The sequence below is a fragment of the Paramisgurnus dabryanus genome, chromosome 20 (assembly GCF_030506205.2).
Source record: "Paramisgurnus dabryanus chromosome 20, PD_genome_1.1, whole genome shotgun sequence".
Lineage (NCBI taxonomy): Eukaryota > Metazoa > Chordata > Actinopteri > Cypriniformes > Cobitidae > Paramisgurnus > Paramisgurnus dabryanus.
In genome coordinates, this window is record NC_133356.1 from 33,367,079 (window position 1) to 33,439,167 (window position 72,089).

Genomic DNA, 72,089 nt, shown 5'->3' on the forward strand with positions numbered 1-72,089 from the left:
AATTAAAGGTTTTATATCTAACAATAAGATGGTAAAAAAAATAAACAATATACACGAAATATGTGTTTAACTGTATTATATCATAGTAACTTTACTTGAATTAATGCAATGCTGTTTACAGTTAAGTTCTGTTTCATTCCTCCATGTAGACTAGTAAGTGAAAATGCAAGCTATTATTTTTTGCACCATTGCTGTACATCTGGCAGGAGCTCAGCTTTATCTCTGATAGCATGCTGAGTTGTGAAAAGGTTTTATTAAAGCAAAAGGAAAATTATATAACGTAAATAACCTCCACCACATCAAATGACAGATGCTTAGAGAAAACATCAGATCAATATGTTATTATGTTTCAAAGGTCAGAATGAGCAGGTGAGTGAATCTGATACAGTGAAAGGTCAATACTGACATAGCTTTTCTGCTTGACTTTCGGTACATCATCAGAATGTCTTTGTTCCATGCGATGACTTGAAATGAATTCCAGGAAACAGTTTGATGGAATCCCATTCTTTACCTGCTCACAGATCTGAGATTCTTACCCGTGGTTATTACAGTCAAGCTATACAAAAAGGGACAAAGTAATATAAAAGCATCACAAACGTTTTCATGCACTATATTTAAAGTCTTCTTAATATGCTTGATAGCTTCAACAAACGCATATGTAAGGAATAATTGATGACCGGCTGTTTAAATAAATAAACATATTAAAATGCCTAGATGTACATATATTTTGCAATAATACCATAAAATATAAATAACATGCACTTTTTCGATAAATACTAAAAAGTGGTTGTATAAGGTTGTAGTCCATTATAATAATAAATATTTCCAAATTATAAACCTTAACCTGAAAACAGCAAACTCTCAGTGAGCAAGCAAAAGGCATGAGCCAAAACTCCCTAACCCTAAAATAAGCCCAAACAGCTCAAATAATCATCTCTTACCTTCTGACACGCTCGTCACAAATGATATCATGAAAGGCTTTTTCAGACTGATTTTTCAATTGCTTGGTTGCTCCTATTATTATTGTAATATGAATTTACATGCATGAATTACCAACATAATATCTGGAGCAATTAGTTTATTTTTGTACAAAATTCTTCTACAAGTGCCTTCAGATATTTTTAAGGTTAATGAGGAAAAGGTTCATGAGCCCCCCAGCCAAAGTCATCAGAATAATTAAACAAAATGCAACTTAAAAAAACGTGGGCAGCTGTTATTTGTCAGTGATCCATACGCAGAAGCCCACATTTCTTCAAAACCCAAAAATTTTCTGAGAAAAAGCTTGATACACACAAAAAATTGTCTGTAGATCCCACTTCACAAAGGGATTGTGGAAAATACATGGAAAGTGTTACTGGAATTTGTCCTGGGATAGTTTGATTTTGGGGGTATTCACACTACTAATGATTAAGAGCAGTTTTAGCTCTGTCATATTCTTTGGACGTCTCATGTGTATGGCCCTCTTTAAGTCAATCCATAGCAATCCATAGTTAAGGTCTGGGCTCTGACTTGGCCACTCCAAAAGGTGGATTTTGTTTTTCTGAAGCCATTCTGTTGTGGACTTGCTCCGGTGTTTTGGGTCGTTGTCCGTTGCATCACCCACCTTCTACACCAGTGGTTCTCAACTCCAGTCCTCGTGGCCCCCCTCCCAAAATATTTGAGATGTCTCCTTATATGAAACACCTGAATACACTCAACAGACTCCCGCCAGAATGTTTGAAACATTTTCTTAATTAACACACTGACAAGCTGATGAACTGAATCAGGTGTTTTATATATGGATACATCTAAAATGTTCTGGGGGGACAAGGACTGGAGTTGAGAACCACTGTGCTACACAGTTTCAGCTGACGTACAGACAATCTCACATTATCCTGAAGAATTGTCTAATATACTTGGGAATTCATCTTCCCCTCTATTATTGCAAGCTGGTCAGGCCCTGATGCAGCAAAGCATGCCAAAATCATGATGTTTCCTCCACCATACTTTACAGTTGGGATGATGTTTTCATGATGATGTGCCGTGCTCTTTCTACACCAGATTTAGCGCTGTGTGTTTTTTCCAAATAGTTCAATCTTAGTTTCATCAGTCCACAAAACATTTAGCCAATACTGCTGTGGAGTGTCAATGTGCTCTTTTGCAAACTTTAGGCATGCAGCTACGTTCTTTTTAGTAAGCAGTGGCTTCCTTCCTGGTGTCCTGCCGTGGATACCCAGCTTGTTCAATGATTTACGTATTGTAGACTCATGAACAGAGATGTTAGCAAGTTCCAATGATGCCTTCAAATCTTTTGCTGTCATTTGGGGTTGTTTCTTTACCTCATTGATGAGTCTTTGTTGTGCTCTTGGTGTCATTTTGACTGGGTGTCCACTTCTTGGTAACAGTCCCAAAGTGTCTCCATTTGTAGACTAGTAAATTTCTTTGAAATAGTTTTGTAACCCCTTTCAGCTTTATTTAAAGCAACAATTCTTGATCGTAGCTCCTCTGAAAGCTCTTTTTGGCGAGCCATGGCTTACATAAGTGTGTTCTTCTTGTGCAAAGCTAACACCAAAAGTTTGAGGGGTTTTTATCAGTCGAGGTAGCTTTAGTCCACACATCCAAACGTATTATCTTAACCAGACTCCAGGTGCTAAAACCTAACTCCAATGAGCTTTTTGAGGTCATTAACTCAAGGGTTTGCATGCTTTTTCCACAATCATTATGATGTTTTTGGTTGTTCTTAATGAAGACATAAAAGATCAGATTTTTTTTAGACACATTATGTATGAAACCCCTTGACTTAGATCAGTAGTGGGGAACCCTGGGTCCTGGAGGGCCACTGTCCTGCAGAGTTTAGTTCCAACCCTAATCAAACACACCTGAATTTCATTTTTAAGTAATCCTGAAGACTTTAATTAGATTTTTGTAGATGTGTTTAATTAGGACAGTGGCCCTCCAGGACCAGGGTTCCCCACCCCTGACTTATGAAAATCAAATTTTTACAAATTTATTCAGAAAACTATGAAATTCCAAAAGTTTCAAATACCTTTTCTCTCCACTATATACTGTACTTTATGATACAGTAGCTAATTATGCACTTGGTGGATTTTTTTTGCAGCATTTTAAGTTTTGTTATCTGCAATTTCTCTTTTAAGAATCTATGCTCATGCTTTGGTCTGATTCAATCATAAACTACCAGATTCCCAATGGGTTCAACCACAGGATTGCCAATAGATTGACTAATTAAAAATAGATATTATGAGTCACTTGACAGGACATAATATGCCTTGAGCCAATGACTTACTTTTTCCATCGAATCCAAAATGATGGTATAATGTTAAACTAAACTGCATAATATTGAGTATACTGCTGTACTGTTGGTAGTTTTAAAGTGGAGCAATACCATTTGGCTTCATTTGTGAAATCTTCTTTGGAGGTCTTTTAAAAAAATGCAATGGTGTTTGTAAAAAAAAGCCCTGAATAGTTAAAGGCAGGGTGCATGATTTTTGAAAAAGTAAGGGGCATTGTCTACTAAATTACACTGTTGCCTGGTTGCATATGTGTGGGGCGGGTCTATCAAAAAGAAGGTCCAGATTCTATTCTACGGTAGGGGCGTGCTTGTTTAGGTGATTTCAAATATCAACATTGGCTTTCAGAAATCATGCACCCTGCCTTTAATGACAATACATTTAAATAATATGTTTACTTGTATACTTTGTTCACTTTAATACATTCCTATATTTTTTGCAGTTCATAGAAGGGAGCAGGAGAGCAGTTTTGCTTGAAATTGCTTTAAACGTCAATGAAAAAATGTTTTTTGCTGTCCATCCAAATATTAGAAATTTAAGAGCTAAAATGATTGTTTTGTCCCGTATTTCAGTATTTGTAATGTCAGCTGGTACCAGATTTCAACTCATTTCTGACCTTGATGTTTAGCTCCATTCTCACTGAAAACCTTTTCAGAGACAAAGAGCGACAAGAGTGGGGTCCCATCCAAAAGCATTGCAACGACATTGAGCCCCATATATGGTAAAGAAAGATGATCAGTCACATGGTTTTAATTGTTCGCTACATCAGAATTTATTCTGCAAATGTGTTTCCTTCTCCCATTATATACTCATTTTCTCATAAGTCAAAAACATCCTCAAGCGAGCGTAAAAATGTTTAGTAAATTATGCGATTTTTATTGGAAATTTGGCACTCTTATCATCCGTTTCTTATGCGATACTTCAAATTGTGCATAAAATGGAGGTGATTGAATCCCAGCTTATGAAGAGATGATAATATCATGACATTCATAACATCATATCTACCTTTGATCATAATGCATTAAAGACAGCACTGTAAAGATGAGGAGGAAGGTCTCTGAGTCTGTGGCGTAGTCCATTATATACTCTCTCATTCTTGACTCAGACGACAGCTCTGTAAACAACATCTGTTTGTACATGCTTCTCTTCTGACCTTATGTTTTTATTGTTCATTGACTGATTTGTGAAAAGCAGCATCTAGCACAAAATAATTCAGTGAGGTTTGGTCTGTTCAGAACACTGATTGAGGATGATTCCTCTTTTTTTAAGAGTATATTGAAATGTTATACTCTGCAGAACTTAAAATACGAGAAACCAGCATTTAGGTTAGTGGTTCTTTATGGTGATCCACTGCTTTGTACATTTTGTACAAAGACAAATGACAGATTTGACTTTGCAAAAGACATGGTGTTATCAATTAACATGATTCATAGGTTTTAAAAACATGATCTGGTTGCTTGATAAGAGCTATGTAATACCATTACACATCTAATTCATCAGGTTGCCATACTAGATCTATATGGGCCATTCTACTGGTCCAAACTGCTGTTTCACAAAAAGCACAATTAAAAAGCATTTAAGTATTCAAATCTTTGATTTTTACTAAGAATATTCTAGTATCTTTTGAAACCCAGTAAGATTAAAATGCTGTATATAAAATCATAATTTATTGGGTACACGGCTAAAGGAAGCTGAAGAGTGTCCAGAGCGCTTAGATGATGGGGCCTGGACAGATATTTCTATAATGGTCATTCACATTATAAAAATCCCATATTTCTTTTTTCACCCTGTTCACACTGTCAGTCTAAATCCAATTTTGGTGCATATCCAATTATATCCATTTCTGTCTGACCGCTCTGAACGCATTTGTGTAGCTTTTCGGTTACGTCATGCTGTTGCAAACATCGTGTGGAAATTCAACATGGACACATCTCAGCGGTCTGCTGACAAAGTTTCTGCTCTTCTTCCCCTGTGGGGCGACGCATTGGTGCAAGCGAACCTTGAAGGCACATACAGGCAGAAGACCATATACAAAGAAATAATGCGAAACATAAGAGAGAGGGGCTTTCATCGGTCAAAGGAAAATTTAAAACATTAAAATCAATTACAAATGAATTGATGATGCTAATAACTGAAGTGAGGCTAGAAAAATACATTTAAATTTTATGAACAACTTAACAGCATTTTTGTGGAAAAGCCAAGCATTTGCCCTTTGGTTTTATGGACAGTGCAGTCTTAGAGGAACCACCACTGGCAGAGTATGATGTTATCGATGATGACTGATCGCAAAGGATACAGGTAAACAGAAAACTCATACTTTTCATTACATTACATTGCTTTTTTAATGGTATTGGGGGCTTGTGACTTAAATGCTGCACTTGCTGTATGTGTGTTTTTACCACTTATTTGCATGACACAACTCAATCGTTTTACAGATGGGTCTACGCAGCCCGGGTAAAGTCAACACATCTTACTCAGAACCGTGAGAAGACACGCCAGCGTGGGTTTAAAATCTAGTACCTTGTTCACGCTATCAGTCCATATCCGTTTTTGGTGCAAATCCGATTTGATAGACTCACTGTCCATATTGTGTATCACAACTGTTCAGATCCGATCTGTGCGTCCTGTAACGTTCTGCTGTGTTCTGGATTATCTGCACTTTTTATAACCAAAAAGCTACACAGATGCGATCAGAGCGGTCAAACTGAAATGGATTTCCGGAAATGCGGTTTGTAATGGATTTCAAACCCCATCTGGATGTAGCCTGAAACGGATAAGAAAAAAACTGATTTCATGCGGTTTTTGGCCATTAACATGTTTTAAATGTGATTTGTTTTTTATCGGATATGAACCAAAATCGGATTTGGACTGACATTGTGAACAATGTCTAGGTGTCACAGTCATGTCTTGTTTCTCCCTTGTCTTAGGGGCTGTCCACACGGAGACGCGGATCACTGTATACGTTTAAATTTTTTATCGTATTGGCGTTTCGTCCACACGGATCCGGCATTTTGGGAGACTGGAACCGCTATTTTTTGAAACCGGGTCCTAAAGTGGATAAATCTGAAATCGACACCCTTGCGGTTTCATGTGTACAGCCAATCCGTATATTTTGTGAAGCGAAAACGCCATCACATCATGTGTCGGCAGCATCACACGTAACAGCAACAACAATAATGGCGGACTACATGATTGTGTTCGTGCTACAGAAGCTACTAAGCCTACTAGCTTTATTACAGCAAAATCTATTGCTTCTATGCAATTGTGGTGAGCCAGCGATAATGGACAACACCATACGCCACATGCTCTTAGATCCACCATGGAAGACAACCAGGAGAAAGACAAAAGGAGGCTTTTGCTCTTGAAGTTGTTGCTTTTGCCATCACTTCTCCTTCTTGGTTCGTATACAGCGCGCAAGGTTATGCGCATGCTCAAAGTCTTCTTCTCCGTGTATAGTGTATATCTGTGGCAGAAGTACAGCGCCCCATACTGGTCTGGCATATATACTACACCGCTTTCAGTCGGTTTCAGTGGTTTCGTTTGTGCGCAGATATTTCTTGAGACGACGCCGTGTTTACAGATTATTTTTTTTAGAACGAGAAAAAAAATAATCGGATAGGTAATGCACAGGCTTCGTGTATATTATATTTAATATTTTTAATTATTTGTATTGTATGTGTGATATGTGGAATGGTGTTGTTAGAGCTACATGATGCCTTAAATTTCCTTCGGGCTAAATAAAGTATCAATCAATCTATATGGCGAATGTCACATGACCAAAGCGGAACCCTGGGTTAATCACTTCCATTTACCAGCATGTAAGTTAATTTTAGACGCACACAGCCACTTGCGGTGTCCCTCAAGGGTCGGTCCTTGGCCCGATCCTGTTCACCATCTATAGTCTTCCCCTTTACCCACAACATCGACAGGCATGGAATATCTTTTCATTGTTATGCTAATGACACTCAGCTATATACAAAAACCAGCCTCGTTTCACCTAAAGCCACTCTGTCATCACTGAGTTCCTGCCTTGAGGAGATTGAGGCATGGATGAAGACTAACTTCCTACAGCTAAATAGCTCCAAAACAGAAGCTATTTTAGTTGGTACACCACACCAGGTCCAGTCATCACCAAAAACCCATATCACCTTTTCTGGTCAAAACATTCCACTATCATCGACAGTCACCAATCTGGGTGTAAGAGTTGATGCTCAACTCACATTTAAGTAGGGGGGTGTGAATATTAAAAAAGAAAGATTTTTATACTATCAAATAAACCTGTTTTACAACACTTAAAGAATTTAAAGTATAAATGTGTCATAAATCACTGTAAATGGGAGAATCTCTGCTTTCTCGTGGTATATGAAACATACTGTAGATGGGCTAATAATGGTTCAGTTGTGCTTCAGCGTTTAAATATAAGCTTGTTTTTAAGAAGGAATTTCTCAGAAACATGATTTTTTTGAGACGGAAACTCATTAAATCTTTGACAGGGCCATATTAAACAATATGGTGATATTTTCCCTACATTTTCTCTGCATATAACATATGCGTTATGAGAAACATTTTTGCTGGAGGAAAACAGCTGAGCTGTGTTAAGGGGTGAATGCAGAGAAAACTTTACAGTAGATGCCATTGGAACCATTTGCTTCCATCACATTTTGTAAACTGTATTTATAACAAGGATTTGTCAGCACTGATGCAGATATAATAACAATATTGCAGCTGCTGCGGTCTGTGGAGAATGCACTAAAATTCACAGACTAAAGAAGGGGATATTGAAATTAAATGTAAACGAAACTGAAGCAAACACAAATTCGTGTACAATGTATGGACATAACAGCAAAAATATTAGGGGGGCTGAGTAGAAATTGGGGGTTTCCAAACCTATTTTAAAATTGCATATCCACACCCATGTTAACAACATATAAATATAAAAAATAAACCTGAAAGCATGGTGTAATATTTATTTTTTACCTGTTTTCATAGTCTACAACAGCTTGCAAGACTACAGTGCCATCCTTTCCTATAAAAGTAGTCATATGATTGTCAGACAGAGCAATGATCAGAATGTGGGTTCCATCAATATGTCTGTCAAATTGGATATGCACCAAAATCAGATTTAGACTGACAGTATGAACAAGGTATTTTAGCCTGCAATTACTTGATCTGCTTCTGAAAAAATGGTTGTCTGTCCGAGTGCATGTAGAAGTAGAAGTGGAGACTATGAAAATCCATTCCAAAATAAAAAATGTAATTACCTTTTATGATAACAATAACATGATGAACATAAAAACTGACAAGATAAACACACCCTATACATAAACCTACATCTGACTAAGACCAAACAAAGTACTAGGGAAAACAGGGGAGCTTAAATAGTGTGAAGATGATGATGGCTGGCAAGGATAATGACAAAGCCTAACGGACGAGGGAGTGTGAAAGATGACGGAAAATGGAGTCTGAAGAAAACAGGCAGGCAGATAGACAGACAGACTGAGATCGTGACATTTATACCACTCTTTGCAAAAATATACTTCGGAATGTATTCATGTAAATATATTTTCTACCAATATATTTTTGTTAATACATTTTGCTCTTCATACAATTCAATCCAATGAAATACATTCACATGTTACAATTGAAGAAAAATGTCTTGGTTATGGATGTAACGTTCCCTGAAGGTAGGGAATGGAGACGTCACATCGTGACCGACGAACTGGGAACTCACTTAGAGAGACCCAGCTTCGATTTGTATGTAAAGAACCAATGAATGTTGGCATGCAGTATTCGTATCTGCTGGCCCCGCCCCGCTATTCATTTGTTTTTTACTGAGGAGCCAACCTTACCAGTGGTACAGCGACTGTGGTGATGGGACGTTATGTCTTACCTTCATGGAATTAGGGCTACATCTGTAACCGAGATGCTGCCTTTCATTGGGAATCCCTATCAAAGCGCCACGGAAGGCTTCCCCTTCCAGTGCCCTGAATAAGCTTTCCACCCCTTTTTTTTACGTAGGTAAAATGGGGACCTATGCAGAGAAGGCTGTTTTTTTTGTGTTAATTCTTAGCAAAAACCCATGTGTTCTTTCAAAAGTATGTGCTCATTCATGTGTAATTACTTCCACCCACTAATCAAAGTATTCTCGTAAGTGTAGAATCTGCTATTTAAAATACATACCGTCGAATCGTCGACTGGGTGAACCCATGTTGTGCCTCCATCTTTGAAATACATTCGCCGACGAGGGACATTCCTGAAATATTCCTCCCTAAATCCTGTCTTGAAAAGTCTTTTGAAAACATGTTTAGTATGTGTAGTTGTGGACTTTCATCAGCGAATTAAAAATGTTGATGAACCGTGTACATACATGTTGCTCACATAATATTGTAGCCCAGTTTGTGCCGAAGACAGTGTTATGAGACTTTTAGTTATTATTATGTTTTTAAGCAACTGAAAAGCACAAATGTCAGTTCTGGTCAAAACTGCTCAAGGACGCAAAATCAGCCAAGACTCCAGAGGGTTAATAGGTTTGAACCAAATGTGTTGTAATAAAATGTTCTTCAGCAGGAAACACTTTGCAATAAACCCCAAAATTGCAACATTACAACACATTTGTTTAGCCTAAATGTATGGCTACTTTAGTATTTATTCAACATTTGAAGTGGATCAAAACCTTTCTTAAAAGCTGTCTTAAAGAGTCACTTAAATTGTGATTGACCCGAATACCTCTGACCAGGGCCTGAAGTTAACTTTTTTGACCACCAGCCACTGTGGCAGGTGGATTTCGAAATCCACCTGCCACAGAGACTTTTTACCAGCCAGTTTTGTTTTTTTGCCTGAATAGTGAATGATAACACTGTCTTTATTGTATGAATTAAATATAAAAAAAAAAAAATTCAGAGCTACAAAAGTGAATTTCTCTTTGTCTTAGGTTGTTTGATTAACATTAATGACACAGACTTAAGTAGGTTAATTGAGGTTACTGTCTCTTTAAGACCAGCACAGACTGGTTTTTGACTCTCTAATACATACACTTAAGACATAAAGAAATGTTTTATTAGAAAATGAATACTGTTGAGATCATTTTGTTTATATGTGGCCTGTCAAGAGCAGAAAGATTTTATGTACGCATGCTTTTAGGAACGTCTCTCCGATGTGCCCTATTAAGTCCCCTTAAACCCGCGCACGCACACAGAGACAGAGGGGGCACAAACTGCGCACATACGTTGTTTTTCATTACTATATTCGCAAAATGTATGTTAATGTACTACAGTATAAGACACAGTAGCGCAACTCTCTTTAAAGTTTACACATCAAGAGTTTTGATCCGTCACAGCAGCACTACACATCTGTGAAACTGTGATTATACTGTAGTCTATGTCAGCATTGCATTCTCATCACATCTCACGAACAATTTAATACTTACTCGCACATCCAAACGTAGTCAGAGAAGTGCCTCATCTTCTTTCCAATCGCATGAACGTTGCGAAACAGCAGTCGCATCCTCTCAATGAATCAAGTGATTGACTCAATTTGCATCAGTGAAATGCGCAGGTTGATAAGAAATGAGCGGGTGCCGGTTACGAGTCATCCAAAAATATTTTAATGATATTCAGGCCGCGTTCAGTCGGTCGAGTTTAAAAACTATTTTGAACAATTACGGGCAGGTTAGTTGAAAATGTCGGTCGGGAGTGGGTTTTTTATACAATGACCCGCGCATCACTGATTCGCATTGGCTACCTGCCAATGTGGCTGGTAGATTGACAGTGTTACCCGCCAATTGCAAAATCCACCCGCATTTGGCGCGTGGTCGGGTGTTAATTTCATGCCCTGCGCCTCTGACTCCAGCCGGAAGTGTTACGCTCCTTACCATGTTTGAAAGATTTGCGCACAAACCAATGCTAATAGGAGTTATCTTACAGGCTGCGAGTCCGAAGTGGGAGGAATCAAGATAAAGTCGGTCTTTACTACATCACAAATCCCAGAAAGTAAACTGTTGCCTACAATGTTGTAGTCCAAGAAACGAGATTTACGTTGGAGATGATAACTCGCGTCATCGTTTACTTAGGGGTATGTACCTTTTGCTATTGTTAACATGTACTAATTACACTTACACACATTAAAGGAAATGTAAAATCGTGAATCGGACCATTGGTTCTCTTCAAAACCAATTCCCATAACCGTTCTTGTCTTAAGACAATTTTGAAGAACGTTTTTTTATCCAATTTAAATGTTTACTAGTATATTTAAAATAGTTTTGGACAGACAAACATTATTATTATTATTATTATTATTATATTATTTTTGCTGAATGGAAATACACATAAAAAATTGAAAAGTATATAAGCACCAGTAGATAAAAAGTCCTAAACCAGTCATGAACAGTACATACAGTATAAGTGATATATAACTGTTCATTTAGGTTTTACTGTTCATATATGAAAATTAAAAACTATAAGTAATAAATAAAAATATTGTTTTATTATAAACACTGAATAAAAGTTTTTAATAAGGCAAAATAATTTAAAACTACATGGTTCAAACACTACATTTATTGTTAATTCACAGCATGTGTTTTCAGTTAAGTAAAAAGCGCTAGATAAAGATGTATAATATATGGATGGAGGAAGATCATAGTGTTCAGCGTACTGAAGCCCTGCATCCACTGATGAACGGGCGGAGGCTGAGCGCAGCCACACCCTCTTCATACCATTGGCCAGCTTTCTGTGCAACGTCACGTAGAAATGAACCACACGTTTATGGCGATGAATTATAGATTAAAGGGAGGCTGAAAATGCAGATTGGCTCCTGTACACAAACCATCACCTCATCCACGGATGACTGAGGAGATGCGAGCAGAAGACCCCTGGTGAAGTGTTCCAGCATTTACATTCAGCCATCAGTCATCATCTCTATGTCTGACAGCTTTCAGTTACGGACTCACAGCACGATGCGTGGATTCTGTAGAGACGGGACAGCCGTGGCTCTCGCGCTCTTGAACGCTTTGATGCTTGTCGCTGCAGCGGACGCGGAGCGCGCGTTTACAGATCATTTTCTCGTGCAGTTGCGCGAGGGGACAGCCGGAGATGCTCAGCAACTTGCCCTGGAGCATGGCTTTAGAAGTGCAAGGAAGGTAAGAGCCAATGATGTGTGGAGTATACATAACGATAAGAATGGATTTAAACTGCACATATACAGTAGTGCATGCATAAGCACCCGACACAAACCATTGTTTGATAAGTATGCAATCACGTTGAGCCATATAAGTCAATCATATGCATCTGAGCACAAGATGTTCTTGTTAAGAAAACAGATGTTTTATAATATGATATATTACGTAAGTTTATTCATGTATTGCTTTCTAATGACCTAATTAAGCATTAGCATTTTTTCCAGCTTCATTTTGGAAATCAAATGAGTATATGCTTTACTGTAGTCCAAGAAATAAACAAGGATGAAAAGAAAAGCAGATTATCCTTTTTTAATCTTAGATGATTCTGATTGGAATTAGGATCTCCTGTAATACTGTAGGAAAATGATGATGGAAAATCGAACAGGAACCATGCACAAATCCTTATAAATGAAGTTTGACTTGGAGATCATGTACAGTTGTGACAACCGATTCCATTATTAGGAGTTTCATTACTAATAATGGTTTTATTATTACATTATGTTACTGTACCATACTAATATATTTTATTAGAATGTATCAGCTGTAAGTTAAAGGTTATGAATTACTCCTGTAACTAGCAAACATATCCCACACAGCAAAAGGACTCCGTGGCGGATCAGTCGCGGAGGTATCGCGGCTTCCGGAACGGACCCGCGAAACGGACCCGTGGCGGCGTCCACTTGCGCGCAGTGACGGATCCGCAATGAAGGCGGATCGCGGACCCGCCGTGGCCTCGGGCTGCATACGCTCCGCATCCGTGGCGCAAATTCATTCATATATCCGCCGCGGACCCGCAACTGACTCATTTAAAGTCTGAAATAAGCTCCGGGACGGATCCGCAACGGATGCAGACCGGAGCTACTGACTCCGGAGCGCTTCCGTTACGAATCCGCTCCAAAGCTTATTGCTATCAGGACCGGGTCCGTTTTGGACCCGTTCATCTCACTTTCAAATTCAAAATCCTTTCTTACTGTAGGATAAAATAGGATAAACTAAACTAAAGGATAAAACCAAAACTATCACTAGACCTGGCCACTGCAGCAATATAGAACCTAAAATCTGCATTGTCTTGTATTTTTAACCTAACAATATTGTAAATAGGTATAACAGAAAAGTTTCACTAAAATATATCAATTTAATGTACAAAAGAATTACTACTCAATGGAAATATAAAATTGCCATTTACATTTATGGACAGTTATAGCATATTCTGTTTTTGTTTAAAAATATTATTTTTGTGGTCAAAACCTAATTTAGTGCTTTATAGGCCCAGGTGAATGCAAACATAAAATACTTGATCTATTAGGCTACAACTTCAATGAAATGCTGCACTATGCACAGCTAAAACATCTGACAATGAATAACTGGAGAAAGACAAGTTGTTCAACAAAAATGTTTTTTTTATTATTTAATCATTTCTCCCATTACACGTCTCCTTGTTGCCCGATCTGTTGCCAGGTTGAACACAGCACCTGTAATCAAACAGACAGATATTAGTATGTAGCATCCAAAGTCATATGCTTATCATAATAACACCACCGAATGAAGTAAAAGTACAGTTTTTTCACTAGAAATGTACTTGAGTAAATTTATTCTTAAAAATCACTTTAAAAGTACTAGTTACCCAAAACTGTAAATGGAATTCGTTACACACCTCTGGTTAAATCACCCTGTTAACAGCCGCTCAAAATAACAGACGAGAAGATTGTCTTTACCAACCACACAGTCGTTTTGACTGACACCTGCATTCATTTAGTCACTGATTAGGTCACATGGCATCTTGCAGTGTGACCGTGAGTCTGAACCGAGTCAAACAATGAGTAAATTGCCAAAGATTAATTTTCATTATAAAGAAGATGGCAAATACACTACACCAAAATTGCCAACATGTACACTTAATAATGCACAGCTAGGGCCATTATCCACGAGTGAACATGCTAAAGTTTTCCTAATATCAACGTCATTCCAATCATTAGTATGATTAAAAAACAATGTTTACTGGCACAATTATATCAATACTTACTCAAAAGAGTGTTCAGCTGAACCGTGTCCCAGCAAGAAAATCTCGATTGACAGGTGTGCATCGTTTAACCGTTCAGTAAAGGTGCATCCGAGGATCCGACATGGGTCCGTTCAGGATCCGCTGTTTGACAGTAGAATTTACCGCGCTGCCGGAGGCGGAGCTGATCCTCTGCGCGGCTCCAAAACGAATCTGACAGTCACGCGGGTTTGGCGACTTGAACGCGGATCCGCATAGGAGTCTCCTGCTGTGTGGGATCTTTCATCAGACACGGCTATGTTTGTTTATTCCATTTCCATAAAAGGCCATTTATCACAGAAGAGAGGATTTGATTAGCCTGACAAATGAGTCCTGTCAGATGTCAAAATATCACCGCTTCAGCACTCAACGGCGTGGAACAGACGTTCATGTGTGGCCATGCATTAGAATATCACCTTTGCATGCAGTATTGCCTTAGACATTTCAAAAAGCACACCTCAAAAACACAGAGACTGTTGAAGTCAAGATTCATGCTTAAAAATCAAGCTGCTATAAAAGGGGTTTCCTCACAGCAGTGCCATTTGTGGTTCCCTAAAGCAGCTTTCAGTGAAATGTTATTCAGAAAACCATTTCTTTGTCACCCTTATATAGTCTGTAAAACCTTTTTCATCCACAAAAAAGCTTTAACAGAAAGGTGCTTCGGATTGTAAACATTCTTTGTGGAACCATACAGACCAGCCGAGAACCTTTTAGGAATAGTGCACTCGCCTTGCATTAGGTCATTCTTTGCTTTGTTCACACAGCGAGCTTAAATTCCAGGACTTTTTATTTTTACAGCTTAAAATATACGGTCTAGCAATAATAAGTGTCAATTTAATTTAAAGTTTTTGACCAATAAATATTTATAAAATATAATATATTTGTGCATTTTTTAATGTTATACACACAAACTGTTTCACATCTTTTCATACTGTAGTAAATTTCATAGCTTTAGGCAGAAAATATATTGTATATACACTAGTATATATACTGTATGCATATCAACATTTTTAAAAGTGTATTGATTAGATGAGACACAATTTTGCCACAAACACATTTGACAGATAGGCTACTTTAAGCCAAAGTGACTTATAGTGCATTACAAGCTAAACATTTCATCACTATGTGTGTGTTACCTGGGATCGAACCCATGACCTTTGAGCTGCTTACATGACTGATCTAGCTACAGAAGGTTGAAACTTTGACCTTTCCAAAGATTAAACACTTTATCCTGGTTTCACAGACAAGGCTTAAGGCTAGTCCTAGACTAAAACACATGATTGAGTCTCAAGTGAAAATAACTTGAAGTGACAGGTCTTAAAATAAGCCATTGCTATTGATTTGTTTCAAGAGATACACACTCGTAACGTCTTTTACTAAGGCATGTTTATAACAGATGCTTAAACATCTTAATTTAAAGGCGGAGTCCACGATGTTTGAAAAACGGTTTGGAAAAGGAGACGGGCCGACTACCAAAACACACTTATAGCCAATCAAATCAAATCAAATGCCGGGTTGCGTATGTGTGGGGCGGGTCTATCAACAGAAGGTCCAGATTCTATTGGGGTAGGGGCGTGTTTGTTTAGGCGATTTCAAATATCAACACTGGCTTTCAAACATCATGGACTCCGCCTTTAACTAAGGCCTAGTGACTCCTGGCTTTAGCTAAGCCTTATCTGTGAAACCAGGCCATTAACATTTAATTGCTTACACCAGGGAAAACATACATACAGTAATTGTTTAGACAATGCACACAGGCTGTCTAATTAAACTGTTAAATTTCAGGTTTCCTTCGGCGAGGGGTTATTTCATTTCTACCCACAAGATACCCCGAAAACTCGGAGGAAGCGCAGTCTTCACCACCACCATCAGCTGGTCAAAGATCAACGGGTAAGACTGCTAACTTACAGTGTTGTGTTTCATAGAAACTAGCCCAGCCGCGGTTAGTCGAAGCAATGCCTAATCTGATGCGATAACCAATGTTTACATTCAATTACATACAGTACAGTGTCAGTTTGGTGAAGTCAGACAGTTCTTTTTTTATATGCAACCTTTCCTCGATCGTTGGCTGTTATTTTTGTCTGGCACCGTGACATTTAGCAGTTAAGATGATGTTATATTCATCAACCCTTCTGCTTACATTTTCAGTTTTTACACTCTTAATAGCGAAATGTTTAATAACCATAGATGTTTTAATTGTGGCTTTAAACAAGGCTTGAATAGTTAAATAATTTATTAATCTGAGTTAAACCTCTCAAATGTACGTCTTTCAACCGGGAACATTTTAACCCAGGGAAGATCAGAGATTAAACTTCTTTTAACATTCACATACATTTAAAAAGTTTAGATGTCTGTATCAGGAGTTAGTAGTTGGGATTATCGCACTGAAATCTTGCTCTACAGGTTATATGCATGAAAACAAATCTAAGTTATAACACTTTTATGTGTTAGCAATGAGATCTAAATTGACTCAATTTAGTTTTTAATAATAACATTTAATAATAACGATAATGTTCTGATCTCATAATGCACAAATCTTTCATGCATGTAATTAAAAATTGCAAAGAGATCAGAAATAAAATCTTACTAAAATGGCCTTCTATCGTTTTCTTTTTTCCTACGGTCTTTTTCACTGCTAATAGTCAGTTATCATGATCCAGTTAATTTCCAAAGGATAAATTCATGTCCTGATTTGTAATTGTCCTTTTACACTTGTTCAGAACATACGTATGTGACCCGTGCTGGCAAAATGAGTCAGAATGGGCACCGTTTAATTTTGAGCTGCAGGGAAAAGAATGTATTAAAGTCTATTTTGGTCGAAATTGAGATTGTCATAAAAATAAATACACTAATCCCTCGTCTAGCGATCTCAATGCTCTAAGTAGTCATTAAACATCTAAAATGATTTTATTTGTACGTTTTATAGGTGTACAGTCCTAAATGCTTAATCTATACAAAGATGCGTCTCCTTCAACATGCGCATCTGAGATTTTGGTTTTAAAATATCCAGGAATTAAAAAATAAAGTGCAGGACTTGCTTGATGTTAAAAAAGTTATTAAGACACATAGAGTTCGGGTCCTGATTGATGTTTAAAGGGTTATTAACGATTTAACGATTTAAACAAATCTTACATAGTTTTGAAGTTTTTTTTAATAGAGAATGTCAAAATATCTGTACTTCTTTTTTTTTTACTTTGCTCATTCCGACTCATTTTGCCAGCACTGGTTTCATTATTATATTACAGGTGTCTGGTTGTGTTTTACAATACATTTGGATTAATGGGTCACAAACAGCATTTCATCTAAATTGGATTTCCACAGTACCACTGAAATTGTAGCCTGGACATTTGTCCCATACCTATTTCCATGTGTTAGATTTATGGTGTCATTCAGAGCTTTTAAATGTGAAGGTTTGTTTGATCTGATCTCATTATAAACATTGTAAACGGCTATAGCTGCCTGTGATGGGTTCACCACAACAAATGTGTTGCCTCATTTATATTCAAGCAAAGAGCCTTCAGGATAACCCTGTAAGGTCTTTCAGAATCAATAGGAAGGGATGAAGAGGAGGTTCCTCTGTCACCGAAATCTTTTACAGCTGAAGTGTTGGCATAGAGCGCTTGTATTGATCTGTGTCTTTTTCTTCACGCTCTCCTCTCAGGTTGTTTACATTGAGGCATAGCTAATATTTGCTATGCTCTTCATTTGGACAGTCCTCAGTCTTTTGTAGATGTTGCATAATGCCTTCCTCAGTTCTGGTGAAGTGAGTGTGTTGTTTTTCGGTTAAACGCTATCTCTCTTGTCCCAGCTTAATATAGAGACAGCTGGAATATAAGCAAACCAGTCGATTCCCAGTGAAGCCTACACGGTGTGGCTCAGTGGTGCTATCAGAACATCACACATTGTTTTTTGACAATGGCTGAAATCTGGACACGACCAATTGACTGATGGAGGGAGGGGTTGAGAAACCTGCATGAAAACATCAATTTATTTTACAATTCTGTTCTTCAGTGTCAATATGCAAAGACAACCTGCAAGCAGCAAATAGAGTTGACTTCGTAAGAGGTGGTTGAGGTATTTCAGATACATGTTTGAAACAGTATATTGTTACTATTGGGCAATAAGAGTACAACAGTCATTGTGGATTGGAACAAATATTATTCTTGATCTGATCAATAAAAAACATGTGGAAGCCATAATATTTTCATCGAGTCACGTCTAGGATAACTCTGAGGTATCGTACACGGGAAATGCACATAAAATAGCGCTAGCTTAGTCAGATAGCGTCTACTTCAAAATGCAAAATATGCGTTAGCAGCCAATGTTAATCGTTAATGATTTGGAAATGTAATGTTAAACTATGTGAGTGGTGCCACAAACTGGATTTGGATGACGACATAGGCATGGACCAATCACTGAATAGATTTCCTTATTTAAGAATATTCTGACCATTTATTCACATTGAATGGTGGAATTCCTAAGAGAAGGTTTACGTTTAACACATTTAGCAATCAAGAATTTTCACATTATGATATACAAACATTGAAATTATAAACCGCAAATAATAAACCAGTGTGCTGTAAACTGACATGCAACAGTATATTATGATTTAATCAGCCACCTTGAATTCCAAAAGAAAATCGAACTGGCGCTTTAATGCTTGTCATCAAATGTTTCCAAAACATTTGCACACGTCTCTGTCTCCTCAGTGACATCACAAGCCCCTTCTAGAACCCCCTAACCCCTTGAGAGACATCTTCAGCTTTCTTAAATAACCTGGAGAGTAAGAGCGATTCTTAGCTTTAAGAAATTTAATAACTTGTTTTTTTATAATTTTTATATTTTTTTATAAAAAGTATCTAAAATATTTTATATATTTTTTTATTTGAAAGTAGGAGTAAATTATGAATTCTCAGCACTTAAGTACTTAAGAAGCTTGATCAATAAGGGCCCTCAATCCAAAGAAAGCTAATAAATAAATTCAGGTGCTGCACATATGAAGCGTACGCGGGGCCCTTTTGAGAAGCAGCATCATGTGAGTCACAAATGTGTCAGATGCGAGCAAATAAAACAGGCTGTTCTCAGTGCAGTCCCACAGGAAACACTACACAAAGAGCTGAGACGCATGAAAGAACATACAAGCGTGACTGAATGTGTTTCCCAATACACTTCGTATCACTGAAAACTTGCCATGAGTTTATTCTAACACATAATTTTTATTTTCACAATCAATAATTTGACAGATGGTAACACACTTGAGTAAGGGCAAAATGGAGAAAGAGATCATCAAATCTTTAAAACCTGCGAATGATGTAAAGTACAGAATCAACCCATACAGTATGAAACCAATTTAATCTAATGGTCATACTTGTACCTGCTCTTTTTACACTTTACAATGATCATGTCCTTGAATCTGGTGTCTGCAAAGAAACATGCACATATGTCAGAACATATCATTTGATCCAGCTGGTACAGTATGTATTACTACAAACACTGACAGTGTCTATATTAAGAAACTCTTAAATGCCCATTTTTGTGACTACCCGAGTCAATTTCACCATAAAGTGCCTTTTGCTGTCCTCATCAGAATCACTCAGTCATCATGCATATAATCCAAAATAATGAAATAATGAGATTTTATTATAAATGGCCGAACATTTACACACATACAAGTTCAATGATAAGTCTCTTGAAATAAGATTTTCCTATTTTATACCATTTTCTTTGATTTGATGTATGCGATTTTGGCATGTCCCAGACACTGCTCATCTAACTTAAGTGAGTGTAAAAGTGAATAAATGACTTAAAATTAAACATTTTTTTTTTACATTTTCTTATTGTCCTTAACAGGTTTTATGATAAAACAAATTATGTTTATATTTAATTTTCATAATAATATTAAGTATTTTGCACGTGTCCCTGAAATTGCTGTCCATCCTGAAATTAGCCTCTTTCACACAGTAATTTCAGTAAATTATCATGAATTTACCAAAATTAATCTACCAGTAAATACAAAAATTCACACGCAGTGACGTTCCGTCCTTTTCCCAGTAAGACATCATTCACACATTAATATCAAAATACCGTTAAACTCCGTGAGAAAGCGGAAGTGAATTTGTAAAAAAATCCACGTTCTTCATATCCAAGGTCCAAATTTTGCTGTTTTTACATCTGTGGCAAATGCTGTGGTCACGAAGTTGCTTGTGACCGAACAACATTGCATTAGGTGACGTCAAACCGAAACTGCGTCCTAAATAGATAGTAAGCTATTTGCCGAATCGTCAGCACTGATTTACCAGAAAGGTTCTGTTCACACATGACCTGTTAACTGCAATTTGCCAGTAAATTACCAGTAAAGACTGTATGTGTGAAAGGGACTATTTTGGGTTAAACCCCCCTTTTTTAAGAAACCAACTAAAGTAGTTAGAGACATCCCGTCGACCTCTTCTTCAGTTAATCATATAATGCAAACACAGTAAGGATATACATGTATACTTAATTTTTCCTTATTTTCATCATGTTGTGTTTGTAGTTGCATGTTGTCAAGCTTAAAATGTCCAATCTGTCATTGTGAAATATTTATTAATATAAAACTTAGCAGAAAATAAAAAGTGCTGGAGCTTGACCAATATGCATAACAGCCTAGGGATCCTTATTACAAAACATATGAAGTTAAATGAAAAATCTCTGGATTTTGCAGGCACTTTATAGTGATATTAACCCACCCAGAGGTCTTAAAAAATGTGAGATAAACCCAGATGTTATCATTTGCAGAACATCTGTTTTTATGTATTTGGATAGAAGATGTTTTATGCAACTCTCAATTCACATTTGAAAATAATTATCAAGTATGTGTCTTCTGAGCATTAAAATCATTGTTTCATAATGTGTTTGACTTTACATGTAGTATTACAACCAAAATCAAAGCATTTATAAATAAGCATCAATGTTGTCTAGAGTTCTGGTTTGGGCCGTCATCAAAGTGTTTTTAAAATCAGTGTACCGACTTTGATCTGTTTCATCATTATGCTGAGAACAAGAGCGCATGCAAATGTGAGAGGTTAATTTGAGTTTCCTTTGTCTGTTAGGGATGCCTGACATCATGTTTTAGTAGCGGTGGGCTTCAGGGGGCTTCCACTAATGTTCAGGTGAAAGGTCACGCTGTAAAGCTTCATTAGTTTGGTGATTTAAGGGCCAATGATCCAAGCATGAGTAACTTAACACTATAAAACTATTCACACCAGTAAAATTGTGCTCTGCTGTGCTGTTTGTCCATGATGAAAGACTAGTATTGCTGGCCACCAGTGTGTTGTGATGGCTGAAATTAGATGCTGGCATTGTGTTACCGCCAGCTGCCTTTCTGCATTACTTTATACTGTTTTGCGTGTTATAGTTTTCGTTACTTTACATTATTTAGATTAAAAAGCTAAATTTAAATTTGTTTTAAAAAGTGTTGCAATATTTAGTATTGTTTTATTTTCATCCAATGTTTAAGTGCTATAATTGGGTCCTCAGTGCTTCTATCAACCCAGTAACTTAGTTTTGGTAAACCATTCTCTGCAAGCATGTAATAGATCATTGAAATTTGGGTCATACCCAGAAGGGGATAATAGCACCCCTTAATCTGGATTATTCAACCATTTGGAAGGACACCTACAAAGTGGCAATTTTAACATGTTATAATAAATTATCTATATGGTATTTTGAGTTAGTCACATATGTACTCTGGGGAAACCAACTTTATTTGACTTTTTTAAGTGGTTTTTAGTGCATCCAATGCATTTTTGCTATCGTCCCAGAATTTTCATTTAGGTGCATCACTAATATAACTATTTGGTGGCAGTGTAATGACATTATAATGTTTTATGTATTATTTCCCACCAGGGACGTGCACAGGGGGGTTGCTCAGGTTGCCCGGGCAACTGCCCATATGCCCTTCTCAACTCAAGTTGCCCTTCCGATGTGGAAAAAAATTAATTGTACGTTTACTTTGTTTACACTATGCAGCGTTCCTTCGTTACTGTATTTTAATTAATTACGAAATTTGTATTTTATTTTTAAATTGCTATCTTGTGTTTCTGGCGCATTCGCGAATTAATGACTCGTTTGAGTCGTTTCCTTACAAAGTGTTGAAAATAAATGAGTCTTTTGAGTCGATTCTTTACAAAGCGAATGGGCCAAACGTTTTAAATTGGTTCGAGAATCAGTTTGAATGAATTGTTCAGATCGCTGCAAAAACGGAATCGTCCGAAGCTGTTTTACTCGTAGCCTATGTAGAAACACGCAGAATATAACCAGTGTTAGGTGACGTGGAAATGAATTTACCAATCTTTTAACTAAAAGCAAAACTTCACACATGTACCCGCCATTACATACACGCGACCTGTTCGTCGTCAGACACAGTTAAACGCGTGCAACCTCCAGAAGCATTGTAGCACAGATTGAAGAAAATCCATCGATGATTGACGTCTGATGATTGTCTGTACTGTATGATATAAGTGATTCTCCCAAAACACACGTGACATGACAACTTAAGAAAACATGAGTTTTGTCTAAAATCATTTTTATGTAAGTGTAAACTGTCAATGTCCTCAGACCATCTTAGGAGATTTCTAACTTTATACATATGCAAAACTGTTGTCAGTTTACTTGTCTGATATTTCAGCTATAAGCTACATCAACATTGAGACTAGAGTTAATTTGTTAATTTGAAATGCTTGTCTATTCTGTGTTTGTATTCTTTTTTCTGTACTGTTTGTGTATGTTGCAGTTTTACACATAGAAGTGCCCTTCATAAGTATTCTTCTGTTTGAAGTCAAGAAACAACCTGATCTCACGAATTTCCGTGGCATAGTCACGGAATTTTTTGCTAATTTTTCCGTGGCATTCTCACGGATCTCCTCATATTTCCGTGGCCCTGCCACGGACTTTCTTTTCCGTGGCATTCTCACGGATTGGTAACTCAACTGTTTTGTCCTATTTTCTTACCATTGTCGCTTCGGTTTAGGGTTAGATTTACATAAAATGACATCCCTACCCAAACCCAACTCTAACCCCAACACCAGGCAACAATTGATTAAAGTTTAGAAAATATAAAAGAATACATCAGAAAAAATAGTATAAACCAATACTTAAAGTGACAAACTAACGCAAACACCAAATCTAACCCTAAACCGAAGCGACAATGGTTTGAAAATAGGAAAAAGCAGTTGAGTAACCAATCCGTGAGAATGCCACGGAAAAGAAAGTCCGTGGCAGGGCCACGGAAATATGCGGAGATCCGTGAGAATGCCACGGAAAAATGAGCAAAAAATTCCGTGACTATCCCACGGAACTTTGTGAGATCATGTTGCAAGAAATGTCTAAACATTAAAAGATGAGTACAGAATCTGTCACATTATTTTTTTTAATGGTCACTGAGCTGTGTCCTGATTGTTTACACATGAAAATCATAAAATGTGTAGGATCAGTTTGATTCACTTATGTGCATTTGTGTACAACACACATAAATCAGCATTAAATGCTATTGTTCTTTGTTGTTAAAGCATGTATGTGTTGAAACATTAACAAAGGTTAATACAATTCTAAACTTCTGACATACTGATATTTATCTTACCAATTTCTGGTCTCCACAGCAAACAAAAAATCTTGTCTTTACAGTTCTGATACTTATGGAGGGCACTGTATTGTGTGTGTGTGTGTGTGTGTGTGTGTGTTTGTGCGTGTATATCTAGATTTATTTTTTCATGAGTAACTAGTAACTCACTACTTCAGTATTATTTATTTAGTTACTTGTACTTTAACTTGAGTAAAGTTTTTGGCTACTCTTTCCACCTCTGTTAAAATCTTTATGAATCTAGGCAGAGTTTGTCACGTTTAAGCCTAAATAATCAGACAGATAGCAGCTAGCTAGCAGACAAGCAGCCTAGGCTACAATTTTTTGCTAGGCATTAGGCAAACATGTTTGCTGATTTTAATAAAGACCCTGTTATCCTCAGTCCTTCATATAGGCCGTGAGTTAAAAAAAATGTTTGGGGGGGTGCCCTTTATTTAGGTCAGAGCAACTGCCCCTAAAAATTCCTGTGCACGTCCCTGTTTCCCACCAAGGTATACAAATCTTAAAAAAACGTATTTCTTAAATATATAAAAATATACGTTAATTATAAGGTAAATACACATTTTTTGGTTATATTTTAAACCTTAATGATTATTAAAATAAATAACATGCTGTTCATTCATATTAAAAATTAAAGTTACAAAGCTTAAAGTTTACTCCAAAGACAGATATTACATGTCCTAATATAACTAAGGCCTAGTACTGGATTAATCTAAACCCTGTTCGGGAAACTGCCCATAAGTCACAGAAATGTATTTTACAGTAGTAGACCCAATAAATCAAATGTTTGTAAAAAGGCAAATTGCACTTTAAAAAAATAAAGGTTGCTTTATTGTTTCCAAATCTGTAAGTCGTTTTGGATAAAAGCGTCTACTAAATGCCTAAATGTAAATGTACAAAATCTGTCACTGGGACGGTACCTTTTTAAAAAGGTACACATTGGTAATTCACAGATACTTACCAGTACCTCACTGGTACATATCTGTACCTAAATAGTACAAGGGGGACAGTCCCAGTGACAGCTTCTGTACCTTTATTTCTGAGAGTGTAGGGCCCCTTTATTAAGCGAAGAAGACTGAAAGGTTGATTTGTGGAAATCCAATGAAAGTTGCATTTGCTTTGTTTTTCAGGTGAAAAATGTGTTTCCCCAGGAGAATTTTGGCCGTCAAAAGAGAGGCTACAGAGACATCAGCAACATGGATGTTAATATGAGCGACCCACTTTTCACCAAACAGTGGTATCTTGTGAGTACTGTAATTACTGTTCATCATGTCTTCATTTTGGTTGACCTTTATCATTCTGATTGTGTCTACTAAATTCATCTGGATTGCTGATGGCCCTTCATTCAAATGTTTTGATATCGTCAAGCATTTATTAATTAATAAAAAAATCCAGTTTTTTTATTTTTCTCATGCTTCTCATGACAGCGTACTGGTCTGCTTTACAAAAGAATATTGTTCATTAATTTAGTTTGTCAGTTTTAAACACCTCACAGCAGGGTTTCAGTGAGGTGTAATACTGTATGTGTGACATTTATTTTCTCTACCTCGCTACCTCCATTGTAATATCTGATGAAGTCCTGGTGAGCGTCAGTTGGTCGGCTCATGTGATGTGTTTGTTTTGCTGAATTAGATAAACACAGGCCAGGCGGATGGAACCCCAGGGCTGGACCTTAATGTGGCAGAGGCCTGGAGCATGGGCTATACCGGCCAAGGGGTCACCATTGCCATCATGGACGATGGTGCGTGATCACTTATACTGTGGTGATCGATTATTTTTCATTTTATGTTGGACATTAAAACACTTTATAAAGTTATTCCTAGGTTGATTTTCAAAAGTGTTAAAATTGTAGTATTAGATCATTGAATCATTATGTTTGAGAATGAGTTAGGGGTGGGTCTAGCTGTTTGTCTGACCAATGGCAGCTGATGGGTAAAATATCTTACTGGCATAGAAATTACCCTGTAATCTTGATAATGTGAATATACACTCACCTAAAGGGTTATTAGGAACACCTGTTCAATTTCTCATTAATGCAATTATCTAATCAACCAATCACATGGCAGTTGATTCAATGCATTTAGGGGTGTGGTTCTGGTCAAGACAATCTCCTGAACTCCAAACTGAATGTCAGAATGGGAAAGAAAGGTGATTTAAGCAATTTTGAGCATGGCATGGTTGTTGGTTCCGGATGGGTCGGTCTGAGTATTTCACCATCTGCTCAGTTACTGGGATTTTCACGCACAACCATTTCTAGGGTTTACAAAGAATGGTGTGAAAAGTCAAAAACATCCAGGATGCTGCAGTCCTGTGGGTGAAAATGCCTTGTTGATGCTAGAGGTCAGAGGAGAATGGGCCGACTGATTCAAGCTGATAAAAGAGCAACTTTGACTGAATAACCACTCGTTACAACCAAGGTATGCAGCAAAGCATTTGTGAAGCCACAACACACACAACCTTGAGGCGGATGGGCTACAACAGCAGAAGACCCCGCAGGGTACCACTCATCTCCACTACAAATAGGAAAAAGAGGCTACTGTTTGTATGAGCTCACCAAAATTGGACAGTTGAAGACTGGAAAAAAGTTGCCTGGTCTGATGAGTCTCGATTTCTGTTGAGACATTCAGATGGTAGAGAATTTGGCATGAACAGAATGAGAACATGGATCCATCATGCCTTGTTACCAATGTGCAGGGTGGTGGTGGTTGTGTAATGGTATGGGGGATGTTTTGTTGGCACACTTTAGGCCCCTTAGTGCCAATTGGGCATCGTTTAAATGCTACGGCCTACCTGAGCATTGTTTCTGACCATGTCCATCCCTTTATGACCACCATGTACCCATCCTCTGATGGCTACTTCCAGCAGGAAAATGCACCATGTCACAAAGCTCAAATCATTTCAAATTGGTTTCTTGAAGTGAGTTCACTAAAATGGCCCCCACAGTCACCAGATCTCAACCCAATAGAGCATCTTTGGGATGTGGTGGAACGGGAGCTTCGTGCCCTGGATTTGCATCCCACAAATCTCCATCAACTGCAAGATGCTATCCTATCAATATGGGCCAACATTTGTAAAGAATGCTTTCAGCACCTTGTTGAATCAATGCTACGCAGAATTAAGGCAGTTCTGAAGGCGAAAGGGGGTCAAACACAGTATTAGTATGGTGTTCCTAATAATCCTTTAGGTGAGTGGATGTTCAAATATGGGTAACTAATTCTGAATCACCTTACAGGTATTGATTATCTACACCCAGACCTCGCCTTGAATTACGTAAGTTTTTCCTTTTGTTTTGTTTGTTGTCATTTTACACTTTCATGTTGGATTTTGTTATGATAAAAGGGTCTAGAATCTAGATGAATGAATGAATGAAATGATGAACACAGTGCTCATGTTAAACAGTGTTACAGCACTGTTTCCTATACTGAATGTGATGGTAGAAATGAGTCATTAAGTAAATGTGAAGAAAGGTAATATCAGCAATTTTAGAAAGGCATCTCACTGGAATTATTCATTTTATCTGTAAATTCATTTCACAGGGGTTTTAAAATGTCAGTGCTGCTTTAAATGACCCCACTCGCATGTTATTATTAAACATATTTTTACGTTTGATTAAATATGGGTAAGATAAAGCAATTTTCAACTTCTTAAATATCTAACTCTTTCACAGTCAGCGTTTGTTTAAAAGTTGCCAGCCAGCGCCAGAATTTTTAAGATTTTCACCAAAATGTAATGCCTTTTTTAGAAAATGTTCTTCTTTAAATATATAAACATACAGTATATCAAATAAAAGAACAGACCATTTGATTGCAAACAAGGTTACACTTTATTTCGATAGTCCACTTTAGACATTCTACTAACCATAAATAACTTTGCAACTATATGTCCACTAACTTTCAATAATTTGCAACTATACGTCAACTAACTGACATTAGTGTATTAGTAGACTGTACGGGTTGGGGTTAGGGAAGAGGTTTGGGTTAGTGGAATAAGTTGACATGCACCTGCAAAGATACTTAGTCAGGTGAATGTCTGTTGAGATATCATCACAATAAAGTGTTAGTAGATATTAAGCAGACAGGCTACTAATTCTCTAAAGATTGGTAGTTGATAAGTAGTTGCAAAGTTACTTATAATTAGTAAAATGTCTAAAGTGGACTATTGAAATAAAGTGTTACCTTTACTGTTTTGGATCAGTGAACGCTTTAGTGTTTTATCAGTTGAGTAAAAGCACAGTCTAGTGGATAGGGGATCTATAATAATAATATATATAAATATATATAAATCATTTTATGTGCATTTCCAACAAAAATAGCTGGATCTTGATATGCACATAGAAGATGTTCACAGGTCTTGAATTAGCTCCCACACATAGAACCCAGCCAGTGGCAGAATGGTCAAGTCTATGTTTAAGATTAATGTGGGTTTCTAGTCTGTCTCAGTCACCAGCAAGCTCCCCTGTGCAAAGAGAACGTGTTGAATTTTTTAATCTTATGAACCAGAGCATACAGAAAGTGGACCGAATCCAATGTGTCGGAATCAGGGCCTGAAGTTAACTTTTTTGACCACCAGCCACTGTGGCAGGTGGATTTAGAAATCCACCTGCCACAGAGACTTTTTACCAGCCAGTTTATTTTTTTGCCTGAATAGTGAATGATAACACTGTCTTTATTGTATGAATTAAATGTAAAAAAAATTTTAGAGCTACAAAAGTGAATTTCTCTTTGTCTTATGTTGTTTGATTAACATTAATGACACAGACTTAAGTAGGTTAATAGAGGTTACTGTCTCTTTAAGACCAGCACAGACTGGTTTTTGACTCTCTAATACATACACTTAAGACATAAAGAAATGTTTTATTAGAAAAAGAATACTGTTGAGATCATTTTGTTTATATGTGCCCTGTCAAGAGCAAAAAGATTTTATGTACGCTTGCTTTAAGGAACGCGTCTCTCCGATGTGCCCTATTGAGTCCCCTTAAACCCGCGCACGCATACAGAGACGGAGGGGGCACAAACTGCGCACATAAACGCCGCACATACTGTACGTTGTTTTTCATTACTCTATTCGCAAAATGTATGTTAATGTACTACAGTATAAGGCGTAGTAGCGCAACTCTCTCTAAAGTTTACACATCAAGAGTTCTGATCCATCACAGCAGCACTACTGTACACATCTGTGCAACTGTGATTATACTGTAGCCTATGTCAGCATTGCATTCTCATCCCATCTCACCAACAGTTTAATACTTACTCGCACATCCAAACGTAGTCAGAGAAGTGCCTCATCTTCTTTCCAATCGCATGAGCGTTGCGAAACAGCAGTCACATCCTCTCAATGAATCACTCAATTTGCATCAGTAATATGCGCAGGTTGATAAGAAATGAGCGGGTGCCGCCTGTTACGAGTCATTCAAAAATATTTTAATGATATTCAGGCCGCGGTCAGTCGGTCGAGTTTAAAAACTATTTTGAACAATTGCGGACGCGAAATGTCGGTCGGGAGTGGGTTGTTTATACAATGACCCGCATATCACTGATTCGCATTGGCTACCCGCCAATGTGGCTGGTAGATTGACAGTGTTACCCGCCAATTGCAAAATCCACCCGCATTTGGCGCGTGGTCGGGTGTTAATTTCATGCCCTGGTCGGAATATTTCCTATTCTGAATGTTTGCAAAAACAGCCTATGTTTTCAAATTGATGACACAAATGTGTTTCCTCTGCAACTAAATGGTTGGGGTTTCCTTTTCCGCTGAGATTTTACTGCACCTTGGCAATTAAAAGATTGCTGACACACATCTCAGTGCCCTGTTTGAAAACCCTCCCAATCTGTCTCTCAGTGGGGGAACAATTTCTTCTCTGAAAGGGTTTGGAACCAAAAACTGGGGCTTGTAAGCCATCATATGAATCATCAGTAAAAATATATCATCATTCTTTAAACATTCTAAGGATTATTAATGAACTGGAATCATTAAGGCCAATTGAAATCAGAGTATCAAACTAGGTTTTAGCCAAAGAACATAGATGTTGTTGTTTTGGACCCGCTGTGCTTGGTAACAGCGAAAGCCCTTAATGTGGAACACAGATGAGTTTCAACCCAAAAATAACCTCAGTTTGTCTGCAGTGGTGGATGCGGGTGATGCACTCGTCTGACATCTCCAACTGAGCCCAGCTGAAACTAATTGACCATGTCCTCCTCTGCTACAGTTTCTGTTGGAGAGACTTGTAGCTCGGCTTCCTGGTTTCTTAACGTAACTATCGTTGTTAAAGTTATAGCTGGTTAAAAACAGATTTAGGATAATTTCCCTAATAACGACTAATGTGGGTTGGGGAGTGAATAAAATCTTTTGACAAGGGACTGGATTTAATTCATTGCTTGTGCGGTCTACAGCCAAACGTTCAGCTGCATGTTTATTTTTCAACGTACAAGTGCTGTCCTCAGTTATATTCAGTTACCATGCTGATAAAGTGATAGAGGAGGCAGACAAAAGGGAAGATGCCACTATGGTCAAGGTGGCTGAAAGTTTAGAGGATACCTCTAAGACAATATAACACCTAGCAGCTAGCACAGGGGCGGCTGAGAGTCCAAGCAGAGCTTTAAGTTGGTCAACCCCACTGCAGCATTCGTCAAGGTTCCCAAGCACCATGTCATGGCCACGTAGGTTTGGCGGACCAGGGCTCAGCAAACAGGGTGGAGTCAAAGAGAGTGAGGACCAAGTCAGAGCTGTATGGAAGAAGGAGTCCGGTGGAACTGAAAGGGGTGCAGGGCTGAGGTGCAGCAGGAAGCCCAGACATCTGCTGTAGAAACAGTGTGGCATTGTGTGTTGCATTGTTGTTGATGTTGGTTATGAAAGAATGTTAATGTGAAACTATGATGAGAATAATAATTTAAAACATTTATAGACAAACAAGCCAACTATGATCATAAACACAATCGTTGTCGTCTATCGGTACAGCTCGTGGGGAGGTGGCATGATTGGCGTGGAATCAGATGTGAACAGGTGGTGATAGAACCTGAGGCGGAGCTGAAGAGCTAGTGGATATCAGCAGCCTGGGCATAGCCAGGGAGCTGGCAGGCACCAACAAAGGTGCTAGGCAGAACCAGGGGAGATGAAGGAGTCAGTGAGCTGGGTGAGCGAGCACCAGTGGGGACAAAGGAGCCATGGAGGGACCCAATGCCTGTCTCCAGCCTCAGGATTAAAATGGTCAGCTCAGGGTCTGGGATGGAAATTGTGGGTGGCTCTGTCTCTCCGACTGGAGGTTCCTTGGTGGGCATTGATATCATCATATGGTCCTCCTCTATCTCACAGACTGTGAGGGGGAAAATGTCCCACTTTCCATACTTAACAAACCTTCTTCAAGAACTGTCTCCAGGCAGTTCTCTCATTGAGAACCGGTAGTACACACAGAGGCAGTGACCCATATAGTGCTTTAGGCATACCAGCACCAAAAAAATTGCTCGTATGGTTTTCAAGCCATGATTCCTCTTGATTGAGGCAAATTAAGTGCACAGCTGGAGTATCCATCTTAAACAGTTTGTTTGTTATTTTTGAGAGAGAGGGGTGTGGTTGAAGTTGGCAAAATGTCTAGCACCATATCATGCATTTAATGCCGAGTTCAGACTGCACGATTTTCAAAGTAGTCGGGTCACAGATCTTTTCATACTGTGTGGCTATCTGGGGTAGCGTTCAGTCAATGCTGTTTTCACACTGCACAACGGACCGGCGACAGGGGTTTTCACACGGGATGACTTTACAGTAGGAAAAATCGCCAACAACTTTGTCTTGGTTCGCACACTACGTCTCACAGCTAAGTGACAAGGAAACAACGCGAGGTCGCGCGTACGAGACCGGAGTTCTCACGTGACACTGCTGATTATTATTATTAAAAATGGTAGCCCGCAAGACGCTTGCAATACAAACTGCATGTGCGCTCATTTGTAGCAAAGATAAAAGAAAAGATGCCCCTTTCTTAACCAAATCCGTGCTTGCTGATATTATGGGCTGCAACTTCATAACTCCTCCCTGAACTTCCAGCTGCCCTGTATGTTGCTCTCTTATTGGTTGAAAGTCATCGCCGATGTTATTTTCAGTCAGAACACATTTCATACTGCATGATTTTGAATCGCCGACCGGTCCACATATTTAGCATGCCAAATATCTCACGGGTGTCGGCGACTCGTCAGCAATTCTCTCAGATCGAGTTTTTGATAATTCACAGTGTGTGATTGTCACTCATGTGCATGAGCATCGATTTGTCTGCGATTTCTCAAAACCTGTCGGCGAGTCAAAATCAGGGCTAAAATCGTGCAATCTGAACTCAGCATAAGTTGTTGCAAAGTGATAATGTGATATTTTTTTTTAAGGAACAGTTCAACCAAAGCTAATGCCTGCAGATTTATTGGTTAAGATTTTACAGTTAACATAAATCATTAACCTAACACAGTGCAAAACAAAATAGTTTATCATACAAGAGTTTGGCATAACATCTAACAATTAAATTATGCATTGTTATTAATTCACCACACAAAGCATTTGTTGCTAGCACAAATCATATTTATCCTCGTTACCATGCGATTCCTTTGTTTTGTTTTGACAATATTCAACACTTTATATTGGCTTTCAAATCACCAACAAAAGATATGCTAAGCTCTTTCCTGTACCTTATAACCCTATTAACTTTGCTGTCCAAATTGAGAACCACTGCACTAAAAAGTATGAAATATTTTCCTAATAGTCATGACATATCTTGTGCTTTATATCACAAAAACTGCACGGATAATTCACATTGCTATTTCACTCTCCCATTACTATATTATGAATAGATGGCTCTATTAATGGCAGTGTGACTGCAATTATGCAATGATTTGAACGGGTCCGGTTTGTACAATTGGTCTTTAGACAAGTATACAAACCTCCCCCATGTCATTCCATCCTCCCAGTTACCAGATCCAAACATGTCATGGCCAGGAATAAGAGGCTTCTCTTTGTCTCTTAACTGACTCATTCTCATCAACCAAAGCCTTCGACTTCTCCAGTGAGCCATCTTTTCAGCTTCAGTCTAATGAAGGCCACGTTCTGGTCTCTCTGGGTAATGAATGTACCATATTATGAAAGAGTGTATGGTGGACAGGATAGCGGCGTGAAAAGCTGGTAGACCAGAGTGAAAAAGTGACCAACAGTTGATAGGCAAGGCGAGAACAGGAATCTAAGGCATTTTCTGCAGGTGTCTAGAGGGTTACGCCTGTCTTTGCTGGTTTTATCCTGAAGAGAAAAATGTGTTTATTGCTCTGGCTGAATTAATGTGAACATGACAGATGTGCCACTCTTTGTTGATGCTATACTGTTTATTTTATTTTTCAATTATGTTATCTTTGGGTTCCAGATTCACAGAGAAAATTAAGACAAAACTGTAAAAAGTTATGATGTAGTTACTGCGATATAAAACTATTTGAACCGTGATCGACCACAATAAAGTTTTGACAGAATTTAGGTGTTATTTTGGTGCTTAGAGCTCATAGATATTTCATTAATAAAACACACAGAGGGATTCACACAATGAGAAATCTAGAGATGAGCTCTAAATAATTCATGAATAATTACTGAAATGCAGCTTATTGTTTATTTTGACATAATTGGCTCTTGTCGTGTTTGTTAGGCATGATGACATTTTTTTGTTTGTTTTGTTTCAGAATGCTGAAGCCAGCTTTGACTTTAGTAGCAATGACCCGTACCCTTATCCCCGGTACACAGATGACTGGTTTAACAGGTAAGGAGGATTGTGTTTCTTTGAGATGCTATGTGTTAGGATTGTGCAATACGTCTTATTCAACCTGCCACAATGTTGATTCCAAAACAAGCCTGTGAGGGATGGACGTCCACTTTAAAACTATTGTTTTGTACTGGGAAGCTGGTCATTTAGCCATCAAAACACAGAAAATACATCGTTTTACACATTTCAGAAATCATGGATTGTTAAAATGAGAAGGGACATGTGACCTAATTTTGAGATAAGAGCAGCACAATGTGTACATAATATCGGTTTTGTTATTAGGCTGTTGGCTAATCATTAATTTCTAATATTGTAAGTATGATTAAAACACCAATATAGTCCTGTAACTAAGAACATATCTCCAATTTGTACAGATTACAAAAAAGTGCAAGACATTACAAATACTTTAAAAACCTTTTTCATTTCTAACTAAAAAACATTTGTACACAACGTTGGGCTATGGGGTTTTACCTCGAACAACATTTGCACATGTAAATAGCTTGTTATCAAGTCAATTATTAAGTCAATGTTTACATCTTGAAAAAACATAGTGGAGAAAATACATCCCTGCTGAAAATAACCAGCATGGACCAGCATGGGAATTATGCTGGTCTATGCTGGTTTAGCTGGTGGTCACCAGCATACCAGCACCAAAACACAACATATGCTGGTCTTGCTGGTATGACCAGCATGGGATGCTGGTGCTAATGCTAGTTTTGTGCTGGTTTAGCTGGTGCTAATGCTGGTTTGGTGCTGGTTTAGCTTGTGCTAATGCTGGTTTGGTGCTGGTTTAGCTGGTGCTAATGCTGGTTTGGTGCTGGTTTAGCTGGTGCTAATGCTGGTTTGGTGCTGGTTTAGCTGGTGCTAATGCTGGTTTGGTGCTGGTTTAGCTGGTGCTAATGCTGGTTTGGTGCTGGTTTAGCTTGTGCTAATGCTGGTTTGGTGCTGGTTTAGCTGGTGCTAATGCTGGTTTGGTGCTGGTTTAGCTGGTGCTAATGCTGGTTTGGTGCTGGTTTAGCTGGTGCTAATGCTGGTTTGGTGCTGGTTTAGCTGGTGCTAATGCTGGTTTGGTGCTGGTTTAGCTGGTGATAATGCTGGTTTGGTGCTGGTTTAGCTGGTGTTCACTTGGCCATTCGTGCCAGTTCCGCCGGACACGTCCCGAACATGCTTTCTGGTGCGTTCTCCGGAAGTCGCGTTGCTCGACCGCATACGTCATCGCGGTTCTCACATTTCAGTTAAAATACATTAGAAAATTAAGATTTATTTATTTTAAGACATACAACCCTGCTGAAAAAAACAGCATACCAGCAAGACCAGCATATGTTGTGTTTTGGTGCTGGTTTGTTAGTGAACACCAGCTAAACCAGCATCAGCACCAGCATTAGCATCAGCTAAACCAGCATTAGCACCAGCATCCCATGCTGGTCATACCAGCATATGTTGTGTTTTGGTGCTGGTATGCTGGTGACCACCAGCTAAACCAGCATAGACCAGCATAATTCCCATGCTGGTCCATGCTGGTTTGATGCTGGTTTTTTCAGCAGGGAATCATTGTAGTTTCATTCTTACCTTGAAATGTAATGGTTGCTTTTCTGAAATTGAACCCAAAATATTAAACCTTGAAGACGTATGCGGTCGACCAACGCGACTTCCGGAGAACACACCGGAAAACATGTTCGGGATGTGTCCGGCGGAACCGGCACGAATGGCCACCCTATGTTCACTAGCAAACCAGCACCAAAACACAACATATGCTGGTATGCTGGTTTTTTCAGCATGGATGGGATATACTATGATCTCTATACAAACTGAAGATGTATACTTAGTTGTTGTCATAATATATTGTATTGTTGCCCTATATTGGTGTTTTAAAGAAAACTAATTAGCTATTAGCCAACAAGCTAATATCCAAAACAAATATTATGTACACAATGCACTATTCTCATCTCACATTAGCTCATATGTCCCTTCTCAGTTTAACAATCCACGTTTTCTGAGGTTCTTTGTGCTGTATACATTTGTAAAATGTATTTTCTGTGTTTTAATGGCCGAATGACCAGCATCCTGATAGAAAACAATAGGTTCAAAGTGGACGTCCATCCCTCACAGTGTCGGTTTGGAAATTAACATGACGGCGGACTGAATAAGGCATATATGATAGTGTGTGCTTTGCTACAGATTTGAGTGCTTAAAGATTTTGCTAAACCATTTATATTTTACAAATAACATAATAGTGTAAACTTGAAGTAATGCTCAAATACAGAGGGTAATGTGTCTCAGTTGTTTTAATAAGATGGAATATAAACTGTGACACAAAGCAAAATGTAATTTACATTTACAGGCACAGATCAATGTTTCAATCTTGCACATACTGTAGAAACGGTTTCACTTTTGACCCAAGCGTTTAACACAATGCTTGTGCGTTTATGGTCATTCAGTATGTGTTTTTTATATAATAATAACATAACATATGTTTGCAACAGTTTGTGAAATTTCATCCAATAAAAATGGCCATTGTCATAGTACATTTAAATGCTTTCTATAATGAGCAGACATTATGATACACATCATTAACATAATAGAAAAGGAGCGTGATATAAGATTTTATTTTTAGCAAGCAGTCAGTTTATGGAGCTGAAAGCGTGTTTGCTAGCAGTGGTTAGATGAAGGACTGCTTGCCACTCAGTATTGATTTTCCTTACACGCAGCCCCATTAAGTCATCTCTCACTGGGCTCTTAGCCCAGCTGCATTAACACACAGCACGCTGAGCCCTCTCTTATACGCTCTTATACACAGAACAGCAGGGGTCTGACCGAAAAACAACCAGAGGTGAAGATTAAGAGTCAAATAATGCCCATCATTTCATTAATGCATTTGGCAGGTGCTTTTATCCAGCGCATTAAGAGTGTATATTTTATCATTATGTGCAAGCATTGGGAATTGAACTCACAACCTTTGTGTGTGTGTGTGTGTGTGTGTGTGTATGTGTAAGCACTATGCTTTACCGACCAGGCTACAGCTAGTGGTGTATATAGTGTTTCAATCCTTATTACCGTTAGGGGTGACGTATGATGCTGTATTGATTCAATGTGTATTCATGGTTGCCTCCACCCTGATCTTCTTTCTGAGCGATTCACGTAGACTAGGAAAAATAAAAATCTACTCAAGATTAAAGGGAAGAGAGGAGAAAAGCCAGATGCAGTGTCCGGGCAATGCAGGAGATTCCTGACTGACATGAAAGCGACCCATAAATCGAGTGCTGTTGTTTTGGGCTCATTGTGGGGTTCTGGGGTGCCACAGAGATACAGTGTTTACATTCTAAAAGGATATGGCATACTCACAGTTGTAACCATTAGAAGTTTAACAATACATCGATATGGATTGATGCATCGGTTAAAATTCTAACGTTACGATGCATCGATGCCACACATAAAATATCAATATGAGGTACCTTTATTTTGACACTCTCCGCGTCCTCATTTCTTGACGTAACGTCCATCTACGCATTTCCGCCAAAGCGCGCATTTTTGTTTATTTTTTGTGAGCAAGTGAATGCAATGCAGCAACAAAGTGGTTGTAGCATGGAAAACACTGCGAAAAAGGCAGAAGACGTTGTGACTGCTATTGTGTTTTTGAAAATATTTTAGATTCGGAAAATGGATTGGACAAACAGATTTGCAGAAAATCTTTCCCCACACCAGCTAAAACACTAAAGACATTGACTGTTGCCATCATAAGCTTGATTTTATGTGACATTTTTTCCCTTCTTATTTATGTTTCTTTATTTAAAAAAGTTTTTTTTGTCCCAATTGGGACAGAGTGCATTTTTTGAAGAGTTTAATAAACGTTCATGTTATATTTTGGTTGCATCCATGAGTTATTATAAAATGCTGCACACAATATGTAAGTATCGATATATTAATTGTATCGGATCAAAATGTAATTGTTTGAAGAAATGGTTGATTTTCTGTAAATATCACCATTCGCTGGGCGGGAGATAATCGATAATGTATCGCATCGCAATGAACTGTCCGACTAACACCCTTATTAACCATGTAAACATACTGGTCTATATTATAAGAGAACCAAGTATTTTACGTTATACACATCATCTATAAAAACAAGTTTGACTTTGTTGACTAGCTCTTATTCGAGCCAGAAGCGATATACAGTCAGTGAGGCAAAAATCCATAACAGCATGGCTGGTCTCTTGGCTTAGGTGTATACAGTAGCTTTTTATAGCAGAGATTCGTGCACAGAATGTGGCCATCGTACAAAGCTCTGTAAAGATTGGCAAGCCTACCAAAGAGGCAAGTTGTCACACATTCTGTCTTCTTTTCCCGCTGTGAGAGCGTACTGCAGTAATATCATCTGTGTGCTGCAGTCTTACAGTATAATCAGAGGTTTATATATAAATAGAAACAGTGTCCGTATGAGCGGATGGGAGGAGGGACACATTGTGCAAGGGCTTGTCCTGTCGACTTTCTGTATTCAGATCATTTTAGCAGGGTGTCTTGTGTTGTAGGTTATTATTTGAGTGGGGGGAGATCATTAATGTATCTGTTTTATGTGTAATTGAGACCCAGGCATGTGTGTTGTTTATGTGTGTGTTCTTTAGACCTTGACATCTCTGGTCTCTATATGCAATCATGGTGGAAAATCAAAACTACATTGTGATAAATATATACAATATTAACCCACGTGAAATGTTTTAATGAATGCGTTGTTTTCAGTCATGGAACTAGATGTGCTGGAGAGGTGTCTGCAGTGTCCAACAACAACATCTGTGGGGTGGGTGTGGCCTACAACTCCAAAGTGGCAGGTACATTTCTGATCAGTTTTTGAAGTGATGATTTCATAATACCATTCTAGCCAGGGTTCCTACACAATTTTCATTTCAAAAATCTCAAATTTTCAGACTACCCTAAAGATTTTTCCGACCAAATTTATCTTGGTCAGATAAATTGTTTTAAACTTCAACTGCTAACAACACTCTTAGAAAGGATGTGTACATTTTTTACACATCTTTGTGCATTAAGCTTTTAACACATTATGTGTAATATTAATACATTATGTGTCATTTTGTGTTGATTTTGTGTTAAAATATAACACTAGTTGTGTTTAAAGTAACATAAAATGAGTTGTTTCAATGATAACACAGAGATGGGTGGATTTGGGACAACGCATTTTAGTGTTGGAGTCAAAACCTCTATTTAGGCTATCATGTTAAATTTGTAAATTTGAAAATTGTAGCTATTGTTGCTCGTACAATTCAATTAAAGAAAAATAAAGATGTCATAATCATTTACTCACCCCAATGCCATCCAAGATGGCAACCAACTAAAATGTATTTTTCACTGAAGATAGGAAGACATGGATATCTTGGATGGCAATGAGGTGAGCAATTGATTAAGACATTTTCATTTTGGGGTGAACTACAGTAGTCCTTTAATAAAGGGAATGAAATCCATCATTTTTTTAAAAGATATAATTTTTTGTTAATATAATGAAGTCTTATGGTTTTAAAAGACATTGGGTTGAATATATGACAAATTTTCATTTTGGGGGTACTATTCCTTTAGGAACTTCACCATTGACTTATTTTTATCCTCAAACCCAACTTGCTTTCTCAAGTTGGGTTTGAGGATTAATTGGGTTTGAGGGCAAAACGGCACGAAAAAACGATTGTATCCACTTGTTTCTTTACGTAAATGCGGGCGCTGCCATCTTTGAGCTTTCCGGTTCATGACTTCCGCGGTGAGCCGTTTTGACAGGCTGTTTAACTCTTTCGCCGCCATTGACAAGATATCTCATCAATCAAGAGAAAACGCTTCCCTGCCAAAAACGAGTTTGAAACAACCCAGCAGGTGGGCAAAAACAACCCTTTATTTGGGTCATTTTAACCCAGAAATGTGTTCTGTCCAATAGTTACCCGGCCCTGGGTTAAAAGCAGCCCAATATTTTTCAGAGTGTATATACACTTAAAAAATCTTAATTTTATATTTAGAAAATGAAATAGGGACAATAGTCTGGAAACATAAATATTTTTCCATACTTTTCCAGACCTGGAAATTACAGTACATCTAATCAAATTCCATACTTTCCAAACCCCGTAGGAACCATGATTAGCATGCCGCTCATGTTAGAATAGAAGAGGTGTATCTTTTACTGTGGTAGGATGTTATCAGGTGTCTAATATGCAAGATATTTCTGTCTTATTGTTTGTTGTTGTAATGTGCTGTCAGTATCAATGATAAATGACTTGTCCTTGTTTCTCAGCCTAAGCAATAAAAGCTGAATTGATAACCACCCTATCCAGCACAACATCAGCATCAATAAAACCATCATTTCTGCCCTGCCGAACACTTGATGATTTGTTTTGCTTTTCAAAAGGCCACAAAAGAAAAATGAGACTGTAAATGTCTTCTGTTTACTTTTAGTCATTTACAAAAGGATGAAATGAATTTGTATATATAAATATACGTAATCTCTAGCCTGTCTGGGTTTTTAAAACTTGTAAACCCATCAAATCTTGAGGGGACACATGTGCATCTTGATCTAATGAATGCTGCCATTCAACTTTGGCATTTATGCATTAGATTTAAGGGGCAAGATTTACTGACAGCTTTATAAAAAAACAAAAAATTAAAAATAGATTTTTTTACATATATTCATACTGTTAAATAACCCGAAAGATGCATGGTATTAAGTGCACGGGAAGGACTGGCGTTTCATATGCATGCAAAATTGGACTTTGGTGTATGCGCTATTTCAAAAGATGTAAACAACACTGGTCCAGAAACACTTCCTGTTTCAGTTTGTGACTGTTTTTTATTTTATTTTACATATATCATTATCTTTAAGATGTTTCTTTGACTTTTTGATTTAGTTCTGTATGTTCTGTTGGTTGTATTTTATCCCAACGTTTATCTAGTGTTAAAAACTGAAACAGGAAGTGCTTCTGGACAAGTGTTGTTTACATCTTTTGAAATGGTCTATATGCAATTAATAAGAATGGGTTGGGAAAAACGTTTTTGATCTCTCAGCTTCAATTGCAAAGGCTGAAAAATGATAGAACGAGTGGAGTTTTATGTCAATCTTGTTGCAGGGATTCGTATGTTGGACCAGCCCTTCATGACAGACATCATCGAAGCTTCTTCCATCAGCCACATGCCGCAGGTCATTGACATCTACAGCGCCAGCTGGGGCCCAACCGATGATGGCAAAACAGTGGACGGCCCCCGTGAGCTCACCCTGCAGGCAATGGCAGATGGGGTCAATAAGGTAAGATAATGAGACCAGAAAGTCTCCTTAGTTCTGTCTACAGACATTACAGGCTTGGCGTTGTAAAATCAGTTCCTTCACGAGTGCTCTTGATTTTAGTCAAATGAAACACCTGTTGTGGTATGAGAAAAAAATCAGAACAGATGGCTCATTCGAATGAAAAACTTGGGGTTCAGAGTCCTCCTGGTATTTGTGCCAATTTAGATCAACTTTAACAGCAGCCAACCGGTGACGAACAATGCTGCAGTTACAAAAGACTAGAAATGTAAAGTAAAAAATATAGGTTTTCTATATATCAGAGCTGCTTTGCATTTGCATTATCATAAGTAGCAGGTGCTGTATGTTACCATTAATCACTGTGTTTTATTAGTGATGCATTGGCAAGTTTTTGTTATGTACTAGGCCAAGTGTTTCCAGTGTATGTACATTTTCTTTTATTCTATTTTAACTCAACATTTCCAACCCATACCTTTGGAGTTTCTAACATACAGTACTGTATGTCAACCGTGCAAAATCCAATCACTTGATGCTAAATGTGTCGTTTAGTTGCATATCCCTCTCCGTGACTAATGAGAATAAATCATGGCAAGTGTTTATCTGCTGATCCGGATTCATGAGAGTGCTCAAAGTCTTTGTGTATTTAAAAAAAAGCCCTTTCTAATTCAATTCAGAGAGGACGGGTGAAGACCGTCTCTGTCCCTCAGGTATTATTGTGAGGGGTGAGGCTGACATATTGAGTCCTGTATAATCATCCTCAGGGTCAATTGACAAACACTTCTCATATCCTTCATTTATGTATATGTGGGACACAGAGTCAATACTAATAATATGACAAAAATGTTTTAGTCTTGTTAGGCTTACAGTAACTGCAGTAAAGTTTGTTGTGGATGGTGTTGTCCTCACTCACAGAAATGTTTAATACAAGTTGTGTGGCACATTACATAGATTGTTTACCTGCATGACTTTTATGACTTTTCAAGAGACATTTTAATTAAATCTGACTGATGGATTTAATACAGTGTCTTTAGATTATTATTTACTTTAATGCTTAATAAAACACGCAGTATTGTGAGTTATCATATGTATATGATTTTTTATCTTTAGCTGAACATAAACGTCTATTTAAAAATATCTTGTTACTTTAGGTCTGTACAATGCAATGTGAAACAAACAATAGGAGAAAGGTTCATATTAAACTTCTTGACTTTAAAAAATGAAATCACACATTCACTGCACAAATCAATAATGAAAAAACATTAATAAAATGTATAACTCACTGGTTCTTCATCTTTTGTGACACATCAAGAAATCATAAAACATGAGACACACAAGAAACAATGAGATTTGATACTATGCTATATTTGATTTGATGGATGATGAGAGTTTTTGTTGTTGATTTGATGAACTTTAATGCAGTTAACCCTTTAGAATGTTTTATGCATTCAAGCTAATCCTTGTAAGCTGTTATTAACTTCTTACACTCTGAGGCTATTTTGGGGATTTCCGCCTGGATTTGGCCTACCCAATTTCAAAAGCTTCCCATTCCCACATGCAGAGGTGCACATACAAAAGTTTGGTATCATTTTACAGAAAACACTGTTAAAAGTCCTCAACATGGTTGTATGTGTTGTCAGTCCTCTAATAAACACAAAAATAAATAGGCGCTTTTTGATGTTTTTTTTCTAAAGTCTGTATTTAAAAGTGTATAACTCTGGCCCTGAGTGGTAACGAAACCTGCAGACAGTTTTGTTTGATTCCAGTTATTGCCAGCTTACAGAGGAAAAATGAATTTTTTCTCTATCATAATCTATGCAAAAGTTATTTTACTCCAACTGATGGGAGGAATAATACCCTTTTTGTATACAATTTCCGCCTAAAAATATTTGAAGTGCTCCCATAACCACATACAGTGGAATAAATGCAATATCTTTATATCATTTTGCAGAAAACCCTTTGAAGTTACATAAAAAGCTGCTTTTTGTGACAAATTTTGTTATTTATGTTGTTTTTCATATGATGAAACACCAAATTGTCTTTTTTATGTTGTAAACACTGTCTTTGATAGTGTATAACTCTGGTTCTGGATGCTTTAGCAGACTGCAGACAGTTCTGGTTGTTACCAGCAGCAGACAGTAAACACCCAAAAAAAGAATGAACTCTTTATCATGTCGCATTCAAAAGATATTCTTATTTTACTCAAGGGTGTGAAAATACATTTTTCATATAAATATTAATTTTTTGTTTTGCACATATAATAAATAGCAAGGGATTAATTATGCACACAACCAAAGAAAATGCTGTGAATGGACTCATTGTTTAGAGTAGGACCTAAAATAAAAGATGGTGTAGCATTTGTGGCTATCTGTGCTATCTGAGGCAGTTCACACTCAAGTTTCCCATATGTTTACAAAAGACCATTTTTTACCTTATTATTCATTCGAGGATTGTTGAATAAGTGATAATAATAAAACAAAAATAACGATGTAGCCTTATTCCTGAGAATGAGAGCTTTCATTTGATATAAGACTTGCCCATGTTTGTCATACTTGAAAAATATGAAATATGTGAATATTAAATCATATAAAAAACTGAGGGGGGGGGTGATAGTATAAATTAAGTGTAAATAACTTTCTTACAGTAAAACATATCTCAAAGTGATGCATATCTGCAGAAAGTAGAGAGATAAGCTTTCAAACAGTATCTCATATGTGGTACTGGGTCCATGATAGAAAGAAGTTAAAGTTACTAAGACAAAGCAGCTGACTACATTAAGGCTAAGATGGTTATATCTTTAGAAATCTATAACTATCTGATCGACACAGTAACTATCTGATGATATAATTTTGTAAACTAATTTAACAGTGTCCAGAAGAATGGAAATGCAACGTTATAGTGATATTAACCAACAATACTTGAATATGTATAAATATAGATGTGATCTAAATAAAGAAATTAGAAGTATCATTTATAATGTAACGTGGGCCGCTTACACAAAGCGAGAGAGATGAATCAATGTGCATGGAGGTTTTATTAAATAAATTTCCAAAAGGGCAGGCAAACAAATACAAAGGGCAATCCAAAAGAGTAATCCAAAAAACAGGCAATGGGTCAAAATCCAGAACATCCAAAACAAGAATAGAAATCCAAAACAGACTATGAACAGGAACACGACTTGACTAAATTACGCTCGGTAAGGCAGTAGTTACTCTGGCAATACTTTGCAGTGAGATGATCAGATTAAACCAGTTTTATATGGACAAACAAGAAGTACAAAGTGAAGTGTGCTATGACAAGATTTCAAAATAAAAGACAGAACAGAACAGGATATCAAAATAAAAGCCCTAAACACAAAACAAAACAGAACACAAGACAAAACACTTACATAATAATTAGCCAACCCCCAGTGTTGTCTGTATTAAATACACAATATATTCAGGACTTTATTCTGATAAAAAAACCCTAAGCTATGAGAAATAAAATGAAAAGTTGAGAAAATTTTGAATGTAAGGTTGCAATTTCAAGATATCATAAGGCCTTATTTTCTTATTTGTTTTCTCCAGAGAGGCTGGTGGTCTGGGTCCCTGTAAAACCATAATCTCTTCTTGATGTGTAAGGATAGAAAATTACCATGTACTATAAAAATAACCATAATCAAGCATCCACAATTGCACTGCACAGATTTCCCCGTCAGGTCCCCGACATTATAAAATACAAAGACTAAAGATCGCTCCTGGCACCTAAAAGCATCAAATTATATGTTCAAAGGAGAGTCTTAAACACAATGCCACTGGCTGAATCATCGACGTTCAGAAAGGAGCGTGTTTTCTTTGAAAGCTTCTCTGAAATGACTTATTTGTAAATGCCGAAGTGTGAGCATAATCTGTATGATAAACGGAGCAAATATTCGAAAGCTTTTAAAAGCCGATATCATGAAGGCTTGAAGAGATGTGGTTACCACGAGCGCAATTCTTACATGCATCGCTTTGTGTGCCAAACAGGGCCGAGGTGGAAAGGGAAGCATCTATGTGTGGGCCTCCGGAGATGGCGGTAGCTATGACGACTGTAACTGTGATGGTTACGCCTCCAGCATGTGGACCATCTCTATTAACTCGGCCATCAATGATGGACGCACTGCACTTTATGACGAGAGCTGCTCGTCCACGCTCGCCTCCACCTTCAGCAACGGACGTAAACGAAACCCTGAAGCTGGCGTGGTGAGTGCGCATGTTTAACTGTGCTTTTGCACTTTTGTGATTTCTAAAGTTTTGTTTCAATTCATAAACACAACATTCACTATGTAAATGCATGATTGAGTTTGATCTGAGAGGGATTAATTCCACAGCATAATAATACAGAGTATGACAGTTATAAAGGAAGATGAAGTTGATGGTTTCATTCATTTTGTGACTGATGAATGTCTTGAGAATGGAAATGGAGGGAAGCGTTCAATTTTCTGAGAACGTATATTCAGTCTGAAAGACAGCATCTGAGATGAAGACTGCTGTCAGAGTGATCCATCTGATCTGTACCATTAAACCCAAATAAATCTGCAAACGTTTCACCTGAGTTGAGCCGAAAACAAAGATATTTAATATTAACAAGCTGCGCCACTGGCATTGATATGAATGGGGGAGATTGCATCCATCAGAATGGCAGCTGTAGTCCCACCTCCCAGTCAAAACAACCAATCGTCAATCAGAATCCTTTGGGAGAGGGACTTCAGGTCTTCTTTGTCTTTTTGTCTAATCTTGATGTATGTCAAACATTATTTGTGTCTGTGTTTCAAATAATAATCAATAACATGATGATATTATCCAGTATCCATAGTTATGATATCATGTTAATGTGCTTTTAGTTCAAAATGACATTGATGAAGGACACACATTGTAACGGTCAATAGATTAAAATCATTGTTGAACGTTTCATTTACAAAACCATTTTACAGTTGGGATCCAGGGGCCTCATTTATAAAGCGTGCCAGTTCCCACGCAAAGGCTGTGATCTATAAAAACAAACTTGATGGGAGAATGGCCTTAAAGGGTGGGATCTGAGGATGATTCATGTATGCACACTTGCAGGTGATCTGTGATTTATAAAGGGGACATTGATTTGTTTTGTAAGTCTTAATATTTTTTGGCTCATGACATTTTTGGCTTTTGTGTGTACGTAGACTTCAAGTAAGGATTCTACGCACCTTTTATAAATGAGACCCCAGGTATCTTTATCTTGTATTTTGAGGGAAAGGCAGGTGGACAGACCGTGTATGTATGCTGAAAGCTAAATAAGTATTAACTTTAGGCTATGCAAAAATTATTAATGATGATATTTTACTATTAAAACAGCAGTGCAGGGATTTAGGGAACAATAATATCGTTATTATACTTGCTGAACAATTAAAGTGCTTAAATGAAGATGACATATAACGTTTGATTAACTTCATTTAAACTTCATCCACTGCTGTCAGTCATGGATACAAATCTGAATTAACACCTAACCTGACCTAATAAAACTTGATTTGAATAAACCATAAACTGTATGTCAGAGGTTTATCCATTGAAAATGAAATGTTCTTCAACTTTGGTCCACATTATGAAAGTTTAATCTAAATGTATGCCTTTAAATGTTGACTATTATCATCATCTGATATTTCAGGTTTATGTTGTGTATATAATAACATGTTCATAGGTAAGTCATACTGAAAAGATAAAGTAGATAAAAAATAGATTAACAAGATTTTTTTATCATAAAACTACAGCTTGCTATGTCTGGTTGCCTATACTGTGCTGTGTACAGCGATCATAAAACCTCACACTGTACAGATCAGACTGGCCTGACTAAATAAATAATGAAACTGCGTATCTCTGCAGCTCGCAGTTTGTATGAAAAAGACGTTGCCCAACCCTATGACAAAAAATGATCGCACTGTCGAGTCCTGTGATTTCTCATAATGCCTTAAAAGCACATTAATTGAATCAAAATAACAAATTATGTATTTCAATGATGATAAAATGAGCTGAAACCAGACCTTTACTGTTTGTAATTTTATCTCGGCTGCATGAAGGCTAAATGACGTTCTCTAATTGGATGCTTTAAATATTTATTATATAGCCTATCACAAACAATACAAACGTGATTAACGTGGTATTAAATAAGGCAAAAGGCAGCAACAATAAAGACATGTGCACATTGCTTCATATTTGTGTGTTTTTTCTACACTTAAGGTTGCCTATTAAAGTTAACATCCTCTCAGCCTTGTTGGGAAACATATAAAACTAATGCAGCATCTACATTATATACGTATTATCTATAACAAATTATATACCTGTATATGAGAATGTGTACTGTAGTGTACTGTACCTTTTTACGTGGTTTTACATCCATGTGCAATGCTACGCACCTGACTCCTGCATTGTGTAGGATGACATCACATGTCAAAACCAGCACGAGACCTTAATGGTGTTTTAGTTTCGCCAGTACAGGGCGCTATACTACTTTGTAATGCAAGGGCAGTAGCAGAGCTTTCCCAATGTTTTCCCAGTTCCCAAACACAACTGGAAAAAACTATTGGTCGGAATTTTTGCTGATGAACGATAGTTATCGTTATCGGTGCTGATAAAATATAGATTAATACTCTATAGTCACCTGGTATTTGCTAAAGGAAACAAGAGGTTTGCATCTAATTTAGTATGTCAGTAAGAGTAGTGATGTTTAATTTAGGATTTGTTTGTTTTTTGTCTCCTGTCTCTGTAGGCCACCACAGATCTGTATGGAAACTGCACACTGCGTCATTCAGGCACATCTGCTGCTGCACCCGAGGCTGCTGGCGTCTTTGCTTTGGCATTGGAGGCCAAGTACGTACACTTGTGTTTTCCACACAATAGCGCGGATGAATAGTGAGCCTCTAGTAAAGATTTATTTAACAATATGGCAGCTCGAAAGCTCAAGAAGGGATTTCAGTGCCACTAGACCAGACCTGTAGTTAAAGCCGTATGTTATGTCTTGTAAGGTTTGTGTCAGAGCATCACAAGCACACCTCTCGCTTTATCTTTGATTGATGTCTCTTTTGGGAGTCTTGTTTTAAGAAAATATCTTGACATATTTTTTAGCTTTACACAATCACAAAGTAGCTTTGATGTACTGTAACAGAAATTAAATTGTGTACTAAACTGTGTCACTGCACAGTTTGGTTAAATTAGTTTATAAAAACCGAAATCTTGTCCATCTGCAACACTGAGGGGGTTTACTGTTGCAGATGGATAGGGTTTCGGTTTTTATAAACTATAAAACATCCTAAGCGGTAGCAAATATCTCACATAGTTTTGTTCACACCACTCAAACACACATTTGCGTTGGCATATGTGGTTTACGGAGACATTTACATACCACACACACTCCCGCACGCACGCACACACACACACATACACACAAGATGTCCATGAATTTTCTTTATGCAATCATACAGCAAGACAAAAGAAGATGTTTGTAAGTTTTTATTTTTAAGGGTGAACACTGACTGACACCAACAGTGCTAACAGCTTTGATAAGAAAGGCTTATCAGTGGTGATTTCTGAATGACGCACTTCATATTAACATACTGTCAGCTGTTGAAGATTAATTAAACTGCCATGAAGGTGACGGATTGCGACATTGGGTCATATAGATAATAATTGAAAAACACTTTTGGTTCAAGCCAACAATTACCCTGACTTACACTGGATGCCAGGAAATAAATCATGTTTGGCCTGAATCTGCTAGTTAAGATTCTTTAGGTTGCACTTATATCATACCTAACCCAACCAAACTGTGCCCGAGGTGGAATGTCCCCCCTCCCTACCCCTGCAGAAGCACCCACTCATACAGTACTTTACCAATACAAGCCCAGGTATGCTTTCATAAGGTTGTTTTAAAGAAACCAGGAAGTAAAGCTCTCTCTTATCACTGGAACCCATCCTGATGCTAAGTCTGTAGGCCCTATTTTAACGATCTAAGTGCATGGTCTAAAGCGCATGATGCAAGTGCACTTAAGGCGTATCCAAATCCACTACTGCTAGTTTAACAATGGGAAATGGTTTATGCGCCTGGCACACAGTCTAAAAGGGTTGCTCCTATTCTCGTAATGAGTAATTGGTGTGTTTTGGCGTAACGTTTAATAAACCAATGTGAGTCTCATCTCTCATCCCCTTTAAAAGCCATTCTTCTCAAAATGACTAAAATTGCACTTCTTGTTTTCTTTTTTTAATATTTTAAATATATATAGGCTAAACTGCCATTTCATTGTACACTATATTCAGACACGACTGTCAATAATGAAATTTCATTTTATTCATAAATCCTTGTCAACATCGGAGAAAAGCTCATTCCAGCGCAAGAGCCTTTAATCTACGAATGTATTTATACTTAATTCACTATTATTTAGACACACTGAAATACATCACTTCTGGTCAGTGCGTCAAATGCGGTGTAGTCGCACAAGTTTATTGAATGCCCCCAAAGCTTTAATTGGATCGGAAAATTTCACACCCGCAGATAGATGGTTGGCACCCAGCCCATTTCCCACTCTCTTTATAGGCCATCATTATCATTTGTCAGGTAAAGTGGAAAGGCGGCTTAAAGTAACCACGCTGATTTTAAATCAGACAAGGATGACCGACAGGCTGGATAAAGATAATTGGAGGGCTGCATTTCGGCCCGCTGGCGGCCAGTTGACTAGCCCTGGTTAGGCTAATTAAATATTTGATCTAAATGCACCTGTGTGATTAATCAAGTTAATTGATAAATGCCAATGTCAAGTCAGTCGGTGGTTTGAAAAAATTGGATATACAAAGGAGATGGCTAACATGTAAGGGATAATGTAGAGGCAGCCGGTAGTTATTGGGAAATAAGCCCCGACAGTGTGATCAGGACCCGACGCACTGAAGGGGCTTATTTCCCAATAACTACCGGCTGCCTCTACATTATCCCGCTTATTACACGGCTACTTGCCACATAAGAAAAAAAACTGGACATGAATATGAATTTGAAACATTTTATTGGCACGTTTGTTTTAAATTAACATTTTTATCCTTCCGCGAAACTTTGCACAGATGCATAAAATGATCGTAATACCTTATTAAGACATTTCTAGCTAGGCGGGAATGGTTTCACGGACACTACGTCCATCGATTTTTACAGGCTATGGTCTCTACTGAGTATTGTGTCAACTGATGGAGATACTAGGTTCATAAATGTAGATTTGGAGGTGGGTGTGTGATGTGTTTCCCACAATGTTTTATGTCTTTTTTTAATTGGTGGGAGTTATAAGTGGGAAAGATTGCTTTGGAAATTTGAAACATCGCTACTTAAAACCTTGTTGAGTGTCATTGATGTACATGGGTTCGAATGTATCTCAACCAATCAGAATTGAGCAATGTGGTCTCAAACAGAAAAACATAATTTTTTGTAAACGATTGTATTTACCATAATATACAGTAAAAGGACTCATAGCGTAATAAAACAGTTTGGTCATACAGAGAACACATCCGCTTACTGCAAATAGCTCTTCATCTTGATCATAAGAGCTTCAAGAAGCCATACACAGCCATAAGGGTTTTGTTGTTCTCGTGCTGTGTTCCAGGAATTCACTGACTCAACCCAGCAAATGTCTTTTAAATTGATACGATAACTACTGGCATTAAAGAGGCTTGAGTGATTCCAGTGTAGGACAACAGCTATTCTAATAACAGTCATCCATGTTAAAGTGATTTTTTTCCCTAGGCTTGACTTTATTTTCTGCATTTGAAATGTTTGTGTGTGCCTGCAGTCCAAACCTGACCTGGAGAGACCTGCAACACCTGACTGTGCTCACGTCTAAGAGGAATAAACTGCACGACGAGGTTCACCAGTGGAGAAGAAATGGCGTGGGTCTGGAGTTCAATCATCTGTTTGGTTATGGTGTGTTAGATGCTGGAGGGATGGTGAAACTCGCCCGCGAATGGAAGAGCGTTCCAGAACGCTTCCACTGTGTGGCCGGATCCGTGCAGGAGACACAGTAAGTACAAATATAAGTGGGAGATTTTGAAAATGACATAAGCTTTGTGTGTCCACAGGACATCTACATAGGGTAGTAGGTCAGACACTTTCATCTCATAAAATCCTACCTCTTAGATTGCTACTGGATTCTTTTACTAGATTTAAATTAGTATTGCCGTGTTGTGAGTATAGACGGTTTTATAATGAGTGTGACTTCCTTAGATTTAGCATTTATTTTTCTGATTCGTGTTAAAACTAGCCTGTGAATCAATGAGCCAGCATGAGTGAGAAATTCGAGGGCCACTTTTTAGTCCCAGTCCGCCCCTGTCCAAAACATTAGTGAGAATAATTCTAACATCTTCTATTCATCTGTTTAAAGACTTGCTTCAAAATGTGATGGCACATTTCACGTCTCAGCCCCCCTGACTCTCCTCTTCTATTATTAGTTCTCTCTCACCCACTCGCTGCTGGATATACAGTACAGTATCACGCTATGGCAACCGCCGCAATTAGCGTTTCAGTGGTGTGAAGGGACTGAATGTTTGTCTGTGTATGTGTGTGTTCATATTTGTGTACTTGTCAAAGCCCTAGTGACAGTGTCAGCTCTTTCATATACCACACAGTTCATGGGAGTTCTAGCAAAGGTGAGAATAACAATGAAGCAGCAGTACTGTAGATAGGAGAGATGTTAGTGAATTGTAATGAGGAGACGCATGCAGAGCGTTTACTGTGTGATAAGGGCAACATCCATTCCAGCTAATGAATTCCTCCAAGCGTGCATGGAACTAAACTGCAGAAAATAATGTGGCGAGTGTCAGTATAGGCAGAGAAATATGTGCTTTTAATTGATTTCCTTGCAGTTCCTCGAATGTACTACACTGTCTAGGCTATTACAAGATTCAGTGATGCCTTTTCATTGGAACTGAATGTTCAGTCGCATTCCTGTTGTGCACTTCTTCATATTCAGCTTTTAAAATATAAATATGCTACTGCTATCATTTATATAAAGAGTGTGCTAATTTTTTAAAATACTGTAGAAAAAGACACAATAAAGCTATACTGTAAAAAAAATCCGTAGAAATTACAATGTTATTGCAGCTGGGTTGCCGGTAATTTACCGTAGATTTAAATTTATGTTATTTACTGGCAAGAGTTTGTTCAAAGTTAAATAAATTAAAAAAAGTCTTTATCTTTACAGAATAAAACTATACAATAACAGCCTCATGCAAAGCATTCTGGGAATCAAAAATCATCATCAACCTTTTTCTGTTTTTTGCTTGAGATTTTGTTTCCCAGAACGTTTTGCTTGATGCTGTTTTTTTAGTTTTACTTTGTAAAGACAAAGACTTGTAAATGTTAAATGTTCATTCAACTTTGAACAAAATGTTGCCAGTAAATAACATAAATTTAAATCTACGGTAAATTACCGGCAACCCAGCTGCAATTTCTACGGATTTTTTTTACAGTGTATACTTTGCAAAATGTATAGAAAATAGTACATTTTTAAACGATCACTACACATCCAATGAAACAAGTTTTCAGTGCAGTTTAAATGTATTTTTATAGCGTTTTTTTTTTACAGGTTTGCACTTGTGCAAAGCGATTTACAGAAAACACATCATGTAGAACAAACAGTAGAGACATAAGATAAAACTGTACATGGTATTATTGCAAATCTTCCATAATATCTACATGAATGACATTATCTGTATAAATAGCTGTCAACTGTACTGTTATATTCATAGCACTTTTAGTAATGCTCTCAATGGCCATGCAATATTTATACACCTGAATCGACTCATCAGCCTCCTTCCAAAATGGTAAACATGTGTCCCTAACAAGCTGATGAGTTAAATCAGGTGTGTTAAATAAGGAGACATCTAAAACTTTCTGGGAGGGTGTGCCCGAGGACCAGGGTTGGGAAACACTGATATAGATGACAGACAACATGGCAGATAAATGGGTATATAATATTATTTAAAAAAATCTTTCAATAAGTATTACATAAGAAGTATTTACAATAAATGATTTGTTTGCTACATTTTGATTGAAAATATTTCTTATGAACTGGAAATGTTGAAACTGAGTGCTTAGCTGATCCCAATATCCGTACAGTACGTCTGCAGCTCATTGATCGACTGTCATTGAGCAGAACCCACGCCAACTATTCAGAGATAAACACTGTTTACAGACGACAAATGACACACAGATGAGCAGTAATTACAAAGAAAATATCTTCTCTATGTAACTACAGTACCTGCTTGCTATCTAGTCAGTCAATAAAAGTATTTCACTCTCACTTTCACAAGGTCAGATGTTGTACCTTGTAACTGCTTCTTTTCATAGTTTCCACTGATTTCAGATCCCAGTTTATGATCCCAGTTTATGTGGTTTTTGTGTTAAATGTTGGCTACAGTTTATCTCAAATCCTGACATCAGAAACTCAACCTCTGCTGTGTAATGCAATAATAATAATAACAACAACAGCAGTGTTGGGCTGACTAGACAATATTTTCATTTGTGAACATTTTTGAACATTTTAAACAAATGTTAAAGCAAAGCTCTTTTTTGGGGATATAGGGTAGCAAGTGAAACACCACTGCCAATTCAGGAAATAATATTCAAATAAAAATTGGTAAAACGTACCTATTTAGCTTCATACAATACGTGATACTTTTCTTTAATAAAGATTTTAACAATCACACTGCCTTTGCAATCATTTGTAGATTTCCTCTAATATTTTCCATGATGTTTTTAGTAACCGTTGTCTGGCCTTCAACCGCTTTAAACTCATCCACACCTATGACTTGGCCCTTGAATGCATCTATAAAGCAGTTTCCTGGGAAACTCGAGCCTGTGAAAGACACAAACAGAGGCACTAATCTAAGTGCTGTAATGGGTCAGCCTGGGAGACCAACGTCTGATAATGCCATTACATCCACTCACTCCAGTCCTCTACTGTTATCATCACAGCAACACCAAACAGACCGTCAGCAGCACTGAGCCTTTGTGCTCGTATGACAACAAATCTGCCCATAAAACCCATCAACTGCCTCACCCAATTGTTGGCATCAGGATGGTGCACTATTAAAATAGAGGAACATATAGTCATTTCTTTCCATTGTTGAGTTTAACTGCTTGTTTTGAGGCTATTTAAGGTCATTTTCAATCCACAAACACAAGCTTAGTGCCCTTGCCGCTTTTTGTTCAAATGCTAATTTTGGGTATTATTCATTTGACATTTCTGTAGTTGTTGAAAAAATGCATTTGTCTCTCACAGGCATCTATCCATTATGGTCAGAGAGAGAGAGTGAGTGACAGATTTGGGCTTGTTTATACGTTACTGTCACAGCATTAATAATAATTTTCTAAATGTCACTGTGTACATGAACGTATTAAACAGATCTAATAGCCAGACGCAAAGTCTACAAACTGTTGTGGTTGTTTTTAGCAGTGCTTTTGATAATACTTTATGTAGAGATTCATAATAAAAAATAAAAAATAAAGATTTTTTAATCCACACTCCTTGAGCATCATTTATAAAATGCTGCACAGAAAACGTCCTTAATTTAATCGTACAATCATTTCTCAAAAGCATGCACATGTAATTCATAAAACGAATGTAGGCGTAGAAATGTGTGAACGCCTCACTTATAAATTGCAAATGAGATTGAAACTGTGCACAGTTGAACAGTTGCAGATTTCTGCCTTTAAACCATGCCTGATTAATGTCATTGACGCACCTGTCAATGTTTAAATCGTTTTTGAACAGCAAGAATGGTTTATTTTCCAAAAACCTACAGCAATCGGACAAGCAAAAGTGCGTACGTCTGCTCAGACCCTGACGTGGCACTCAGCACATTTACACGTCAAAGGCAGTTTATATATATATATATATATATAAAACGCAAACTTTATAAATGAGGCCCCTGGATTCGCCAATGAATATTACTGATTTTAATCTTAAGCATCCCCCTGATAATCAAGGTCCAGTTATGCTGCGTTCCAGAGCCCATCCAAACCAGTGGGACTTATCCTTCCTGAAATGTCCTAGCTCCTACTTTAAAGCGTTCCAGGCATTTGAAGTGGAATGTAAACAGAAAACATGGACGACCAAACGGTCTTCTTAAGGCTCGTACCTACTACATGACTTTTAAACGTTGGTCCGAACTGTGCAGTTCACACTACAGTAAAACATCAACTTAAACATCTAAACAAAGTGTTCTGGAGCCATTATTTAAAAGCACTGCATGTCGCTAAGTAACTTGGTATACTTTTACCATATCTTCATGCTAACAGATAATAACGACATAATTTCACGCCAGAATTTAAAAAAAAACAAGTTGTGTTAAAATTACAGTGTCTAAAACATCCCTACAAGCAGAGAAGTACAATTTATAGTCTATTCCTTGAAGTTTTCCTCTCACGACGCGAGACTTTATGGGCGCCGCTATTGTCCTCTGACTTATTTTGTTGAAGTCGGACTGAGTTCGCCGGTAGGAGGTTCCACTTCGACAGGCATTCCAGTGCACTTTTCCTAGTTGGAGGTAGGATAAGTCCCACATCCCACTGGTTTGGATGGGCTCTGGAACGCAGCATTAGTCCCTACTGGTAGATGCTTTAAAAGACAAAAAATTTGTGATTGGCTAAAATTAAAAATACGTACTTCCTGAGGTTTTGTGCCAGCTGAATAACCGCCATTGTGTGTTGAGATCTATTCATACCTGAATCAGGTCTGTTAAAATTCACATTCGTTACCATGCAATCAAATCCCAATAGATACAATCAAATCCCACTGCACGTTGTTTCTTGCTCATATTTTCATTTTTGACATATTTCATATTACATAATGTATGAGAAAGTATGTAGCTTCTTTTTAAATAATGGGTGTCAATTTTGTGGATATTTCTGCACAGTTCTGCCTTTACATATGTGGGACTGTTAATAGCTATGACAAGCTTTCCAGTAAAATACACTACACATTGTCTTTTCTATGGATGAACATAATGTTTTTCTTAGTAAAGAGCTTGCCTAAGGGTCCTCTATGATTTTCCATATCAAACCCTTTAAGCACGGTGCCAAAGATAGATACATCAGCAGTGGACGTGTCATGCACCTGATAAAAAATCCCATCTGTTGTGTGTGTGTACAGTATCAATATAAGCCAACTTTCAATCATCGGTCACAAGCAGTTTTTTGTCTCTTTTCTTTGGATTTATCCTATTATTAATGGTATGATTTCTCTTTTCAGCAAAATACAGTCAGGCAATAAACTGGTGCTCACAATCACAACCGATGCCTGCCAGGGAAAGGACAACTTCGTACGCTATCTAGAGCACGTGCAGGCCGTCGTCACCGTTAACGCCAGTCGCCGCGGAGACCTCAACATCAACATGACGTCACCCATGGGCACCAAGTCCATCCTGTTGAGCCGCAGACCCCGGGATGATGACGCCAAAGTGGGATTCGACAAATGGCCCTTTATGACCACCCATACGTGGGGCGAGGATCCTCGTGGCACCTGGCTCCTGGAGGTGGGTTTCCAGGGAGAGAATCCACAGAACGGTGTGTTGAAAGAATGGACCCTCATGCTGCATGGAACCCAAAGCGCACCTTACATAGAGCAGGTGGTGAGGGACTACCAGTCCAAACTAGCCATGTCCAAAAAAGAAGAGCTGGAGGAGGAATTAGATGAAGCGGTGGAGAGGAGCTTAAAAAGCCTTCTGAGTAAAAGCAACTAGCCACGTGCATGATATCTGACCCGATCTCTCTCTGTATTAGCATATATTCCTTTCTGCTTGATCATCTTTTCTTTGTGTGAATATTTGATAAATGTATGAATTTTCGAAATGGTACAGTGACCCCGACACCTAACAATGTCCAAATGGCATTAAATGGACTTGCATTTTGAGAGGAATTAACATAAACATCAGCTTGGATTAAAAGTAGACAGAAACATGCAAAGTATGGCTTTATTTGGACATTTCACATGACACTAAAACATCTTTAAATGTGACTCGAGTGTCCAAATGCTGTAGGTCCCACCCTGAAAATATCACATCCTTCATTTGATGTTCCTTTTTTACTCTTTACAGAAATGTATATAAAGCAAATATATCTATATACTTTAATATGTTCTTGCCTAACTCGCTGTCTTTCGCCTCTGCTGTACAGTTTGTGACTGTAATCAGTTTGTGTGACTCTTTTTAGTTTAGTAACTTGAAACTCAAAGCAGTGCTATTTCTTCCTGTTTTACTTTTTGTGAGATGATTTTGTTTTTATCAAATGAAGCGATGTGCCATTTTACTGTTTATGGCCAAACAAAGCATATTTCAGAGCATTCACTATATATAATAAATCTATTTATCTGTTTGTTAAAGCACTTGAGTGATTTGGACAATAATTTTCCCCATTGGGTTGGGAAACGTGGGACGCAGTGGTTTTGAGCTTTATACACTTAGTTTAGGTTCCTATTATAAAGACTTTGAAGATGAGATTACAGAGTTATTTATTCTTTATTCTGTCGTCTCTTTTTTTATATGTATCTCTAAATTATGTTCTTTGGGTTACTTGGTATAAATGAACTATTAGAAGTTGTGTGTTTCAGTGATTTTACTCATGGCTTGCTTTAATAGTACAGCAGCAAAAAGAATATAACAATAAAACTGTATTAATGTAGGCATAGATTAATAATAAGAGTATATGACATATTGTGAGCCTCAAACGCATTTGTTTCCTCATTCTTAATTCAAACCTCATGCATGCCTAAGACTGCTGTAAAACAGACCAATCTCAACATAACACAGACTGTGATGTACCAGTGGAGATGTACGGCCAACATGTTTACTAATGTGAGCTACTGGCATGAGCCGCAGATCAGAGCTCAACATTATTATTCATGAGTACCTTCAAAATAGACCATTTCATTCAAAGGACAAATCTTAGGGATGTAAATGGACTTTCAAAACGTTTCTGAATAATTTTTGCACTTAATAAAGTTACATAACTTCTATGTAAATATTAAAGAACAATTCAGCATATTTCATTGCATTCTTTGGCACCTTTACATAATATAGATAAGCTGTAGGATATTTACAGCACAAAACCATTGTCTCACTGTGGCATATATTGTATGCATTAAACAACTGCATCACAATTTAAAGTCCCCCTGTGATGAAAATCAAGTTTTTATTTTTGTTTATACCAGTATGTCTGTGTGGTGCTTTCAATATGCTTTAATATATTTATTGGAGTTTTCCAAAGATAGCATCAAAATCGTGGTTTGAAATCGCCTTGGTTTTCTACATCACAAACATGTAACCACCAATCACATCAACACAGTTGAACGAGTGGGTCAGTAATTTGAGTCATAGAGATTGGATGGATGCCGCTGCATAGACTCGACACCGAAACGATTGCATCTCTACTATGATGCTTACACGTGTGAATGCTTTAACCTGTTAACATCAGCTCTGAATGTAAAAATACTGCAAATGCGCAGTTCGCTTATAAATTATGGACTTACTAGTTATGTGTCAGAAACTGCATAATGCAGCATCTATTTAGATATATCTGTGCTCCGAGGTGGTACGAAAGAGTAAAGGTGGGGATTAATTTGCATATTCATAGACCCTTGTATACTAAATGAGGAAAGGGTGTAGAGTCACATTCAAGCTGTTTTAAAGCATGAAGAACTTACTGTGACAGATACAACTTTTATATATGCCATTATGATGCTCAAATATAAGTTTTAAGTTTTAACTCTTTCCCCGCCATTGACGAGATTTCTCGTCAATTAAGAGAAAACGCTTCCCCGCCAATGACAAGATTTTTCGTCTTTCCGCAATACCGCTATTATCCACCACGCAACTTTTTAAACCCGGAAGTATTGCCCTATGGCAAGCTGCTGCATGTCCGTGTCTGTTTTAAAGATCGCTCTGAATGGGATCTCTATGAAAAGTCCGTCACAAAAATGGAATTATCTCTGCTTTTTGCTCAAAATATGGTATTTTTGCAAAAACCTACCCATATTCAAAAGCTGATTGCAAAAGAACCACTAAAGGTAGGATGAAACGGGTTTTTTTGTTTGAAAGCAGAGGGTCTGTTCTTTCATTTGGTATATTGTATGTTTATATATTTAAAGAAGAACATTTTCTGGAAGGCATTAAACTTTGGTGAAAATCATGAAAAACGCTGGCGCTGGCTGGCAACTTTTTTTAAAAACGCTGGCGGTGAAAGAGTTAAAGACTACAGGGGGACTTTGAAACTAATCTCTTTATTAAGTGTAAAATATCATTGTTGACCAATTTTGCATGGAAGTGAAATACTAGGTTTTGACACTGTTCTACATGAACTGTGTGTAAAAGAGTCACAACATTGATCTGTTTTTATAAACTGGTTTGACCAAATACAATGTTTTTTTTACAAAAAGTAAGCAGAGTCAGAGGCCTTTTTTAATGTCAATATATTTTTTCTTTCAATCTCTTTCATGAAAAATTGATGAGTTGCAGCTGGCTCAACCATACACAGAGTGAAGTGAAAGATAGGCTATAGATTTGTGTTTGCTATTCAGTATTAAGCCTGGCTGCTGATGTCAATATTATAAAGTCACTCCAGAATTACATAAGTTTATATCCACATTTTTTTAATATGTCTGGATTCCCCTTCAGAGTGATAATAGAGACACACACACTAGAGGTTTACATTTTGTAGGAGAATGCTGTTTATGCATATCAGTGGTGTTTCAGTAGGAGGCAGTTTTACAAGCAGTTTTACAAATGGGACACTCCATCATATGACCAACATTTGAAAGCAGGCATGTCTAGTTTCACAAATCCTGATTCTTAGCATTTTTACTTGGTTTTAATGTGTCATGAGTCTGAATGACAAAGTTTATGTGTTGCTTTTCTTACACACTAAACTATGTGCTTTATTTTCTTTAGGTTCATTTTTTTTCCAAAATGTCCATCTGCATCTTACTATCAATTCTTTGGAAGGGTAAACATGTCATCTGAGTCACCAAACACACAGCACTTTTTTGGAAAGATCTGAAATGTATTTGTGGTGCAGATAATACACATCAATACTGCTGTGGGCAATGAATGTTGGCAAACCAAATTAACAAATCATAGCAAAGGAAATGGCAAAAAAATAGCTTTGGTGTGACCACAGAGAAATGAAGAGGGCGATAAATGTTTATTTGAGTGGCTCTGTTCTAAAACCTAGTGGGTTGCCTAGGAAGGGCATCATATTTGTGCTCCTGACACAAAGGGAGCAAAAACTCAACTTGGTCAAATACATCACATGTGTCTAATAGATAAGACAACCCAAGAATGCATTGCGAAAAGCCTCAGAAACAATCCATCCCAAATGGCAAACAAAGCCAAAGAAGTGTTCATTATAATATTAAAATGGCTAACTCCAATTAGTCTTTAACTTCGTAAGGTACAGTATTTGTGTGCCATGTACTTTTATGTTTTGTGTTTTTAGCTTAGCAACTAGGGTGCCCATTTGTGCCAGTTTCGCCAGACGGTCAGGATTTCGGGTGCGTTTTCCGGAAGTCGCATTTCTCGAAAGCATACGTCATCGAGGTTCTCACATTTCAGTTAAAATACATTATAAAATTACGATTTATTTCTTTTAAGATATACAATCATTGTAGTTTCATTCTTACCTTGAAATATAACGGTTGCTTTTCTGAAACAGAACCTGAAATATTAAACCTTGATGACGTATGCGGTCGACCAACGCAACTTCTGGAAAACGCACCTGAAATCTGGCAAAACTGGCACGAATGGCCACCCTATTAGCAACATGCTTGCTCTGTTAAACTATCAATTATAAGTGAATACTCCCGTGTACTTTGATTAATGAGCACTACTTCCAAATGATCTGGCAGTAGAATAAAAAACATAAGAACAGTAAGCTTTAGAACAGGGCCTATGACTCAAAACCCGCCTCTGAAACTGCTCTGTAGTCTTTAGATCTTTTCAGGTGAGGGGGAGAGGGGGCAATTCAATTTCAGCTTCCCATGTTTTCAGACAGTAAAGGCCAAAGGCAATAATTCAGGAGTTAACAGGCAGCAGTAGTTAACAGCAAACTGGAGTAGGTCCAATGTTCCAGTAGCAAGCGTAGCTCAAGAAGATCTGTCTCAATGCTTCTTTCTGCTGGTCTTTTCAATCATGGTCTCAACCACTGTGGTCGTCTCTTCATAGCCCGTCACTTTTTTGTCTGACGAGAGCTTCTCAACAGACTCCACTACTTCTACCTTCTCATATGTCATGGAGGTAGGGGGAATAGAACTGTGCGATGACATGGGCGGGGGGCCTCGGGGGCTCTTGCTTCTATGTGGGGATGAGGGTGGCTTGGGTCCTGGTGGAGGGCTTGGCCTGTCATGAGATCCTGGTTCTGGCTCTTTTGGCTTTGAATGTGGCTCTCCATTTTTTGGCTTTCCATTTCCACCGTTCATCCATTTTCCACCATCTTTACCTTTTTCTGGTTCTGTATCATCTGAAGGTGTGGAAGGGGGTATGGGCTGGGGCATTGGTCCAGATGGGGAGCAAGGGGGTGGGGAGGGTGTACCGTGAGGCATCCCATCATCTTGGATTGTTACGTAGATGTGGCTGGCGGAAGGGGTGGTTGAGACGAAGCAGGGGTCCAGGTAGTTAGAGTCACCCGTCACCAGGACATAACGTCCCTTGGTGAAAAAGTCAGCGATGGGCTCTGGTTTTCTCGCTTGGCTCATACGGCCACGAATGAGGTTACAGAGAGTGTCAAAGGCCTTGCTGATCTGGGCTCCATCAGGCACGTCTTCACGAGGAACCTGCTCCTTACATATTACAACCTGTTCCTCCATGACCTCTCTATTCTTCTCATCCTCAAACTCTTCAGCTGTCCTCTCCTCCAATCCGCTATCTATAGCTCCTTTTGAAGTAATCTCTTTCTTCTTAAACACCTTATTGGTTAAGTTCTTCTGACGAGGCTTTATGTTAGTAATGTCTTGGATAGCTTGGGTAATATCTATAAATAAATTGTGAAATCAAAAATGAACAAGAGTGTAATCCATTCCTAATTCCTAAAAATTAACATTCTTGTATGCATAAGTCAAGCTTTGGCACTTAGGTCCAAACATAATTTACACAAGTATGTTGTCCATGGTTGCATTTGAAAATGTGTCAAGCCCCGTTTAGACCGTCAGTGACTGGCAGGGGCAGAGTGACATGATCTCATTAAGTTCAATGGAAGGTTGGCGACTTCCAACAAGACAAGTGACTGTGATCCATGGCGACAGGAACTGGACATGATAAAATAGAGAAAAGTTTAACATTATGCAATCATACTGTAAGCGACTTTCGGGAGCATCTACCAATGAAAGTTCACGTCATATCCATCTCTCGGCAGTTACTGTTGTGGTCGCTAATCATTTGTTTATACAGTAACAACCAATATAAGGATTGCTTCCTAATGACCTAATTGAAAGAGATGGCAAACACAAGTATGCATTGTATTCTCACCATTGCCACAAGGTAAGCTAGGTTAAACCATAATGAAAACTCCTCTTCTACAGTCAGATTCACCTGTACCTACTATCATGGCCAACAACAGTAAGAATAGAGTCTTTCTGAGCAAGTTAGCTGACCTTTCAGATCACAGGCTTGTTTGAAGTTTGCCAGTTTCTATGCAAACATATTATCGCACGCAGATATGTTTACCTGCTATGTCTGGTCACATCGTTTTGGCAAAAAGCCACTAAATCAGTAGCCTGGTCCAACCAGACTCTCGTACATTCATTTCATTTGTACAGAGAGTCTGGCCACGCTCCATTGCAAAGCGTTACTTCCGTTAAGGAGGGTCCATTGTTGAAGTTTAAAACTATTGGATCTGCCCAGAGTCACTCAGGATCTGCCAAAGCCAATCGCTAACGTGTGGTCGTGACGTATATCATGCACCGAAACCGTCCGGAAACAACAAGTCAGAATAATCAGACAAACAAAACTTAGCAAACCTGGTTCTTGCTCCGGCTTTAACTTCTGTATATTCGGCAGTTTTGCAACAACGGACCAAATAGCTTTTCTCACGTCTTTCTCCGCTGCCATTACTGAACTACAACTCAAACTGACGCACGACCTCAACGTCATCGTTCTTAGCCACACCCCTCTGTTCGCTGATTGGTCCTGCAGATTTTTGCAGGAGAAAACGAAACTCTACAGAGCAGTCCCAGACGTACTGCTGAAGCGAAATGAAAATTAAGCGGAAGCACGTAGGAGGGCGGAGCCAGGCTACTAAATCAGTAACTGTGCTAACAAGCATAAACCAGTCTGGACCATATGGAAATGTGTGCTCATCTACGCTCCAAAAAAATGTTCCTTAAAGGTTCTGTGTAGCTGAAAAGGGATGTTACAAACTATGGAAAGAAAACTTTTTTGGTGGCTAAACCTTTATTCTAAATAGAGTATACTGGTGTAAGCTGGTATTTTTACCAGAGCATTGTAGTAACGACTCATAAAGCGAAATGCCATGCTTATAAACACATGGACAACCTGTAACCATTTTCTTTTCCTCTCAAAAAACCTTTTGTTGTTCAGCACAAACAGCAATTACTCAGATGCCTCACACTCATCAATGTGGTACCATGTTCTCACACATAAAGGGCATTGCCATTTATCATGGTTAACACGCAATGACCTTATAAGCAATTGGACTGTGCCTCAGAATTGAACCGGTCTGGAAGGGATAACGTCTGAGACACAGACAGAGTGGGCATGATCGACAGCTGCGTGGGTGCAAATCTTCACTCGAGCCAGCAGCAGCTGCTGGCTGCAGATTTGTCACATGTTAAGACTATCATAATGATGCATTCATGTTACATAACCCCAAAGATTCTCACCTTTTCCTGTCCTGCTCATGCTAGAACTTTGGGTGTATTTATAATTGGTTGTTAACAGGGTAACGGGTGTTCCGATTATTGCTGAATTCAGTCTGTGACAGTGAGAGAAAATTACAATTTAAAAACACATTTCAGGATAATATTAGTGTTTCATATAACATTATAGAAAAAGCTTATTACAGATGTGCAAGGCTTGTAAACATACATTGGATTAATGAATGATATCTGTCTAAGAGTCTAAGAACCCACCCACCCTGAAAAAAGCTTACTGTGCTACAGTAGTTAGTTAGATGTAGTTATACTGCCACTGTGTGGCATGTAGACCATGTGTAGAATTACAAACCACAACCATTTAAAAATAATAATGGATGAATCCTGCCACTTGTGTGATGATGATGCGTGTGAAATGCTTTCAGGGACTTTGTCATATAGTTACCTGTTATCTTCATTCTCAAAGATTCTCTTGTACCTCTCCAGTTCATTCTCAAGAGAGGTTTGATATGTGGCCAGTTGTCGACAGTGGTTGGTGTACTTTTCCAGCGACCTCTCGGCCTCCTCCGTATCTTTCCTGAGGGACTCAATCTGTTCGTTGTAATGCTGAATCTCATCATCGTAGCTCTCCTGTGTGGTCTTGATGGTTTGTTCCAACACAGAGGTCTGAAAGAGACATTTAAATAAGTGCCAGTTATGTAGTCCAAAATTTAAAAAATATACATAAATGTAATTTATAATAATTATTGGAATAAACATGCAGTTTGTAATACTCTTGGGACAATTGTGCCATCTTCAAAAAAACAAAAAACAAAATTAATTATACAAAAATGTTTTCAAACTATTTAAATTCTCTTAGAGCTGATGGTTTACAATCAGAAAATGGATTGCAGCTCTGTTCTTACAGGGTCACAAAAAAAAATGATAATTCTTATTATATAATCATGTCAGCATCTGTCAAGTGATCCGATCTATGTAAATTTTGTTACTGATATAAAAGCATACAATATAAAACATTTACCAAAAGTATCCAGTTTATTTTCTGGGAATAACAGAATAATTATTTCTGTTTCCTCTTTCTTTGATAGTCTTGGCTTTTGCATCACAAGCCAAATGTAAAATATTTCACATATTGCATCTGTTTGCCTTACTATACTAGTTTGCTAATGGTTTAATTTATACAGATCTCCTAAGGTAGGCAGTGAAAGAGGATCAATCATTTCTCATTCACTGTCATACATTACCTCAGTCTGCAGTCGACATTTCTGAGCCTGCAGCTGGTAGATGGCGCTCTTGTATTCCTCCACTTGATTCCTCAGGGCAGGAACTCGTCTTTGAGCCATCAGCCTCTCCTGATCCTACACAGAAAAAGAGAAAAAGAGACAGAGAGAGACTTTGACTTTTAAACACCTTTTAATCCACAAGACTAGGTCAAGGTAAAATGATACATATAACCACGTAACACACATTTACAAAATAAGCACAAAATTACATTCATTTAACCATTTTAAAAATAATAATAAATAAAAAAATACTATTAAAAACTAACTCTCCAAAATCATCTACTACAACCAGTGCTCCTTTGACACCCAATTTCTCATTAAAGAAAAGCACATTGTCAATATTCAATAACAATTGAAGATACTAAACAAATATCTTTTCTTGCATTCTTCTCCTGATGAGTTTCAGAATAGCTAATTTAGCTTGACCAATTACAAAATTTGCAAGAACACACTGTCTACTATACTTCTACTATGATCTACTATAGCAGCATCCCAATATAAATAAGCTATTAGTATACAGAAAAACTAACTTTGTTATTTTTTCTCAATATATTCAAAGACCAAATAAGCATAACCCTTTAATAATGATGCACAATCAATGTTTTCGTAATTTCCATTGATTCTGGGAAACACTTTTAACAGAGGAAAAGTCACAACATGATTTACAAAATTGTCAATCGATAGAGAAAGGGATGACTTAAATACCTTAACAAATCCTTTTCAACCCAGTTCAACCCAACCTGGTCAGCAAGAGATTGTTCTCCACTGACTTGTATTTAAATCAATCAAATCAACAATTTTGGTGACACCAGCATTATCAAATCTATTGATCAAATGGTCTAATATATTTGATGGAAGTTTAATAAGAGGGTTAAAGAAAACAGAATCTTCCACACCATAATGCTCATCATCAGTTCTTAATACTTTGAACAATTACCACAATTTAAGCACTGACATATAGAAACAAAAAGTTAGCTCAGAAACATTTTTTTAACGAAAGATCTCTGCATCAAGAATAATTGTTTATCAACGCCTATTCCTCCAATGTCTGTAAGTATGGATTTTCCAAACACCACCTGGGCACTTTATCTGAGCTATACAATTGTTTCTGCAAAGTTTGTAACCTCGTTGCCAAAATCGTTGACTCCTAATGGAAAATCCCTTGACCTTCCTCTGCCATATGGAGGTAAAGTATCACTGACGGGAGAAAAAAATATAAATTATTTTTGAATAGTTTTAAGCAAATCTTTAGGAGGATCCAGAACAGTAAACTTGTGCCACAACTTTGATGCTGCTAAGTTATTAATAACTAAGCATCTGCCTCTAAAAGAAAGTTGTGATGATAACCATCTCCATCTTTGGGGTCTTCCATTTACACGATCAGTTAGACCCTCCCAATTCTTTTTTTGCCCACTGATCAGTTTCAAAGTATACTCCAATCATTTTTAAACCATTTCTGTTCCAAAACACTGGTCTGGCAATTTAAGGGGTCCACTATTTCAAGAAAGCCAGGAAGGGAAAGCCCACATAAGTGTTTTCTCAAAACAACCAAAAGTGGTTCTATAGATAATGTTTTAAGAGGACATCCTTGCCTTATGCCTCAGTTACAGAGAATGGTCTAGTTAAAGAACCATTAGTTCTAAAAATAATATAATTTTCATTATATAGCAGCTTAATACATGATACAAAGTATGGACCCAAACCAAAGGCCTCTAAAGTTTTAAATATATAATGATCGTCTACTCTGTAAAAAATTTTCCTGTGTCACTACTACAGTAGAGATCATGACAACGCAGTCAAAAAGAGCCACGTTTACACGGATCATTAATGACAACCTAATCCGCTGTATTACATGTCCCAGGTCGGTAGATGGCGATGTTGCCTTGTTAAGAAGTACTACACATTTGCGCACATGCACATTCTACAACCGAGCGATAAATACAACGACGAAAGCATTGAGCAGTTTGTTTAGAGGGACTATGAGGTAAGTTTACTAGTGTTGTAGTCAAGACCACCTAAACTGAGACCAAGTCATGACCAAGACAGGCCGAGACCAAGACAAGACCAAGACTTTAAAGGGTCGAGACCGAGTCAAGACCAAGACCAAGACAGGCCGAGACCAAGTCAAGACCAAGACCATTGCAAGTCACTGCATTAAAACACTTATGATAAAATGTGAAATATGCATATGATTAGACACTTCTTGTCTGTCTGTGTGTGTGCGTGCGTGCGTGCGTGCGTGTGTGTGTGTGTGCCATCAGAGAAGTTGATAAAATAATCAAAGGCATTGCAGATATGTGGGAATTTATCTTTGTCTATAAGCAAATAAAAGTAAACAAACACTAAAGAGCTGAAATCAACTTAACCATTTAATCTGAACTGTCTTTCCATGGCTTGCCATCCACTTAACACAATGCAGGTGTTTTTAGTAATAAAATTAGAAAAATTGTCATTGGGAGAAACCTGAATAAACTGCATAAAATTAATAAAAAATTAAATTTGTGATGTGCACTGCAAAAAAATGATTTTCAAGAAAAAATGTTCTTAGTATTTTTGTCTTGTTTTCAGTAAAAATATCTAAAAATTCTTAAATTAAGATGCTTTTTCTTGATGAGCAAAACTACCCAAAAAAATAAGTCTGGGTTTTAGACCAAAAATATCAAATTTAAGTGATTTTGTGAATAAAACAACCCAAAAAAATCTGCCAATGGGGTAAGAAGAAAAATCTTGAACCTTATTCTTAAACACTAAATTCAAGAAAAAAATGTGCTTTCTGCACAATTTGATAATTTTGCTCTAAAAACTAGACTTATTACTGAAAACAAGACAAAAATACTAAGATTTTTTTTTTCTTGAAAATACTTTTTTTTGTAGTGTGCCATCAGTTGTGGTCTTGACCGGTCTTGAAATAAAATTCTGAGTCCACTTTGTCTGAGACCGAGACGAGACCGAGTAAAAATGCGGTTCCACGATTCCAAGACAAGACCAAGACCTTTAAAAAGTGGTCTTGAGACGGTCTTGAGACAGAGACCGGTCTCGAGAACGACAACACTAAAGTTTACTATAAGTGACCCTGTACTATAAAGTGCCACTTTGTTGATGGAGCATTAATAAACTTAGTATCTTAAGGAGCACACATACTGTGCACTGGGAGCACTGGGACTAAACTGAAGAATACTGGTTCATGGGCAATGGCAGATTATTCCGAAGTTTAGTGTTTCCAGATAACAACCACCTGATGCAGGGGCTGACTGAGTATTGCACTATACCTTATACAATTCTGAATCGTTCCGATAATTTTTTATGAAGCTATGTATGTTCTTTAAGAAGTTACATTTTAACTTTTATTAACTTGAAGTTTCAACTTTTAAGTGATTTATTGATTAGATTTTTTTGAAGTAGTATTTCTAATTCTCCATACCAGAATGCACTTGGGGAGAAAACAGTCTAGTATCAACTTCTCAACTCTTTTCTAATTGCATCATTTCTAGAAATGTCTATTTTATTCATTGTGATGGCTGAACCAACCATGCAATGAAAGTCTTTAGTGTTATTGCATCACTAATACAGGCTAAATTGGCAACATAGACTCCATGGCTGCTACTTGCACTAAAATGTACATTTCCAGTCATAAACCTAAAGTCCAAATTGAATTCGCCTTGTAAAGGTGTTAGCGGTTTCGTCTGGCCTTTAAAAAGCAAGGAAATGTCACGGACACGAAATGGAGATTGAGTTTGATAGCATGTCGCCTGTTAAAGCACCCAATTACAACATGGCCACAGGGAGGGTGATATATAACTCAGTGAATAGAGAAATGGTTCACCCAAAAATGAAAATTCCCCCTTACCGTGTTCCAGACAAGCATGATAAAGGAAGACATTTTTTGATAATTTAGTGAATATCTGGATTTAATATAATAGCAGTACATTATGATTCGTGTTAATATTTAAAGTGTCAGAAGCAGTACGTGCTCACTGACTGTTTAAAAAAGTCAATACCACTGACAATTGGTCAACCACTGACATAGGCTGCTGCAAAGTTTCCCATTTATTTCCATAAGAAAGCAAGCATTTTGAGGTATATTGCTCTTTCCTCTAAGCACCTCAGGTGCAGATTTTAAATTTGTATATACTGTAATATGACACGTCTTTGCCTGCACCCCAGCTGCTCATGTCCGAAGCATTGCTGTAATACAGAACCATTAAAGGTGTCATGGCACAGAGATACTGATGACTCAGGACACTTTCAGAGCACCACGCTAATTGTAAGGGCACCGCTGCCTCCCAAATCTTATTCTGCATGTCACAGAGAGTCAGCACAAAAGGTGTTGAGAGCCACAAGGTCACCTTACCTCTGAGGCCGACACGTTCGCCAAGAGAGGAATAGTCTGGTTGATCTGATGCAAAATGTTAAGATACGTCTGAATCTCTGCAAGGTTCTGTTGGAGAACAACAAGGGAAGAAATAAATGCTGAACAATGAACAAAAAGTTATTAAATTCTGGTAGATATGAATATTTAAAATGTTCAGTTAAAATAGACTAAAATGTACACCATGAAGGGTGTCGGATGTGCATAAATGTGGCAAAAATGACCCACAGTGTGATTTCATAGTTGAATTGTTAAAAAAATGTGCAGGAGGATGGTGTGATGAAGTGTTTTTGCTTGGGGATGTTGTTACACAATAAACAATAATAACAAAATCTGTCTCATTTTATTATCAATATTTTTTATATATTAAAAGCTCCCGATCTTTCTGAGTTTTTGAAGCTTTGATTGTGTTTACGGTGCGCAATAGAACATGTGTTCATGTTTTACATGTAAAAAACATGGTATTTTTCACACAATTTACTTAATCTCTATAGCGCTGTTTTCACTGTCATAAAAACGGCTGATGTCTTCCTTGTTCATACGTAACAAGTTCTGAATGTGTCGTTTGTTTAGTGTGTTGTGTTTCTGTTAGCGCCCCTTCAGCCGTTACTTATTCACGATACAGCACTTGCCTCGAGTACCACTTTCATGAAGTTAAATCAATAAAAGCATTCCTTCTGCTAGAATAGTCCCTGAACGTTAACAACAACAGTCTGACGTGTAATATGCATGAAAGCTCAAATAAAAACAACAAACCGTTCTCAAACGTGATACGTGTGGTTGCTAAGGGCGCAGTGATAAAAAGAACCGTTGGGTGACGCGGTCATAGTCGTGTTTTATTGTAAATAAAGCACAGCTATTGACCAATCAGAATCAAGGATTGAAACTAACCGTTTTTAAAATAAGAATACATGTCGAGACTGTGATAATATTGTTTCCGTTCCATGAATTCTTCTTTGCGCACTCACAACATGTGAAGAGGCTTTGTGTGTGCAGTGTTTTCTGTGCTTGCAAGAAAATGTATTGTTTAGTTATTGTAATACCTGGAAAAATTTACTATTTCATTTGAATAATAAATTCATAGCATATTCACAAGTCTAATTGGGATTGTATAGGGGGCTAGTTTTACAGACGCAATGCTTTTGTCATTTTTGGCATCCCCCACATATCCAACCCTGTCTGTATCTGAAAACTAAACATTATTTTTAATGATATATTCTGTTCTAATGTCTCAAGTATGCGTGATCTATTCAGAACTACTTTGTGTTGGTTTAGACTATTATCTATAAACAGCAGAATGGCGAGCATGTGAAGAATAAACTCCTCATTCACCTGCAGAGACTCGCAAAGCAGAATCGGGTAAAGATATGCAACCCTGTATCACAAAATTATGTACTGTACCTAAAGGCACGTATGGACCAGCGTGACAATGTCACGCTTTGTCGCGTTTGAGCGTGAGCATATCACACTTTTCTGTTTGTGTCACTGTCACGTATTGGTTACTCAACTTTTTTGTCCTATTTTCAAACCATTTTCGCTTCGGTCTAGGGTTAGATTTGGTGCTTGCGTTAGTATGTCACTTTAACTATTGGTTTATAATATTTTTTTTAAAGATAAAAGATTTATTCTTATATTTTCTAAACTTTAACCAATTGTTGCCTGACGTTATAGCCTGGCTCCGCCCTCCTATGTGCTTCCGCTTAATTTTCATTTCGCTTCAGCAGTACGTCTGGGACTGCTCTGTAGAGTTTCGTTTTCTCCTGCAAAAATCTGCAGGACCAACCAGCAAACAGATGGGGGTGGCTAAGAACGATGACGTTGAGGTCGCGCGTCAGTTTGAGTTGTAGTTCAGTAATGGCAGCGGAGAAAGACGTGAGAAAAGCTATTCGGTCCGTTGTTGCAAAGCTGCCGAATATACAGAAGTTAAAGCCGGAGCAAGAACCAGGTTTGCTAAGTTTTGTTTGTCTGATTATTCGTACTTGTTGTTTCCAGCCGGTTTCGGCGCATGATATACGTCAAGACCACACGTTAGCGACTGCGTATGGCAGATCCTGAGTGACTCTGGGCAGATCCAATAGTTTTAAACTTCAACAATGGACCCTCCTTAACGGAAGTAACGCTTTGAAATGGAGCGTGGCCAGACTCTCTGTACAAATGAAATGAATGTACGAGAGTCTGGTTGGACTAGGCTACTGACGTTAGGGTAAGAGTTGGGTTTGGGTAAGGATGTCATTTTATGTAAATCTAACCCTAAACCGAAGCGACAATGGTAAGAAATTAGAACAAACTAGTTGAGTAACCAATACATGACAGTGACACAAACAGAAAAGCGTGACATGCTCACGATCAAACACGGCAAAGCATGACATTGTCACGCTGGTCCTT

At 37.8% G+C, this 72,089-nt stretch overlaps 2 protein-coding genes across 2 annotated transcripts in view; one reads left to right on the forward strand and one right to left on the reverse strand.

Moving 5' to 3' along the window:
- Nucleotides 1-12,040: 12,040 nt before the first annotated feature.
- pcsk2 (proprotein convertase subtilisin/kexin type 2) lies at nt 12,041-57,554 on the forward strand. Its single transcript, XM_065249689.2, has 12 exons — nt 12,041-12,420; nt 16,283-16,387; nt 25,244-25,357; nt 25,746-25,854; nt 27,346-27,383; nt 33,803-33,879; nt 38,617-38,705; nt 40,992-41,167; nt 45,166-45,381; nt 47,918-48,018; nt 50,967-51,194; nt 56,427-57,554. The coding sequence occupies exons 1-12, from the start codon at nt 12,202-12,204 to the stop codon at nt 56,914-56,916; spliced, it is 1,962 nt and encodes a 653-aa protein (XP_065105761.1). The 5' UTR covers nt 12,041-12,201; the 3' UTR covers nt 56,917-57,554.
- A 3,771-nt stretch (nt 57,555-61,325) lies between these two features.
- Nucleotides 61,326-72,089, reverse strand: part of LOC135730298 (filensin) — a 16,436-nt gene continuing 5,672 nt past the window's right edge. Inside the window, exons 4-8 of the mRNA XM_065248174.2 lie at nt 69,687-69,773; nt 65,297-65,410; nt 64,498-64,718; nt 64,062-64,153; nt 61,326-62,194 (exon numbers count right to left, since the gene is read on the reverse strand). Coding sequence (XP_065104246.2) covers nt 61,326-62,194; nt 64,062-64,153; nt 64,498-64,718; nt 65,297-65,410; nt 69,687-69,773 — 1,383 coding nt within the window. The remainder of the gene's footprint in view (nt 62,195-64,061; nt 64,154-64,497; nt 64,719-65,296; nt 65,411-69,686; nt 69,774-72,089) is intronic.

What these genes read in the sequence shown, in the direction of transcription:
- pcsk2 (XM_065249689.2), top strand. Translation starts at nt 12,202, where the DNA reads ATGTCTGACAGCTTTCAGTTACGGACTCACAGCACGATGCGTGGATTC. An exon ending in AGCTGGTCAAAGATCAACGG is followed by an intron (nt 16,388 to 25,243) that starts GTAAGACTGCTA and finishes TTTGTTTTTCAG; the next exon opens with GTGAAAAATGTGTTTCCCCA. An exon ending in CTACAACTCCAAAGTGGCAG is followed by an intron (nt 38,706 to 40,991) that starts GTACATTTCTGA and finishes ATCTTGTTGCAG; the next exon opens with GGATTCGTATGTTGGACCAG.